This window comes from Sceloporus occidentalis, unplaced genomic scaffold (genome assembly GCF_023333645.1).
Source record: "Sceloporus occidentalis isolate IW3139 unplaced genomic scaffold, rSceOcc1.0.p SCAF_37, whole genome shotgun sequence".
Classification (NCBI taxonomy): Eukaryota; Metazoa; Chordata; class Lepidosauria; order Squamata; family Phrynosomatidae; genus Sceloporus; species Sceloporus occidentalis.
The window spans coordinates 1276615-1348703 of NW_028317017.1; the positions used below are offsets into that span (position 1 = coordinate 1276615).

At 41.1% G+C, this 72089-nt stretch overlaps 3 protein-coding genes across 4 annotated transcripts; 2 read left to right on the forward strand and 1 right to left on the reverse strand.

The window, feature by feature from the left end:
* The first annotated feature begins 1148 nt into the window (after positions 1 to 1148).
* LOC149297682 (tyrosine-protein phosphatase non-receptor type 9-like) lies at positions 1149 to 13030 on the forward strand. Its single transcript, XM_089488164.1, has 13 exons — positions 1149 to 1181; positions 3589 to 3732; positions 4386 to 4475; positions 5254 to 5390; positions 7991 to 8096; positions 8190 to 8300; positions 10078 to 10400; positions 10574 to 10664; positions 11294 to 11363; positions 11488 to 11566; positions 11742 to 11892; positions 12480 to 12687; positions 12864 to 13030. Exons 1-13 carry the CDS (start codon positions 1149 to 1151, stop codon positions 13028 to 13030), a joined length of 1710 nt encoding a protein of 569 aa, XP_089344290.1.
* Positions 13031 to 25023: 11993 nt separating this feature from the next.
* Positions 25024 to 47839, forward strand: LOC149297683 (paired amphipathic helix protein Sin3a-like). Its single transcript, XM_089488274.1, has 20 exons — positions 25024 to 25200; positions 26273 to 26449; positions 26567 to 26673; positions 27138 to 27417; positions 27998 to 28264; positions 29285 to 29437; positions 29680 to 29838; positions 30110 to 30196; positions 31763 to 31881; positions 32248 to 32458; positions 32585 to 32701; positions 32825 to 33063; positions 33279 to 33462; positions 33624 to 34206; positions 36216 to 36385; positions 38452 to 38625; positions 39313 to 39405; positions 43396 to 43490; positions 46337 to 46535; positions 47609 to 47839. The coding sequence occupies exons 1-20, from the start codon at positions 25024 to 25026 to the stop codon at positions 47837 to 47839; spliced, it is 3822 nt and encodes a 1273-aa protein (XP_089344400.1).
* A 9106-nt stretch (positions 47840 to 56945) lies between these two features.
* Positions 56946 to 64649, reverse strand: LOC149297684 (annexin A2-A). Of its 2 annotated transcripts, none has more exons than XM_089488305.1 (12): positions 64602 to 64649; positions 64031 to 64133; positions 62767 to 62861; positions 61513 to 61626; positions 60748 to 60838; positions 60339 to 60418; positions 59945 to 60004; positions 59557 to 59650; positions 59245 to 59340; positions 58995 to 59053; positions 57950 to 58072; positions 56946 to 57005 (listed from the first exon to the last, which is right to left on the reverse strand). In XM_089488305.1, the coding sequence occupies exons 1-12, from the start codon at positions 64647 to 64649 to the stop codon at positions 56946 to 56948; spliced, it is 1023 nt and encodes a 340-aa protein (XP_089344431.1). The 2 variants fall into 2 exon arrangements, with proteins under 2 accessions (XP_089344431.1, XP_089344430.1); XM_089488304.1 differs by having other exon boundaries at positions 64031 to 64150; positions 64592 to 64649.
* Between the last annotated feature and the right edge of the window lie 7440 nt (positions 64650 to 72089).

A 72089-nucleotide genomic window follows, 5' to 3' on the forward strand; every position in this document is an offset into this window, starting at 1 on the left:
TCTATTATAATTAGAATGCAATGTCATAAAAGTCCCTGTTGGTGAAATGGTCAGGTATACCCTACCAGTAAAAAAGCTATCCCCCCCAGATTTTTAGGGGTTCCTACGCCCATGACTGTAATTCAAATTGCTGAAAAAAATAATCCTGGTTCTGATAGAAAGGTGTCAGAAAACAGTGCATTGCAGTTTGTTGCATATGTGCATACCAGTCAGGGTGCCCATGCTGACCCCTGTCCACTGCCGAAAGCGCCTACAATAGGTACGTGAGCATAAGAACTGGAACTGGATGGTTCAAGAATGGCTTGAGGAACACAATGAGTTCAAGGTGTTGACTTGGCCTCCAAATTCCCCAGATCTCAATCCAATCGAGCATCTGTGGGATGTGCTGGACAATCAAGTCCAATCCATAGAGCCCCCACCTCGCATTTTACAGGACTTAAAGGATCTGCTGCTGGCGTCTTAATGCCAGATACCACAGCACACCTTAAGAGGTCTCGACGGTCAGGGCTGTTTTGGCAGCAAAAGGGGGGGCCTACACCATTTTAGGCAGGTGATCATAATGGTATGGCTGACGCTGTTTGTGTGTATATATATATATATATATATATATATATATTATATATATATATATATATAATGTGGGTGCGTTCACGCAATGTGGAAAATACAAACTCATATGAAGTGATTCCCACTTATGTGATTAACAGTATATTACACAATGCATAGTATGTGACGTTACCATATAACCAAATGATATCACTATTTCTGCTAAATGCATGATACTGTCTGTTTTGTGTGTATGACAATGTTTCACTTATGTTTTGTGTTGTGTATAACTTCCTTTTAAATGATCATCACTGTCTTGTAGGATTAATGGATGCCACTAGAGGGTGTCTGTGGCTTTTACTTACTGTTTTTATGACTGCTTCCTTCTCCTCCACCCGATCTCTAATCTCTAAAACGTCCTCGTTAATATTAAATCTCTTATCCTCCAGCTTTTTATTCTTTGCAGTCCGCATTCTCCATATTTCCTTACTCCTGACTCTGCTTTTTGGGCTAGAGCTTACATCTAGTAAACACACCAGTCAAATTATAGGCCTTGAAGGATCCCCGGCCTGGAGTAGAGACCTGGCACCGAGAAAGCAAGCATGGCAGAGGTGCTCACACAGGAGGAGGAACAGGTAATGCAGCTTGTAAAAATGTGCATGTGTGTACTCAATGATCAGAAATCTAACTACAAATGTGTACATATTAATGTTCACTATGTCACTGTTTCAATTGTAAGAAAACCTATTACATATGTGTTAATAGTAACAAGACATCTGTGCATTCTGCACAGTATGCAGATCTGTTGTGCATGTGTTGTGTTATATCTATAAACACACATGTATGTATTGCAGTGTATGTAAGTAGACATTCTTTTATCGCTATTTCTTTTCCCTCTCATTTTTCCATTCCTCCCTGCCCTTTATTCTTCTTCTTCGCCGTCCTTCTGTCTTCCTTTTCTTGCTCTCCTGCCCCCTTAGTTTTCATACCAATCTGCTTTTCCCACTGCTCTTTTTCTCTTCTCTTTCACCATACTACCATCTTCCTACCTTCTCCCATAAATCCCTCTAGTTTTCATGTGTTTATTCCCTGTGAGTCTGAGTTGACACATTTAGCTCACAGCATTAGCTATACACTATGCAGGACATAGCCAGGTGAGTTAGTAATATAAAAAGGGCCACCTTGCCAGTTCTTAATGCATAACTCATCTGGTGAAGTGGTATGTTTTCAGCTCAGCTCACCTTAATGAATTTCAATGTCTCCGTCTTTCTTTTGCTTTATTGCCTTTTATATTCTATCTGCCTCTGTCTTTTTACTGATCTAACATCTCATCTGTCACCCCATTATCTGTTCCACATCTTTCCTTTCTTTAGCCTTTCACTACTGTCACTTCACATCTCAGTAACATTTCGCACTTTCTCTTCCCCAACTATCTTCTTGTGTCCCATTGCAGCATCAAATTGTATTCCTGACCCAAAGATCGCTGAGGAGGGCTTCAGATGTTTCTTTGAGGAATATTAGGCAGATTGGCAGCATTGTTTCAGACAGTATGTGATCACCAGCACTAACACAATTAAAGGGGAGCCAAAAGATTTATTATCGAAACCTAACTGTTCTAATGTAGCATTAGACGCACGCTAAAGAGGCAGATGTTTTGCAAACTTTTCTGTGCTGAATTAGAAGAGATCATAACAGTAGAACTTGGAGTAAAAGAAAACATTGAAATCAATAGAAGCACTTTCCACACATGTACACTGGGGTCTGAACAGTCATCAAGACAGGGCTGAGATTTATCACATGCCGGATCTAACACATCTCTTGCATGGCTTTTATTTGGGGAGCAAGGAAATGGGCAAATGCATATGAAGAAAACTTAAAAGGACCACGCGGCCGTGCCGTAGCTAGCAACTTTTGCGCCCGAGGCAAGAATGGAAAATTGTGCCCCCAGCTATTTTTACAGTGGCTATTTTATATTACACACACCTGCCCATAAGCACACATATACACTGTCCTTACACACACATATACACATACACTGCCTTTACATACCACTGCCCATACACACTGCCTTTACACACACCTGCCCGTACACACTGCCGTTACACACACCTGTCCACATACTCTGCCTTTATACACACCAGCCCATAAAAACACATATACACATACAATGTCCGTACACACTGCTTACAAACACACAAATACTTACACTGCTCTTACACACACCTGCCCATAAACATATATACACTCCCCATACAAATACATACACCTGCCCACACACACACGAGCTTACAAACAAATATATACACACACGCGTACACTGCCCTTACACCCCCTTCTCCCCATCTCTTACCTTTCTCATCTTTCTCCACCACCTTCCATTCAATTTTGGGAGCGTAAGGTCCGTCACTTCAGACCTCGGTTTCTGTGCTCCCTTATCACTATGTGCCGGCTATTGATGCAGGGTGTGTGGATGACGTCATATCCCGGGGCTCAGCATAATTTGCCGGTGAATAGTGATTAGGGAGCACGGAAGCCGAGGACTGAAGTGACAGACCTCGTGCTTCCTAATGTTGGGCTGGTTAGAGGGAGATTGTGATCTCCCTAACCAGTCCTACAGGCTGCATCTGCTGATCGGGTGGCTATGCACCCCCTCGTAGCTGCGCCCGAGGCTAGTGCCTCTCACGCCTCACCCTTCCTACGACCCTGCCATGCGATGCATTAAAGTGCCTATGATGGCTGGAGTGTCCCTTTAAGATTGAGAAAACCACCTTAACATTTTCTTTTTAATATGCTGTGCATCCAAGCTGATGTGTAACATTTCTTTGCTGCTCTGTTTGTGTAAAAACAAAACTAGTGGGCTGGATTTCTGTTTCACTATTTGAAAACTAGTCTTATAACCAAAGCAACAAGGGCCATGTTCCTGTTGATTGCTAAGGTGATAACACTCTCTAATGTAATTTTGCTATAAAAGTGCTTTCTATATAGCTATAAGTTAGTGAAACGCATGTGTCGCTCCACACCCATCCCTCTCCTCTTTCACAGGCCACTCAACGGTTCCTGCAAGAAATGAATTCCTGGACATCCTGTCACTCGGTGTCTCCTCTCTCCTGGGATATTGCAGTTAAATTCCTGATGGCTCGAAAGTTTGATGTAGTGCGGGCGATTGAGCTCTTCCATTCTTACAGGGTGAGGGACTGTCATACAGATATTTGACTCGCTTGTCACCTGTGCAATCTTCTTTTTTCCTAAAATACACACATATAAAAATGTATTACTTAGCTTTGCAAACGTCTCTGTATGTAGAATACAAATATACGGTATACAATATACTCTGTATATACCTATCTGCCCAACTGCATCATCTATATAATCAATGCTTCCATAATACAAGTGGTTATGTACAAAAGTCATTTTGAGGGAAAGTTTTGTCATTATAGTAACAAATGGAATATTCCTGCTGATTGGACCACTCCATTGGTTGCCATGGTGATAAGGCCAGCCCATCTTCCACAGATAACAATCAGGTTTTCCATGGTGCCACTGCTCAGTGAGGCGATTACAAGCGATAGCGCTGTATCCAGCCCATTTGTACTATAGCAGAGTGTGCTTTACATTACCTAGTGCCACACGTACTTTTGAGCACAGTGCAGGGATGTGACGTCAGTAGACAACAGCCACAGAGGTACGTGTTGGGGGTACTGCCCTGGGTCAGGCCAACATAAATACATCAGTAAATAAGCTTTGCATCAGAGTTACTTTTATGCAAATGCATCTTATCATCTGTCCTTGTATGTTTATATTTTTGTTCATACCATCTCTATTCATATCCTTGTTAATAGGAGACACGGCAGAGAGAGGGAATTGTGCGGCTGAACCCTCTGCAAGAGCCTCTGTTGTCTGAGCTGCTGAGTGGCAAGTTTACTGTGCTGGTAAGAGATCGAGAATCCTGCAGTTAATAGAGCCTGAGATTGACATGCCTCCCAAGAAATCGTAGGCTTTGATGGAAGTTGGTAATAATGTTTTGCCCTTTCTTTTTTCTGCTTGTGGAAGATCTCAAACATTATTTGGTAATTTTGTCTTATCTTCAATTGCATTAACAATATCCCAAGCATTTTTAAGTGCCCCTGTAATAACTTCTGCCATTTCTGCTAGAAGAATATTCCACTTTTCCACCACACACTCCTTGAATAAAAGGTGTCCACCTCCTTGAGACCATGTTTCTTACCCTGGTGTCCCACTTTTCCAGGAGCTTATAACTTACGTTGTTTAAAATTATATCATAGAGCTTTACAAAAATACAAATCTTAGTATACCGTGCGTGTAAGTTGCAGTGCATTTTGTTTTATAAATAGGTTTAGAAATTACTTAGTTTTCAATTTTCATCTTTTTTTCTTTTCTTTCAAATGTCAATGAATATGTCTTGAAAACAAGTAAACGTTCTTGACACACTTACAATAAATGTTCCTCAAATATTTCCATCTTTGCAAATGTTTGAAATGGAGTAGGATATTGCCCATCTTGATGTAAATGTGTTTGTCATAGCAACTAATAAGCAAAACCACACTAAAAAAATGTAATTTTATTTATAATTTATAGGAAAAGGCAAACTGTCATCCATAATTTGTACGGCAGTATTTATAGTGAGTGTTGTTTTCAAGAAGATCTTAATGGACTATCACTTCTTGCTCTCCATTGTTCTCTCTTCAGAGTGTGAGGGCTCCAACTGGAGCTTCTATAGCCATTTTCTCTGCCAAACTACATCACCCTGCGCACAAGAATAGCAGAGAGGTGCAGCACACTGTTCTTCAAGCTCTCTTCTATCTCTTGGACCGTGCTGTGGAGAGGTGAGATAATACACTAATTTTCTTAAACAGACTAAAATGCATGGACTTAGACTATAGTTAAATGTTTTGGAAAAAATAAAGGAACATAATAACAATCATCTGTTCCATAGCAGGTCCAAATAAATTTTGTAAATACAACCTCACATGAGCAACAACACATGACATATTACACCGTGTCATTATTTATTCAACAAAAATAAAGCCATAATGGAAAAGCCATCTGTGAAAAATAGTACACCCTCACTGCTTCCAAAGGAATAAAGATGCGAGGTAGACAGGTGCTGCTAATCAAATATCAAATCTTTAACGATTTGCTGGTCTGGAGCATTCTGTTAACACAATGCCAAGGAGAAAAGACATCAGCATTGATCTTAGAGAAGTAATTGTTGCTGCCCATCAATCAAAAAAATTTCAAGTCCATAATTCTAAAGTGAGAACTATTATTCAATAGTGGAAAACATTCAAGATAATTGTCAATTGTCCCAGCGAATTCACCCCAAGACCAGCTTCTAGTCCACAGCAGAGCCTTTATTACTCCAGAAAAATGCAGCCTGCCTATTAGCAACCTCCATGCAGTCTGGTTCACAACTAGTTTTGGATTGAATATTGGATCTTGTCTGGAGGTGTTCTGCTTTGACCTGAAGACTTCAGTGGTGCAGAGCTTGCCATACAGCGCAACTTTCCAAATTATTAGTTGGTAATAATATAAAGATTGGCATTCCTCTAACAACAAGGGATCTTGAGCAGACACTTGTGTTATATGGGATCTCTAACCCAAAGAACTTGTCTATGATTACCATAAACCAGGATGGCACCTGTCATGGGAGCCCTTGGACAGCTGCTATGGAACAAGCCACCTAGGGAGGGATAACTACAGTTTTAGAGAGAGATTAACAGATCTGTCTAGAGAGGTGATTTGACCAAACTTGCCATCAGAAAGGCCAAGAGCCCTCTCACGCAGGCTCAATTAACTGTGCATGACAAGGATGAAATTAATAATAAAATGGAAAGTTACGCTTTCTTTCTCAGGAGAAGTTGAATCAAGACTGCAGAGGCAATTTCAAGTGGTGTTTGGTACTACCAGCCAGTCATCTAGTTAAGAAATAACGATGATGAATGTCTTCTTAAGTAGAGTACCTCCACCATGTGAAGTGAGAATGAGAGGCCAAAAGATAGTGACTGGAAATGTAATACTGAGTTGTCCCCAGGGCAGACTTGGTTATATACCTCTGATAATCCTTTTAGATTGAAGGTATACATCCATGAGATCTGTTGTGCACATAATGTGCAGGGTTCTCATGTTGACTTTACAGTTTCCATCTTGAGGTGGACCTGACAAAATTGTTTACAAAACAATAGGTGCACAATTGGTCTTAGCTGTCTCAGGCAACTGTGTCTTTTTCATCTAAGTAGAACTTTCTGGGGAAATATCTCCTAATCTAAGGTGGAAGATGGTTCATCTTGAAGAGCTTGTATTCCAAAATTTGAAGGGCCTGAAAATCTCTTGCCACAGACAATTGAAGGCAGCCTGGTGCTCTGTATACAAAATCCAGTATACAAAATCACAGCTCTGGTCAGCATGTCTCTTGGCTGGAGAACAAGAGAAACCGTCCTGCTTTTGAAGTTCACACAGTCTTATTGCAAACAAACCAAGCTAGATATTTCATCTTGACTGATGCTTTTTTGGGCATATTAGCAAAAGTATGCAGATAAACAGGCTTAAGGTCAGACATCCTGCAGAATGATAAACTCTAAGGAACATAACGTTTAACCGGAGATAGGAAACATAAAAGTACACAAAGAGGATGGTTACTTGGCAGTAGTACACAGGAGGTTAGCAAGCTTAGGCAGCAGAAAAGTAGCAAAAACCATAAACTGCAGAGACGTAATTTCATATGGTGGTACCTAGCTTTTAAATAGATCATCTGAACATGCTGTTGCAACCCATGAGAACTTGTCTATCATATTGTGCAATAGAAGCCCTAGGGTGCTAACACAAGCGGCCTCAATCTTTCATTGGACACCTAAAGCACTGTCCCACTGAACACCTAGTATTGTCGAATTTCATCCTCAGAACAGCCATCCCAATCATTCACATGCTCCCAATATATTTTCACTTGGGGCTGGATTCACTTTTTGTCCATATGATTGTTGCTCTTGTCTGTGAGGTTGGTGTGCTGCGGTAAGCAAAATAGCATGAGCTTAGCAGGTCTGCACATTATTTATCTTGCAGGTCGCAGTTTTCTGTGAGCCAGAATCTTAAAATTAGTGTCCCTTTTTTCCTGGCCGTCCCCTAAGTCTCATGCCCCAAGAGATGTCACATTAGCCACTAGATACTTTTCTGACAAAAACCGGTGTAAGGGAGCCATGTATAGATGCCTTGATGACCATCTATGATAATGGGTTGAGTGTAGCTTGCATAAATGGCGTAGTCAGCAATTGAATCTTTACTTTTGTATTTAGCCGAGTATGAAAGATATTGTCCACCAGCAGCTGGTCAATAACAGAAAATTAAATTTGTTTTATGCACTCACAATACATGTGTAAAAAAAAAAAAGGCTTGTGGCTCTTGTGGATAATGACTTGCGCTTTGCTTGCAGCCCCGACACACAGAGAAATGGCCTGGTATTTATTTATGACATGGGTGGCAGTCAGTACAGCAATTTTGAGCTGGATCTAAGCAAGAAAATTCTGAGCCTACTGAGAGTAAGTGAGTTTACCATGCTTCCAAATCCCACGAAGATTATCCAACTAATGTTCTGCTGGTTGACTGCGTGTGTACATCTGCTCTTGTTCTAGGGTGCCTTCCCTGCTCGTCTCAAGAAAGTTCTTATTGTGTCACCACCAGTTTGGTTCCGAGTCCCTTATTCTATCATCAGCCTGTTACTAAAGGAGAAGCTGAGAGAAAGGGTGAGATAACACCTGAAAACTATAGTACATCTGCTACTGTGTAAAGAATGTATTGTGTTATTCGTTTAACCACTGCTTACACGCGTATGATTAATGTAATACCCCTGTGTTCAGGAGTCCATTCTGGCAAACTAATTATAAATGGCCTTGTTGACCTTAGAGGGTCATATATCTCCCATAAAATACAGATATTGCTCCTCCTGTAAACCTAGGCTTAAACTATCTAATTAAAACAAATCAATAATCAACAAATCAAATAATTACAGTGTCACAAACTGCAGGCAAAAAACCGACAGACTAGTTTTAAAGGTGTTGGCCCATCAAAAACCTTGGCCATGATTGTCCCTTTTATCTTCTCTCTCCCTATTGCAAATAGCGCTGTATCATAGGCATATACCTTTTTAAGGAAACTCTAGCCAATATATGTACTTTAATAAACTCACCTCTAGTCAGATACACCTGCGCTGGTGAACGCTTCATGCAAATATCTGTTTAGACCCCCGTGCGCATGTGTTAAGGACTCCCGTTGATCTCAAAGGGAGCTTTTTCCTGCCGCTAATTGACTGTTTAAGCTGTCAATTAGTGACAGAAACATACTCCTATTGTTTTAATTTGAAGTACTTTCTGGTCATTGATTGACTGCTTAAGCAGCAAATTAGTGGCAAGAAATTTCGGATCATGGAGAAAGAAATGTATGCAGAATGACTGTAACGGGTTCACCAAGAGAGCTGTAGTAACTCCCAGAGATCACCCACATGTATCCTCTTGTTGTCCCCGGAATCACTTCCAGCACCAGCCAGCATGCGCACCATGGAACCCTGCTATGTGTACCCAATAAGTAGACACAACTACCTTGAACTGAGTACAGCAGTAATGAACAGTTCCTTGTTGTAAAACATAGACTGATATAGCCACAGAACTTCATTAACATAAATTAACATTGATAAACAGGTAGACAACCCAACCTTTAATCCCCTTTAGCTACTGAATATCCCCCTGGTAGCCATCCTGTTAATGGGATTTGTTTAACAATGGAGTTCCTGCCTGTTTGGCCGCCAGGCTGGAGCCATCTCTGGGTACCTTGGGCCCTTGTATGACAGGTCCTTCTGTCACAATGACTTTCGGGTCTTTTTTTTTTTGGGAGGGTGCTTATTAAAGTACTCACAGAATACTTTAATATGCATTCTTCTATAGTAGGCGTGTTGGGGACATTAAACAATCCCTTAAGAGTGAAGCTATTTCTTTCTATAAAATACACGTCTATCTCACATTGTGCCTCTCATACAGATATATTACAATCTAATGCGGCAGTGATTGACCGTGATGTGCTTTCTCTAGTATTGAGACGTTTTCCTGATTTCACATTGACTGTATGCATCCTGCTGGCTTTTGTGTCAGATGCATAGAGCTATCTCTCACCTTCTCGAAGGATGCAAGATTTAGTAATCATTAGATTGTTTTGATTTAATTTACTGGACTCAAGTCAAAATAACTACTTGTATGTTTTCACTTACCATGAGTATAATCTCATCTTTATAAAACATTTTATGAGTGTAGGTGGGAAATATTGACTGTGGATGTGAGTTACATTTAAATGAATTAGGGTCACATCTTATAATTACGCTTCTGTTTAATTATGTTATTGTGTGGTTTGAAATATTGTTCTAAATATATGCGTATAAATACTTATATTACACACGTACACATAATGTGTGTGTATGAGAGATCCAGCTGTATGAATGACATGGCACATCACTATTTATTTTCTTTTCTGCAGGTGTACATGGTCAATGTGAGTGAACTTCTTCAGCACTTACCTCCACAGTGTCTCCCTGAATCTCTTGGAGGCCTTCTTCCTTGGGACCCTGGCACGTGGAACTGCCTCCTTCTCCCAGCACGTGCTGGCAGACCAGACCCTCTAGATGAATTGGTGATGGTTCTGGGGGAAAGGACAGGAGGCAGCGTGCACCGACCAAGCCCTGGAGCAATGACCTTGACTCAGCTGAAAGATCACATAAACTCTGTGGGAAGATGTGGGATTTATGAAGAGTATGAGGAGCTGAGGAAAGAACAGCCTGAGGGAACATTTACTATTTCATTGTGAGTGTTTGGAATTAGACGACTATTTGTGGATGTGCTGAGACGGCAAGGAAATGCAGATGATGCTTGATAATGTTTGGTGCTAGAGTGCCAGTACAGATAAGACGTGTAAACCTTTGACGTTCTTTGAGTAATTCTTTAACTCTTTAACTAACCATTCGTGTGCATCCTAGGGCTGCTCTTAATCGTCATAGGAATCGCTATGGTGATGTTCCATGCTTGGACCAAACTCGTGTCAAACTGAAACGTGTAAACTGGCATGAGGTAAAACAAGATATATATCCATTTTCTAGTGAGCAATACAATGAAAGCTAACTATATGTTCTAGAATAAAGGTGGGGGATTGAAAAGTAAATGTGTATTAGAGAGAAATTGTTGACTACTTTTGTAAGGTATGTTCTGCACAGACTTATTTATAAGGTTGACCCTTCATAATCCATAGTTAGTGCTGTTATAAGAAATGTTTTATCTCACACGAACTCCCCAATAACTCACATTTTAGTAATTAAACCACTATGATGTGTATTCACTAACTCAGCAATTTGTAGAATAGTGGAACCTATCAAAACTTTGGTATTTCCATTTATCGTGATGGTTCCATTTACCAGTGAACATCTCTTGCAAGAAGCACTGAGAAGACTCTGCGTAATATATCATTTAATCTTCCCACATTTACTGTGCATGATGCAGGACCTACACATCCTTTCTTGTGGGAGAAATCCGCTGAGGTTGACCTATCATGATAAATGCTGATATATGGTAATTGATATGCCAGATTCTCCTTCAAACCCATGGGTTGGTTTCAATATACATAGTGATATCAGGTAGCTGAACTGTTCAAGTCTCCTGAAAACTCTTTGGGTATGAAAGATATCTGTGTTTTGTTTTCACAGCGCTCTGATTATATAAATGCCAGTTTCATGGATGGATATCTACAAAAGAATATGTACATTGGGACACAAGGTATGACTTCATGCATTTAGCAATGTGCATGCATGTGGGGCAGACTATCTATCTAGATATTTCTCTAATTTTAAGCGTGATAGAGTACCTTTTATGTATATGTGCCTGTCTATACAATTGCTAGGACCTATGGAAAACACATTCCCAGATTTCTGGCAGATGGTCTGGGAGCAAAATGTACTAGTGATCGTCATGACAACAAGGTCAGTAACTGTTGACTGCTAGTGTGCGTTCGATATAAGTGTTGGTTCTTTTTTTTCTTCACTTTTCTTTAAACATCTTCCTATAACATACTGTTGCTTTAGTATTTTCAATTCCTCCATATTTCTTCTTTTCCCTTCCTCTGCAGTTATCCATCTGTCCCCTTGACTTTTACAGGGTTGAAGAGGGTGGTCATAGAAAATGTGGTCAATACTGGCCTTTGCCCCCTGGATCTGTTGCAACATATGGAATTGTCATGGTTAGCAACAAAGCCACAGAGAACCATCAACACTATAGAAAGTGTATCCTGGAGTTGAGCAGTCGACAGGTACCACCACCACCACTTTTTTCCTATTGTCCCTCCCAATGTGCACTCCTTTTCTTTTCTCTCTCATTTGGTTTTCTCTCTTGCTCACTTTAGTTTGTTCTTTTACCCCTCACTTTGTTCTCTTTCCTTTTCTTGTCACATTGGGCATATGAGCATGAATGTGCATGCATAAGTGTATGTCAGCATGTAATTCTATGTATAAGTGTAGGTGGGTATAAATGCCTTCAATGAGCACCAAGTACCATGCTAATCTAGTAATGAGTCTGATGCAATGTGTCTGCTCAAGGCAAAACAATAAGGTGTGTAGAACCCAAAAACATGCCGATATGACAACAGACTGGTATTAGGTACCTTATTGTTATTCAGCAAAGACAAGAAACATACAGTGCATTCACTAAACTGGGAGATTGCCACATTAGTCGCCTACAAATTCCCGGTTTAGTGAACACCTCTCTATGCAAAATGAACTTTTCAGTGCTGGTCTGTGGGCTTTTCTGAAACTTCTCGACTGTTTTTTTTTGTTTTTTTTCTCTCTCACACTCATCGATCTTTTTAACTTCACCACAATTATATTTTCTGTGTCTTAGAGCAGAGAGAAAAGAATTATTAGTCACTTGCAGTTCCTGAGCTGGCCAGATTTTGGGGTACCTAACTCAGCTTCTGCACTTATCCACTTTCGGAATGTCGTGAAGAAAGAACAAAAAAGACTTGTGAATGACCTAGGAATGCGCTGGAAAGGTCCACCAGGGGGACCACCCATTGTGGTGCATTGCAGTGCAGGAATTGGAAGAACAGGTACTTAATGAGGGTCAGAAGCTTTAGATTAGGACAAAGGGAGTGGGGCAGCGGGAGGGGATAATAGAGAAAAGGAACATGAGTGAATTCTGTGAATAAAACAATTTATAAAACATAGGATTGGGTGACGAAAGGGACAATTCACAAGTATTCCTGAAAACTCTTTTAACCCATAGGTACCTTCTGCACTTTGGATATTTGCCTATCCCAATTGGAGGATGTGGGTTCCCTGAACATCAAGCAGACAGTGCGAAGAATGCGCAAACAAAGAGCTTTCAGCATACAAACTCCAGAGCAGTTCTACTTCTGTCACACAGCCATTCTAGAAAATACTGATAGCTGATAGTTAACCCTGCAATATTCTACCAAGAACCGATGTAGAGACCACCACAAGGTTATAATTATGTGCGGTACTGTGAAGGCAACAAGGCACTGAAATTATGATAGCTTAGCTATTTAGTGCCTTATTGGATGATACACAGCAGTTTTATTACACTATTGGAGACCAACCATCATGTAGCAGAATACTGAATAGAGTTGTCTTTCACAACGGCTTAGCATTAACAATATACATAAGCATCATGTACCCATCTAGGAATACAATTGATGTCCTCTCATTAATATAATAGTTACGACAAAATTAGCTTAATTACATAAACACACATTTTACAGAGGCATCCACCTATGACATGTTCAAACTTACTTTATATTTTTTAGGTCACTTTAATAAGCTATACACATACTATATAATTAAGCTTATTTTGATATATTCAATTTGCCAAGCTGTTCAGAAAAAAGTGTGTTCGTACATATATGTATTTATAAAATTATAACATTCTCTTAATTGACTGTGTTTCTGAACCTAGGCCAAAATTCACAATTTATACATATTGTGAATGCAATGTAAGGTATAGCATATGACATAACCCATTCATACCAATATGGATTGTAAAAGATGAGGATCAGAAGGCAAAGCACACAAAGCAAGAAAAATTGGATGGGCACATTCATTACAAACGAGAAGAGGAATGTAACATATTAAATGAACAAAGAAAAGGGAATAGCTAAGACCCCAGTGTGATTATTTGTGCACTGTATGTTACAAACTATATATATATATATATATATATATATATATATATATATATGACCAGCAGAATACTTTCCAACTTTGTCCTTTAATAGTTGTATAAATGTACAGAATAAAATAAAAAATACTTATAATCCATATGTGTACAATTTTTAAAAAAAGTTTCACTATTTTCCCATACATACATACAGTGATACCACCCATGCATAGATGTGTTGGGTTGTTTCGGGCAACAGTTGTAGGTTCCTATTTCAGTCTTTCAAATTGGAATTTTGACATCTGTCATCCTGCACCCAAGTCCTATTTGGGACCTCTTTGAAGCAGGCCAATTAGACTTACCCCCAAGCCATATATTTTTCAAAACTAGACACCACAGGGTATTCCAAATGGTGGTATTTTAACACTCTCCATAAACAAATTCTACCACCGGCCTTTGTCAAAGTTTGTGGTAGAATTTTCTTCCACACACATTGTACTTAAGGTATGAATTTATATCCCCTTGTATATGTCACTGCCAAACACATTGTATGAATTTACCATTCTTGGTAAGTCTCTGCCAAACAACACCCCAATATGTGTTCAGCAATTTCTCCTGAGTACAGTGATGCAACCCATGCATAGGTTTGTCATGTTTTTTTGAGGGATAAAAGGTCACATTTGGCATATGTGCATTTCAGTTTTTCAACTTGTAATTTTGACTAATGGTCATCGTGCACCCATGTCATATTTGGGATAACTTTGAAGCTGGTCAATTCAATTTACCCACATCAAACCATATATCTTTGAAAACTAGACACCCCAGGGTATTTAAAATGCAAAACTCCTCCACACTGTAGGTATGGGAAACACACTATAGGTTAACACGTACATTAAAAAAACCTATATAAATAAAAAAACATATATATATACACATTTTATATTTCTCCCAGCCTAGCAGGTAACAAGAAAATAGGGGAAATAAAATATTTAAAAAAGCAAAAAATTGTGTAAAAGAAAAATGATCACAGTTTATTACTGTGATCAGGAAGGGATGGGAAGAGTTCTTTTAATAATTTTTTTAAAAATGTATACAGGTTATCTGTATTTCTGTCACTCTCTGCAGTGACACAGAGACAAAGTCAATGTTTCACAACATTGACTTTGTTGTGATTGTCAGAAATCACTGTGATTATCAGCTGACACCAGGATGATTGATCAGGTCCAAGAACTCTGCTCAGTTGTGAGACAGAGTCCTGGACCGAGGAAACCAGGTACCGGTCAGTCCCGTCACAGCATTTACTGACGATGTGCTCAGAGAAAGGTTCCATCATCCATGCAGAATGAGCGTTTTAACTTTTGGATCAACAGCCATTGACAAGGAATAGGAAAAGGGTTGAGCTTCATGGACGCAAGTCTTTTCTCAGCCTATACTACTATAACTCTTTTCCGGCTTTCCCCCACTGGCCGATCAAGGGGGGTAACGGGGCAATTGCCCCATCCCCCAGAGATAGATGGTGGCATGCTCCGTGAGTAGGCATCTCCCTAATTTCCAGGAGGAGGTGGGGTTGAGTGGGGTCACATAATGTCACATTGTGTGTCCTCGCAGGCGTAGTGCAGAAAAGACAGGCTAAGGCAAAACAGAGTAAGTGAGTTGCTTTTGTGTGTATCTGTGTCTCAGTATGTATGTGTGTCTGTCTGAGTGTGTTAGTATGTTAACATGGGTCCTTGTCTGGGTATGTTAGTGTGTGTGGGTATGTTACTCTGTGAACATGTGTCTTTGGGTACGCTAGCATGTGTGTCTAGGTATGTTACTAACTGAACATGTGTCTTTGGGTATGTGGCTGAGTATGTTAGTGAAATTGTGCATGTATGTTAGTGTGTGTGGGGGGGGATATTTTAGTACGTGAACATGTGTCTTTGGGTATGTTAGCATGTGTATGTCTGGGTATTTTAGTAAAAGTGTGTTGGTATGTTGGTGTTTTAACATGTGTCTTTGGGTACGTTAGTGTGTGTGGGGGTCAGGGCTGTCTTAACAGCATTGTAGGCCCTCGGGCAAAGGAATGCACTGGGGCCCCTACCCACCTAGATTTAATAAACATAAATATGCATATATTTGTGTACATGTAAGGGAAAGCAGGACAGGGCTAGCTGCTTCGAGTCTACTGGGCAAGTGCAAGCAAGTGGTCCAGAGGGAGTACTGATGCAGAGATCTGAAGGGTGAGACCTAGTGCCTTCTTAATTTTGGGCCGATTAGAAGGAGATCAGCGATCTCCTCAGGCAGCCCTGCTCCTTGGGCAACAGGCTGCCTCGGCAGTGTGGTACTAGTGGAGCCTGGGTGCAGTGCACTCCTCTCGCCTGCCCTGTTGACGCCCGCAACTCCTGGTACTGAAAGTACTGGGACAAGCTTTGGTTACATTGGTAACAATACAGTACTTTATTATTAATGTTATCATTATCTTTTTTTTATATAGCGCCAACAGTTTACGCAGCGTTTAATACAATACATAAATTCAAGGGGTATGACAAGATAAGAATTGACAGACTAAGACAAATCGATACATTAGGTGGAGAGAGCCCTGCTCGCAAGCTTATAATCTTGAGGGAATGGGGTGACAAACATAAGGTACAGAGAAAGGGTGAGAGGTAGTGAGGTGGTTGTATCAATGACAAGGAGGTTCTAGCAGCTAAGATGGTATGCTTCTCTGAAGAAGTGGGTTTTGAGATGTTTCTTGAATGTTGGGAGGGAGGGTGAAAGCTGAAGGTTCCTTGGGAGTAGATTCCAGAGATATGGGGCAGCTTGAGTGAAATCTTGTAGACGGGAAAAATGAGAGGTGATAAGTGAGGAGGAGAGCCTTAGCCCATGGGAATACTTCAATTTGCAAATGACCTAGGGTATAGAAGGACTTTAGCTGTTACTGCTTGTGGTATTTCATCCATCGAATTATCAGCTATACATTTTTTTTCTTCTAGACTTCTGGTATAATATTGACCATATTGCAACCCATGTCTAATGGTTATTCATTATCTTCACTGAGTTTCTGATTTTCTCTCTCTCTCATCTAGCAGGTGGCTATTTAGGATTTAAAACTTTTGACAGCTGCTATTAAGTCATCCCTGATTACGCTAGACTTGTTGGTCAGCTGAAACAGCTCTAACGTAAAGAGTCAAATCCAGAACCAACGCCAATTGAAAAACAATTCAATGTTCCTGTTGAGCGTTCCAAATTTAGCACTTTGTCCCAGTAGTTCTCCAAATCTGCCATAGTCAATATGACCCAAATTAGTCCCCAAAAACCTACAGTTATTACCGAACTATTAATAGACCAATGGTCAGGGCAGAGGTCAATGCCTCCACAATTCTTGGCGCTGAAGTAGCTTAATTTTAAAACCTGTTTGAGAGTCAATATGAGGTGGGGAGCACTTTGTTTACTACGGGAACCAAAATGTTAACAGTGTTCTCATCAACCTAGGTCTTCTCATGACCTCTGTGGGGTCTATTCACGAAAAGGAGAGTTAGCAGGATAGTTTGTGGTTTCAACTTGTCCACTTCACTATTCATTAAGAATGGCCAATACTGACAAGCTTCTTCAGCACCAAGGGCTGAGCTGGCCCGGTATAATGCATAATTCAATGTTTAAAGAGACTTTTAAGAAATGTAGGTATATTACACAGGGCCAGACAAGTTTTTTCCTCCAAAAAGAACCTTACTGGGTATAAACCTGTATAATGTGCAGCGCATGAGCTAAAACACATCTCTCCCTTTGGTACATACAAATCTGTGACTGTTCTGACTTAATGTTTGATGAATTAAGTATAATAGCAGCAGCAGCAGCAGCAACAAAAGAAGTTAAATGTTAGAAATACGACGAGAATGTGTAATTTCAAGAATGAAACTGGACAAACTGTGCTGCTTCACTACAGGATTCGCTAAAGATCAGTGCCACATATCGATACAGCCACATTTCCGCCACACTGTTGGCTTTTCAGTGTAATTCCATTTTCCGTTCTCGTGTATTCCGTGTTGTATAGCGCTCTGGGAACCACAGTCGCGGTGCATTGTGGGTACTGTAGTTTTTAAAAGAGCTGTTTTCGCAATGCCCTATGTGTGATATGCGGGGATGAGCGTTCCTATGGTGCTGCATTTTCAGGCTCATTGTTCGCGATCCTGTGTGTCCCACACCGTGCAGAATTAATCGGATCTATATGTACAAACCACCAAGCTTTTTTTGCAGTATCCGTGTGTTTTAATCTGGATTTCTGGGTGTAATGGGTCTGTGTATGTGCAATGCCGTGGGGGCTGTAATGCTGGTTGTCGGGGGTCTGTGCATACAGTGATTTGCAGCTCTCTGCTTCAGTGTGTGCATGTACTTTTCACATTGTATTGTGGGCACCAAAGCATTCTGAGCCCGGATCCGTGCGATTTAATATTGGGCGATCAAACCATAAGACTATAGCTCTAATAAATGTGGCTGATGCAGGGTGGCTTCACCCTGTTTTACATGATGTCAGTGGGAAGGAAGATGGTTTTAATGTTTGAGACTGTGTATGGTAAAGAGGCGTGGCTATGTTTAAATAAGCACCGCCCACGTAGTGCTTACCCCTGCTGTCTTACACACACCCCTCCCCTCCTCCTTTAGGGGCGGGACCAAAATTAGGAGTCTCGATAAAAAAAATAGTGGGAGTGTATTTATCCGGGAGTCCCTGACTTCGTGAGGACGTATATTTATTTTTGGAAGGTATGTGGTTTTTGTTTATCGTAAATATTAACGCTGTTTTTGCCTCTTTTATATCTAATGAGCCCCCCGAAAGAGGGGTTAGAAGGGGACCCCTGTATCTTGCGCTTTTTGGGGGCGGGCATTGTGTTAAATGCCGAAAAAAAAAAAAAAAAGAGGAGATATAGCCCTTAATATAGTCTCTCTTTAGATTAAATATTTTCCCATGTTCGAGCCTAGTACCGCTATTTGCTCAGGAAAGGGTTAAGTGCCCCGGATGAGCTCCTGGCAGCGGAGTGTGAGTACACATAGGGTGCATGACGTCTGCCACATGCTCGGGTCTTTTTCTTCTTTCTGCATTTTGGTGTACGGTCCCCCGCTGTTAGAAATGTCATCTTCCGGTAAGGTTTAGGGGTGTTTGCTAATCATTTTGGGCTAGATTGCTTCAGCTTGCCTTCCTGCCCGTGCAGAAGATCTCCGGTGACCCAACCTCTGTTAGAGGGTCGCTCTGTGCCATGTGGATGGGTTTCAATGTCGAAATCGTCGTTGGTATCGATAGAGCAGCTTTAAATGTTAGGGATCCGCTAATGTAGAGCCTTAGGCATGTGTCCGGTTAATCCCGCCTGGCATCCCAGGGGGTTGACGTTAACCCACTGATTCCTGGAATGCTTACTCTTTCCCCATACACTCCTGTCAAAGGGTTAATTAAAAGCGCGATGGGGTTAATAGGCAGCTGGTATCTCTGCTACTGCATCACCGATCTCTACTGTACCGGCTGCTGGCTACAGCATGCATGCGCTCTCGAAATGACCTTAAAGCCCGGGATCGTGTACTATATGTCTGGATAGTTCTAAGCATGGCTGCTGGGGGGGGAGCGGAAAAAAAATACTTACACACGAGAACCGACTGCTGTGGAACAACCGATCAAATATACCGAGTGTGGGATATATAATGTCTGCTCCCTTTATCCATTGGAGGTACCCCTCTTGGAGGTACCTCTTTGAGGCAAGAAAATGTTTTTTTAAATCCCCATCTCACAGCATCCAGAATGACCTGAAAATTCCCATCTATCCCTCGGAAAGGCTCCGATTTCTGAACGCTTAAACCGGTAATCTCTCGGTGAATAGCTCCTAGTTTGCACCGGGATGATGATGGCTTTTGGGGTGGTAACCGTTTTTTTCACTAATATGGGTGATGACTAGTAGCTGGCTAATCCACCGGATAACTATTTCATTCTATTTGAAAGAAAACGGCTATGGACAGTGAAGGGTTTTAACCCTACAAACAAAGTGATTGCTGCGCTGGTGAATTGAGATGCATATACAGGGCCTGTGATCCTTGTGCAGCAGCTGTTTACAACCAGTGCTTCCCTGCGCCTTTAGCGTATCTCTGTTTCTTCTCATAACCAACACTGCGCTCTTAACGTACACGGATTAATGAATTCGGCCGCCTACGTGCCTCGACTTCATCGTCTCTAACTCCTCTTTGCAGAGGAGGTGTTAGCGTTACCATAGTCGCACCCACCTGTATCTCTATTGGTGGGGACTGTAGTAACCTTCCCCTTTTGCTGGCACATAGTTTCCTCCCCTGGATCCCTTCCGTATGGGGCGGGTGTGTTAGCTGAAGGGGCGTGACTGACTCGCCTCTCTTCCTGGTAGGAAGCGGAAGTTAATTGCTACGAAAAGTGTCTGATTGGAAGCTTGTGTGTAGAGCCCGCCCTGTGTAAACCCGGAAGTGCGGCCCAATCATTTGCTAGGGAATACATCAGTGGGTGGAGCTTGGTAACTGAGGCCAGACTAAGAACAAAGAGGGTGCGCTAACCATTTTCTCCTGCAAAAAGAAGTGATTGTGTCCGGCATCTCGGCGGTTCTTGTATTTGGGTTTCTTAAATTTCAAGCCGCCAATAGCTGTCCTTCTCCAGTATAAATAAAAAGCCTGACAGTACATTCATATAGCTGGATCGGTATTCTGGTTACTACACTGGACATTTTCAAATAAATGTTGTCAACTACAAACTTTATATTAAGTCATTTTGTTGCTTAACAATCACAGCGTTTTGCTCTGTTGTGTTACATAGTAGCTGTGACCCGAAGGAGTAGTTGGACTAGAGTGAATGGTCTTAAAGTCTTGGTACTTGGTATGCCTACATCTTTCCATACTTTTTGATGATTCTGGCTGATGTAGGCACTTATTGATAGCAGTGTGTGTGATTTTCAAAGGCCTTGCTGGGTGTTAACCTTCAAGTCTGATTTTTTTTTTTTTTTAATCTGCTTCAAACGAAATGGCGTCAATGGCAAGAAGATGCAATGCACGCTTCACTTTTGCAGAACTGGAAAACTTTCTAAAAGTTTTTAGGTTCTTTACTGTGTGTGTGTGTGTGTCCAGGATCTAAAGCTCATAAAGTTTTATAGTAAGTAGGATGCCCTGTAATTTGTACAGTTATTGAATCTTTTGAAGTTCAACATATGTTTCTTGCAAAGTTGGACACGGTAATCTGTATAAATAACTGTGCCGAAACCCTAATGGCTTATTCCTTAACATCATACACTGGGAAGTCATGAAGCATTTCAACTTGCCAACTTCATGCATTAGGGCCAAACCTAGAGCGTTTCTGGTGCAAAAGGATTGGAGTTGGCCTTTCCCGCCTCATGCTTGACCTTTGGAGGGTCAGTACCAGCCTAAGACCAGAAGCCCCATACATGAAGCCCAAAGTATCTCTTCAAATAGACGTACAGTGCCCTCCACTAATATTGGCACCCTTGGTGAACGTGAGCAAAGAAGGCTGTGGAAAATGATCTTTATTCATTCACTTTAATCTGTTTTAATATTTTGCTCTTTTTCTTCAAAAGATACAGATACTCTGCTCTCATGGATATCAAACAATTGCAAAGACAGGTTTGTCCCCCAAATAGGTGTAATTAATCATAATTAGGAGGGAAGGCTGAGTCTCTTTCTAGATGCTCAAAAGATCGCAGTATCATCGATTTGTGAGGACAGTGATGTACTCCTTCCGTGTCCCCAGCTCACCCTGCCCACACATTCCATAGGCATGGTTAATGTAATGACAGTCCCTTGTGTGATATTATTCTTGTCTCTCTCCACATTCCATTTGCTTTGATACCCTTAGCCGGAGACCTGTATAACCGTGGAGATGCATTGTTCTCTTTTTGTTTCTTATATATCCTGTCGAATAGCCGCATGTTAAATGCCATCTTTGGTCCCACTACTTTTCCTGTTGCACCCTCATATATCCAACCCAGCTTGGCTTCGTCCTTCGTATGTAAACACGGCTTTAAGGGGTGTACCTTCTCCGATGGGGCGTGACTTTATTGACGGTCTTTTTTTTTTTTTTTCTCTTTCCTTTCTTACCGCCCCTTCGTCCAACTGCCAGCCAATCGAAGGTAGGGGACTGTCCCTTGTTCGATATTCATTTAAATGGGCGGGCTTTCTCCTCTTCATTCCATTGACGGCCATTTTCCGCTCGCGCTTGCTTGCGAGGGTTTATTGAGTTAGGGGCGTGGCTTGTAGAATTTTTACCTTTACCACGCCTGTAGTCTCTATACTTTGGACGTTTAATGGCCGGCGAGTTTGATGGGCGTAGATTTTCGGCCAATAGAATGTCGCGCTCGATGGCGCCCTACGCTGGGTGGTGGAGGCGGGATTTCCCCGCTGACAGAGAAGCGAGCGGATGGTGAGCGGGCATCCGAGCCCACGTTACCTATTCTCAAACTGGTGAGTGGGGAAATCGTTCAAAAAAGGAGGGCGGGGAATCAGACGGTGTGTTATTGATACTGCGGGTCGAAGACTGTGCTCCAGGGTCTGTACGGAATTAACCGAGAGAAGGATGAAGCGTGTGGGTCAGAGACGTGAAGCGGGGTCGGTGGAAGAGGAGGGAGGTTATAGTAGGGGGCACTGGCATTTGTTGGAGCTCGGGTATGGACGGTGCTGGTGTTTTGCTCTTTCGGGTATGGACGGTGCTGTTTTTTTGCTCTTTTGGCTGATGAGGATTACTGCGGGTGGCGTGGTGGCTGTAGCCTGTGGTTGTTTTGGGGGCAGTGTAGTGTCCTCACTCAGGTGGTTTGAGCATGACGGGGGAGGGGGGCAGATATGAGGGAGTCGTTAACTCTAGGGCGTGGTTATTGTATGGGGGCTACCGGGGAAGTATCTCTGGTGATGGAGCTCAACGCAGCAAAAGTAAATATACCGGAAAATACCATGGAGCAAAACAGACCGGAGCGAGTGCTGCACAAGTAAAGGCACTAACGTGCGCGGCGGCGGCTTTTCACTTTTTAATGTAAGTATTTGTTGCTATGTTACTTTATAGTCGGTGCACTGCATCTCCCTTTATAGGATACCTTTTTTTTTTTTTGTTACACCTTTCCTCATTTAAGTAAAAGCTTCCTTTCCTAATAATCGCCTTCCGACTAACGGGGCATCTTTCTTGTTTTGCCATTCTCCCATATTCTCTGCCTGGGATCGACACGCAGACTTTCTTAATGCCGGTCTGTAACGTAATAGGATAATCGTAATTCAGCAGTCTTCATGGATGCCAGTTTTAAAACCCCCAAACTTAAAATGCCCCCTTCTTGAGGTGTGTTAGCAGCCTGCTTCTCCCCAGATGAAGTCTGGGAGAGGGGCATGCTACCCCCCCCCCCCCCCCATGTGAGTGCATTAATACAGTAACATGTCAGCTGTATTACGTCTCGCTTGTTTATAGCTCATGCTGGAAAAGGGACAAGTTTTTCAGCTGTTGCATGGACACAACTCCTAGGTCACTCAGGCCGCAGATGCAGGTTGGTGGCAGCGGCTGTCAATTAGTCACAGCTGTATAACTCTATAACCAGGCTTTAGAGCACCAAACTCTGCCTCTTACCAAAAACATACAAATTCTGTGTTTCTATTTCCTCGTTCTTTGAAAGTGTACCGTTGTGCTGAGGAAATGATTTGCTCTGGAAGCATCATCTGTTTAAAGAAGTGTTTTTCATGCCTGTTTGGCCTTAATAATCTGATCTCGCTTTTTTTTTGTCATCCAAACATATTAGGATATGTAAATGTGATTGTCATGATGTGGTAAAACTAGTCTTGTCTCTGCACTGGAAATTTAGTATTTATTTTGTGTAGTTGTCGTCATGTTAAGTACACTTGTAGCTGTCTGCAAAATGTGCAATGTTCTCAAACAGTTAGTGATTGTGTCAGGTATTGTAAAAACTGAGTTTTTTTTTTTATTTTCTTGAGCTTTCATATATAGTTTTTACTACAAACATAATGGTAACGTTTAGTAAGGGCCAGGGGTTCATGGCTTTTTTTCATTTTTATGAACCACCTGAATATTTGAGCATTGTGTGACGTTTAACTGCCCGACCGCTGGAGGACCGCAAACCTTTTCAAGAAATCCCATAGATGATTACCAAAGAGGTCAATATAAAACGGCTCACGGGCGTCCAATGTAAAATTAGTCTTATGCATTGCAACAGTCTCCAATTTTCTGTTTATAAACCAGTTCTGTTTATATTGCACTCGGCTAGGGTCATAGTTTCCCCCAACATGTGATGCAGTACATGCGTGTGTGTGTGTATAAGATAACCTCTTTAGTTGATGGGAATAACCTTTAATGGGCCAGAATTGAATAAGGTTTAGCGCCGCATTAGCTTTCGGGGCTTCCAAGGTGTCTTCAGCAAGACTTCATCCCTCTCTTGGACCAATCTGGCTGTATCCTCTTTCCTTATTGTATAAAAGTTAAACCGCTTAATGATGTATTATACTTTCTATGTTGAGGGACTTTTTTTTTTTTTTTTTTTGCATTGCTTGTTGTGCAGTGTTATAGGTGACAGGTTTTCTGAAAGGACACTGTGTATGCATCTTTGGTCTTCTGGGAAGATTGATGTGGCAAGTTGGACATTATAGTATCAACCTTTTGCCCTACTCTTTCTATAGCTCAGAATGCTGTGGCACTCATAGAACTGTGCATGGTTCTCTGAGTTTGGAAAGGGCGCTATTCAGTGTCCAAACTACTGCTTGTTCACCTAGAAATCGGTGTTTTTAAGCATCGAACTATATCTTATATCTTATCAATATCTGTGCCATAGTTGTATATATTTTTGATGCATTTTTACAGTATGCCTCCATTCTTATTGAAATTAGATTTGGTCCATAACAAATTAAATTCAACATGTGTTATACACTGTACATTAAGGTGGTGCTTGTAGCTGACTTTTTATTGTGTGGGTCAAACCATCTTACTACTCCTGTCTTACTTGATGTGTTGAAAGTTAGAAGGGCAGTTAGCAGTACTGTCTGAGATGTGGACAACAGCAATATGGTGGAGGGATTTCAGTAGAAATAAGCTTGATTTACATGGTGACTGATCAACCTACCTTTAATTTACTTTAACACGGTTTGCCAAGAAGTAAATATTCTTTACGGTATTCTGTAATATAGAATGTATGTGATAATTGGCCATTCAATATGTACTATTGGTTGTTTGTGGCCGGAATGCTGTTTGATTCCTAAATATTTCTCTCTAGGTCCATGACTGGCGCCTGACTATGTTCTCAGGATGAAGCGCAGACTTGATGATCCAGAGGCAGCAGCCTATCCACCTCAGCCACGCCGAATTACTGAAGCATTTGCCCACCAGCATCGTGTCCTTGCCCCAGCTCCTCCTGCATATGAACCTCCATCTGACAACATGCAGCCCACAGGCATCCAGTACTCTGTAACACCTGGATACCAAGTTAGTAATTGGTTACTCAATCAAAGTTTCAGCTAACATCACATTAAAATACGCTTTGTTTTTTTTAAGTATTGTGTTTAAAAGTTCTCTAGTTTTTTGCATATTTCAGTGAATATTTTAAACTGTATATTAGTCATATGTACATGTTCTATTTCTGTGATCTTAGCCCAATCTACTAGACCAAAACCCTGACTCCTTATCACACTGCCTATGGTAAACTGTAGAATAACTTGGTCTTAATGATCCATGGACTGACGTTCTCTAATAAGTCAATGGCTGAAAGGGTTTCATTGGACAAACACTGCTTGCTGTACTTGAGCAGGGAAAGTCGCCTACAATGACGACCCCGTGTCTGCAAATAAAAGAAATGTATGGGAACAAAGTCCATTAAACATGCTTTTCTTTAATGCCAAACTGCATCACTATATATACAGCACCGTATGTAATGCGTAAAGAGAGGTTTTCTATTGAACTTTATTTAAATTGCTGCTTTTTAGGAATACTCTCCCTACCAGCGTAGAAAGTATTTAAGTTCTTTACCACCAGAGCTCCACTCTGATTCCCCTCGGTCTTGGGGAATACTGATGCTGGCTGATCTTGAGTATTGTTATATATTAGTGTTATTTTGTTTTTTAAAAAAAAAATTATTTTGTTTTTGATGCTAGCAATAATAAAAGGGGAACTGACTTTTTTTTTCTTCTTCTTAACACTTGGTCAAACACAAAGGGTCTATTCACTAGAGTGGAAGTTGGCAGAAAAAGCTTGCTGGACAGTTGAGTTCAGCTGCCTGAATTGATACATTATGACGGGCCATGCCTCTCAAATTTCTCTACAAATGTAAAGCTGGTCCTGCATAATGTACAGTGGAGTAGGTGAGATGACTAATTTGAGTAGACCATATACATGGCTGTCCAAGCTTTTCTTGGAGCAGAATTGCACCAGGTTGATACTACAAAGCTACTTCTTTAGGGAGTAACCTCAAAGCCTTCAAAAGGAGAAACAACTGCCATAATACTAAGCTGTGAAATAAAGTGTTCATATTATGGACCTAAATTGCTTACCTTTTTTGTAGGTGTCTGCAGTGCCTCAGAGCTCTGGAAGCCATGGTCAAGCAGCTCTTGCAGCGGTGCATAACAGTCACCACCACAACACACCTGTACCTGCGCATGGGGGCCCTGGAGTCCAGAGTCATACACACTCCACTCCCGCTCCTGCACCTCCACAGGGGCAGCAGTTTCAGAGGCTTAAGGTGATGATTTTGGTTGGCGTGTGTGTGTGTGTGTGTGTGTGTGTGTGCGCGCGCGCGCACGCGTGTCGTGTTCACTCTGTTCAACATTAAACATCCATGTTTGATTTCCCCTTACAGGTGGAGGATGCTCTTTCATACCTTGATCAGGTGAAACTGCAGTTTGGTAGCCAGCCCCAAGTCTACAATGATTTCTTGGACATTATGAAGGAGTTCAAGTCTCAGAGGTGAGTGGTTGGTTTGTAACATTTCATGGGTTTAAAGATATATGAGCAGACATGTCTATTTCATATGGGTGAAGGACATATATCTGTGTGTTTGTGCCAGGACAAATCCTAGGCAATAAGTGCCCTACTATACTGTGTTCCTCCTGATTCCCAGCCACTTACCCAACACTGAAGCCTGGTTAACGTCCGTCACATTTTATTGACCTTTATGTCAACAATCCTTCGTACTTACTATATTTTAACTGGAACTCTACAAGAATGCCTTCGATCTGATCTAATCGGAGATATGTTGGGTAAATTATATATGGAAGTGTTTTGGTAAGAAAACTGTATCTAAAACAAATATGGTTTTAATTTGGAGTATCGGCTCGCGCATCTACTTAACACTGTTGTATTCAGGGAATTCAAATGAAGTGAAACGGGGAAAACAATCCATTGTGTCAATTTTCTTCTCTCCCATGTAGCATTGACACCCCTGGCGTCATCAGTCGTGTTTCTCAACTCTTCAAAGGCCACCCAGATCTAATTATGGGCTTCAACACTTTCCTACCCCCTGGGTACAAAATTGAGGTCCAAACAAATGATCTGGTAAACGTTACTACCCCTGGCCAGGTTCATCAGATCACACCTCATGGTTTGCAACCTGCGGTTCCACAGCCACCTCCCCCTTCTCAACCATCCACTCAGACCGCCCCTCCTCCTGTGCATCCTACCCCTCCACCTGCTCCAGCAAAGATCAGCAAGGTAAGAAATACAAGACTTCCCTTCACATGTGATTGTTAGAAGCAGGAAAAATGAGTTAGCGGCTCTGACAAGGGCGCTAGACGGTCAGAACAGCTCCTGTGGGGTGTTCCTGCTTTGTGGTGGTCAGTAGCTTTCAAATGTGGTCCAAAGAAGGAAAAGCGGTGAACTGGCTACTCGTTCATGGACGGCCAAGGCTCATTGATGCGTTTAAAGGCTGGGCCACATGGACAAATCCTACAGACGAGCTACCTTTTCAGCAATTTGAGCTAAAGTAAATTTTGGTTCTGATGGAAAGGTGACAGAACACGCAGTGCGTCTGTTTGTTGCGTACGGGGCTGCGTAAGAGGAACCAACAGCATAACATACAAGTGCACAATGTGGGAAATGTAAATGCTTTTTCTGTCTGAGGTTGTGGACTATAGAAATTTTCACATAACCCCCTCCTGAGATTTAGAGTCTAATGCTTTTATGTATATGTAATTTAATCTAGGTTTTTCATGAAAATGGGTTACCTACACTTTAACATTACATGTGCTGTTCACAATTTGGTAGAACTTTTTTTTTATTTTTTTGCGACCAGCCGGTTCCTGCTCAGGCTCACACACCAACCAACCAGCAGAGCACACCTATGCAGTTTCCATCCCCTCGCTCACCTCCGGCACAACCTCATACACCTGGACCTCTGGTACATGCAACCCCAACTGCAGCTGCAGCCACTCCCACCATGCAAAACAACCAGCCTGTGGAGTTCAACCATGCCATTAACTACGTGAACAAAATTAAGAACCGCTTCCAGGGGCAGCCTGACATCTACAAAGCCTTCTTGGAGATTCTGCACACTTACCAGGTAAGGAACGGGGCTTTGTGCACTAGGAAGCCATTGGATATTTATTAAACCTCTCCAGTTCTTTTAGGAAATCTGTGACAAAAAGCCTATTAAGATATACGGGGAATGTCTTGGCTTTGTTACGGCTGTAGGGACGTCTCCCTGCCTCTTCATCCGCAGCCTGGACTCTCCCCTTTCAGCAGAGGCCAGCTTAGCCCTTCCACTATAAGGAGGGAAAAAAATCACCAATAAAAAAAGGCAAATATTTTGGTACTTTGGTTATGAGAACCACCTGGGGCTAACTTTCTTCTCAACTGGAGTTTTTTTTTTTTTTTGTTTTGTTTTTTTGCAGACCAAGTATTTTAGTGCATCGGGGAAAAGTAGTGTTTGGGTAGCAGACTTTAGTTTTCGGATGGTATACACCTTAAATTTAGCAGTCTGTTTAAATTGTTAGTTGAGCTGCAGATTGTACAAACATGTACATTGCTCTTAACAGCTTTCATGCAGCAGGAGAGCCTGCATCACAGGTAAACTTCTTTGCAAACCGAGGACATAGGGGGTATGTCACAAAAACTGGTCAGAGAAGAATCTTTTTTGTCATGGACATTTTTACACAGGCAGGCCAAACCCCTTCAGGTGGTCAGGCTGGTAAATGACAGCCTCCTCTCCCTTCTGACAGCAGGGGCCAACAATTCCTCTGAATGGCTCAAAAGATACACAAAGGTTTTGGAGTGTCCTAGTCAAAGTCCTGACTTGAATCATATTGAGATGCTGCGGCATGACCTTAGAGGCAGCTCGTTAGTTGGATGATCTGAAACTTTTTTAACTAAGCAATAATAAAATCCCATGCATGTTTAAATACCCTCACTACTGACCTCCTGTTCTTGTTGGACTGCTTTTCCACTTACCTACCTACATTCCGAAATAAAACGTCCTTGCATTAAATCTAATCCCATTATCTTGGAATAGATGCAAAAAATGCTGAAACTCCTCTTTCACCTTTTGAACCTTTTTTTTTAATTTTATTTATTCTTAACACAGAAAGAGCAGCGTAATGCTAAAGAAGCCGGTGGAAATTATACCCCAGCCCTAACTGAGCAGGAGGTGTATGCTCAGGTAGCCAGACTTTTCAAGAACCAGGAGGATCTGCTGTCTGAATTTGGCCAGTTCCTGCCTGATGCCAACAGCTCAGTGGTAAGATTACGAGCGGAATTAAAAGCAAACCACCTAATATTTCCCATTGTTTTCAATGACAAGACAGTCAAACTGTTTAAATGTATGCTCTTATTTTTTGTCTTTTGAAATGTTCATTATATTGTTTACCACTGATGTGATATTTGCCCCATGCTGTGTGTGTGTGTAATGTATAACTGAAACTGTAATATGTAGTATTTGGATATAGTTTGATAGTTCTTTATTTATTTTTTTTAACCCAGCTTTTGAGCAAGACTACAGCAGAAAAAGTTGAGTCTGTGAGGAATGACCATGGTGGCACTGTGAAAAAACCACAGCTGAACAATAAGCAGCCAAGACCCAACCAGAATGGCTGCCAGATTCGTCGGCATTCAGGTCCCGGGGCCACTCCACCTGTCAAGGTTTGTTGGAGACTTAACTGGATACAGTAGACTTTCCGTTTTTTTATACCATTTGTTCCTAACAGATATTTACATTTCCTGTTAATATGTTTTAATAGGCTTTTAAGATTATGTGGTGGTCTTAACTGAAACTTAATTACAAATGCCAGCAAACTACTTTTGGCTGCATGGCAAGTCAAACTTTTTTCATTTTCCATGATTCTCAGTTTGCCAGTTTTGTGGCAGAGATTTATGATCTGTGTGATTTCTCACTAATTTCCCTTTCTTGCAGAAAAAACCTAAAATCATCCCAAAGGATCAGTCTCTAACAGATGCCAACAAGCATGGTGCAGGTGCAGAGTCCCAGTTTTTTGATAAGGTGAGTACTTTTTGTTTTTGTGAATAAATTATATGACCTCTAAAATTAGTATGAACCTGGGAAAACTACAGCTTAAGCAGCATTGTTCCCTACTCAAGGAAATTAGAGTATGAAGACCATTCCACCAAGATCTAGATCAGGGGCGTCCAACATGCGGCCCGCGAGACCTCGAGGTGCGGCCCGCGTAAGATCGGCAGCCAGGGCAACAGATCTTACGCGAGCCGCACCTCAAGCCCTGCTACTTACTTGTGGGAGGGTCTTCTGGACTGCACAGAGGAAGCGGAGTTCACGTGACATCCTACTTCCTCTGTGCTTTAGCAGAGAAGGCAGAGGGAGGCCGCGCCCCCTGCTGAAGTCTGTGAGCGGCATCGAGGAGCTGCAGTGCAGGTAAGGGGATGGGGAGGGTGTTTGAATGAGTGTGTGATTGAGGGAATGAATCTGTGAATTAATGATTATATGAATAAATGTGTGTGTGTGTGTGTGTGTGATACCATGGATGTGTAAGTGCTGGAACCTAGGCATGATGGGACTGTGATTGCTGTTAGCAATCACACCTATCATGCCAAGTCAGCCAGTACATGCTGAAACCTGGCCAGCTGCCCCCCCTTGTGTAGTGATGCTGCCAGCAGTATGGGGTCTGCACTTACAGCCACCCTGTACCAGCATGTACTGGCTGACTTGGCATGATAGGAGTGTGATTGCTAACAGCAATCACAGCGAGCACAGTCCCATCATGCCTAGGTACCAGCGTTTACTGGTTGCCTGGGTATGATAGGAGTGTGATTGCTGTTAGCAATCACACTCCTATCATGCCAAGTCATATTGCTAATTTTGTCCAATTGTGTGTTACCTACTTTTATTAAATATGTGAGTTTTTATTATTTTTAAAGGTGGGGGTCATTTTCGGTTTTAGCTAAGTGAACCCTGAATGTTTTGGTCCAGAGTTTTCATTTTAGTTCATCCCTAGAATAAATCTAGGGAATCCTGAATTTGTAGTCGCAAAACTTTCAAGGCCCAGAAATCAGTGAGAGGAAGAGTAAAGGTTTTGTGTCATTTTACTTTATTTTAATCTGCATATTTTATTAAAGGCCATATTTTTTGTCACAGTGAAAAATGAGTGCGGCCCTCGCACGTATACAATTCTGATGAAGTGGCCCACTGCAGAAAAAACTTGGACACCCCTGATCTAGATTCACTGACAAAACAAAGGTTTTGTTTTTTTACTGGCTGCCTCATTTTGAAAAGATATAATGTATATATTCTTGCATTTCGGAGCTAATCACGTTTTACTCTGAAACCGCTGATTTAAGATGGTGTTCGTCTTCTGTGGTATTTTATTTAATATTAAACATTTTTAGTACTGTTGTGTGTCCAAGCCCTTCTCAGGAAAAATACTTCAGGTATGGCACATATTGTCATGTTTGTGATCTAAGCTTTCAGAGGACAGTTGGGTCCTTGCTAAGCAGCAACATTTTAATGCTGTAGGTTTACAATAACTTTATTTATTTTTTTTTGTTTGTTTCAACGATCCATTGTGTAAAAATCTGTTTTCTTCTACTTTTATAGGTCCGAAAAGCTTTGAGGAGTGCAGAGGCATATGACAACTTCTTGAGATGTTTGGTTATCTTCAACCAGGAGGTCATCTCTCGAACTGAACTAGTCCAGTTGGTGTCTCCTTTCCTTGCGTGAGTAAATTGTTAAATTTTAAGACTGTGTGCATGGAATCTAGATATTCTGAAATTCAAATGCCTGGCAATTAGACATCTGCCCACTTCTCGGTTTGTTGATGCACGGATTGAAAAGCCATGACTGATTTTGTAAGGCTTTAGTGAATAATCCCCTAGTGTCTTGTGTCTCCAGTTTTATTAATAAAAGTACATTTGGGTACAGAATACACAATGGTTGCCTCTTGGTGGGGGAGGGGGGGGTCATAGGTCTCGAATGGGTAAATGGATTTTAAACGCACGCTTGACAATGTATGCATATATATATAATTTTTGTTCTTTTAAGCTTTACCATTATTTAACATTGTTTGATAATCCAATTAACAGGAAGTTCCCAGAACTGTTCACTTGGTTTAAAAACTTCCTTGGCTACAAAGAATCCTCTCATATGGAGTCCTTCCCCAAAGAGCGTGCGACTGAGGGTATTGCCATGGAGATAGATTATGCCTCTTGCAAGAGGCTGGGCTCCAGCTACAGGGCACTACCTAAAAGCTTCCAACAGCCCAAATGCACAGGCAGAACACCACTCTGCAAAGAGGTAACGCTCTTCCTAAATGAAATGTGTTCTCATTCTTCTCCAAACACATTCGCTTTTTATTTATTTAATTCAATGCAGAAACCTATAAGAATTCCTTACTTTCTTTTCATGTGCTTTCTTACACAGGTTCTAAATGACACCTGGGTGTCTTTTCCTTCTTGGTCAGAAGACTCCACTTTTGTCAGCTCGAAGAAGACACAGTATGAAGAGCACATTTATCGATGCGAGGATGAGCGATTTGAGGCAAGTCCCCATGCTACTTTATTTTATTTGTTTGCTGCAATTTAATTTTCATGTTATGAGACAAAACTGCAAGAAAACTTTGTCCCCTTAAACAATACAAGTTCTCCTGTTTTGTTCTTTTAGCTGGATGTTGTACTGGAGACCAATCTTGCTACCATACGTGTTTTGGAGGCTATCCAGAAGAAACTTTCAAGGCTATCTGCAGAGGATCAGGCCAAATTTCGTCTCGACAACACTCTAGGAGGAACATCTGAGGTCATTCACCGAAAAGCCCTGCAAAGGATATATGCTGATAAAGCTGCAGATATCATTGATGGCCTGAAAAAGAACCCTGCAGTAGCTGTCCCCATTGTGTTAAAAAGGTTAGTCTCTTTGGAAGGAACACCTAATGTTTTTGGTATACATGGCAAGTTCTAGCGTGATAACTGCACGAAAGGTTTTTTTTTTTTCTCTTAGAGGGTTAGCAAACTACATTGAACAGGTTTTAAATATCTCTTACAGCGAGGGGGATGGGGTTGACTGCTGCTCTCTGCCCTCTTTTAATGCTTTGTTGTAACGAATGTCTTTCCATCATAAGGTTGAAAATGAAAGAGGAGGAGTGGCGGGAAGCCCAGCGCGGGTTCAATAAAATCTGGCGGGAGCAAAACGAGAAATATTACCTGAAATCGCTAGACCACCAGGGAATAAACTACAAACAGATTGACACGAAGGTGCTTCGTTCAAAGAGCCTGCTCAATGAGATTGAGAGTATTTATGATGAGGTAAGGGGCTTGCAACTGGCATGCGTATCATTGAATGTTTTTTATTGTCTGTTCAAATCATGGGGTGACTGGCTCAACAGGTTTAACGGGATGTAAAATGGTTTTAAAAAAAAAAGCAAAAGAATTTACAGATTTTGTTTTTGACCCTTTATTTTTCTCAGCGTCAAGAGCAAGCATCAGAAGAGAACTCCGGGGTTCCAACCGGGCCTCACCTAACACTGTATTATGAGGATAAACAAATTTTGGAGGATGCTGCCTCTCTCATAATTCATCATGTGAAGCGACAGACTGGTATCCAAAAGGAGGACAAGTACAAAATTAAACAAATTATATACCATTTCATCCCAGATTTGCTCTTCTCTCAAAGAGGAGAACTTTCTGACATTGAGGAGGAAGAAGAGGAAGAGACGGCAGAGACTGATGATGGGGTTACCAAAAAACATAATGGGGTGGGTGGTGTTGGGGGGACTAGCCCGCCAAAAGCCAAGCTGATGTTTGGAAATACTACAGCACAGAAACTCCGTGGGGTGGAGGATGCCTACAATCTGTTTTACGTGAACAATAACTGGTACATCTTTCTACGCCTGCACCAGATTCTGTGCTCTCGCCTCCTACGCATATACAACCAAGCAGAGAGGCAGGTGGAGGAGGAGATGAGGGAAAGGGAATGGGAGAGAGAAGTGCTGGGTCTTAAGAGGGACAAGAATGACAGCCCTGCCATCCAGTTGCGGTTGAAAGAACCAAGTAAGTGTCATTTCTGTGGTCTGTTTTGGTCCTTTTTCAAAAGAATATGCCTATTGTACTTGTAATGCTGCAACTTTTTTTTTTTTTTTTTTTTAACTGTTTCCTCACTTAGCCTGTTTACCTACCTTACTTTGCTCTTAAATATTCATAATAGAATGGGCTGTCGCATAAGCTTTCAGCAACAGCAATTCTGCTAATAAAAGATTACTTTTTGTTGATAGTTCTGTAATGGCTTGCAAACGCCTCATTTGAAGGACATGTCTTTGTGTAGTGATTTACTATTTTGCGTTTTCAATATGGCGCATGCGAAGGCTGCATGGGTATAGTAAGCAGAGTGGGCTTAAGTACACACACTTCATAGCAACATAGAATTTTACAGCCGATAAGAGGAGTTTTGCTCATCTCTAACAATAAATCTTTCTCTCTCCGTGAGAAGCTCCTTTGAGCCTTACTGGCGCTTCATAAAACTGTACTTGCGAAGGACAGATTGGGTAGCCTTTCTTATACAGCTGTTAGTTTAACCCCTTGACTGCTAACGACGGCATGGTGCCGTCGCTAGCAGTCCCAGTCAGGTGCTAACGACGGCACCATGCCGTCGCTAGCACTCTCCAACCTTTATGGAGGTCTGTGGACCCCCATCACCCCCTACCCCGGCGATCTGCCCCTCACACTGAAGGGCATCACCGGGGCCACCCGATGCGGCCAGTGACGGCACGCGCAATGACGTGATGATGTCACCGCGCAACTTTATTAATAACTGACAATTGTCAGTTAAAGCGGTATGGGGGCATGCTGCTACAGACCCCCAACATATACCATTGGAAGAAAGAATAAAAAATAAGTAAAAAAAAAAAAAGAATTTACAAAAAAAGTGAAAAAAAATCATTTGGGGGTCTCTAAAGGCAGATAAATAAAGATCAAAATTGCCTAGAGACCCCCAAATTAAATTATCTAAACATAAACTAGTTTAACTTAAACAAAAAAAAAAAAGTTATTCTAGCTAAATAATCACTGTGGTAGCCAATGTTACCACAGTAATCATATAGCTATGAAAAGTCACATTCCCTTTTTAAAAATGGCCGATACTAAATTTTAACCCCATGATCCCTTTGATCATGGGGTTAAATTTAGCCAATGGTAGAGGGAGACAATTTTTTTTTTTTTTTTTTTTATAAGTGTGATATTCATTTATTTGTTGTGCACATCAGATTTGTGATACAAATAAGACCTCATTTGCTGCGGCTTGGGGTGTAGTTTCTAAAAATATATAGTTTTGTTGGCATATTTTAACATCCCGGGCAGCTAGAGCTGGTTAATTGACGGCAGCCATGCATTAAATGGAAAGATGTCTTTTGTGATAGTCTAATAAATGTAACTTTTAGCAATAAAATATCAGAAAAACAGTCTACTGTTCTCAATTTCTGTTTATTTTAGACCGGTTACCTACTACAAATATTTAGCAACACAGCTTTTGATATTAGAGTTTAGAAAAATAAAATTACAAACTAGTTTTTATTGAGTCGGAAGTGAAAAATTACACTTTTTTTTCCCATTTTTGGCTATATTTTGCAAACCTGATGAGACATACACATATAAAAATTGTATATTTGGAATCTGCTGGGTGTGCTGAAAAAAACAATATATGGTTTATATAGTTTATTCCCAAGAAATTTACCTATAAACGCGTTTAAACGTGAGATGGGCCAAAATGCCGAAAACCATTTAGCACCAGGGTGGAAAATGGCTTAGCAGCCAAGGGGTTAATGTTGTAATAATAGACTTCATGAAGGTCTGTCACAGGCTATACCCTCAATGGACCCGCACATGCAGACATTGGAAGAGGTTGTTCAACACTACCCCCCACGCACACACAGGCCTTTAAGGGTTATGTATATTTTTATCCACAAAGTATCAGTTCTTGGAATATGGATTCTTAACTTGGCACTGACAATAGTGCGTCTTCTGCTTTAGGGATGTTTCGTTTTAATGCCATATCTTTCTTCCTCCAGTGGACATTGAAGCTGAAGATTACTACCCTGCATTTTTAGATATGGTTCGGAACTTGCTGGATGGGAATATGGACTCCAACCAGTATGAAGACTCCTTGAGGGAGATGTTCACAATCCATGCCTTCACTGCCTTTACAATGGATAAATTGATCCAGAGCATAGTCAGGCAGGCAAGTCTCTTAAATGCTCCTTTTTTGTTTTTGTAACTTATCATTTTCATGTTTATTTCCTGTTTTGCCACATTTATAAATCGCGTAAACTGAAAAGGAAAATAATTGACCAGACAATGTTTCAGGGGCACTACCAGGCCAACATTAAAACATTTTCATTTCATTTTTTGGAATCTTTAGTGGTTCCATGTCTGGATTTCAGACTGTTTAACAGACCCTAGGTTAATAACCCCCTGTTTTTATCTTGGAATAACCCTACCCCTGTTGTATGTATGGCCTTGTCTTATGCTTTGCTGTTCATCAGACTTTGTCATAAGGAAAAATGTACGGACAATCTTCAATTATGAGTATATCTCATTCGACCTTTCTAAATGTGTTTAAAGCAAATATTTTTCAAAGACTTCAGACAGTTTGTAGTTTATGTAGCGCCATCATATTCTGCAGCACTGTATAATGGCTAAACGAGACATAAGTGGTGTATGACATAACTATTTGACTTACAGAAACCAGAGGTAAGGAGATTATTGCATGATTGAGGTTGAGGGATTTGGAGGGAGGGCAGATAAGAAGTTTGGTTTTGGAGCGATTGAGATTTGGAAAACGTGTAGACATCCAGTTAGACAGTTGCAAAATCTAAGAGGGAGATGGCATCAACATACAGGTGGTATGGAAAGCCAAACGTTGAGATTAGTTTATCAAATGAGGGAGTGTAAAGTGGTAACAGAATGGGTCCTAGAAATAAGCCTTGGAGTAATGACCTTTGGATTTAACTGCGAGTAGTTCATTAGTAACTCTAGTAAGGGTGGTCCCAGAAGGTCAAGTAAATAGTTGGAGTCAAAAAACTTAGTTGGGTGTAAAGAAATATTTGAAGAAGCTTGGAGGCAAATGGAAGAGAAGGGGTGATAGTAGGACAGATTGTTTGGGTGCAGGGAGGGCTTTTTTCAAGATAATTATGCTTGAAGGATGGGGCATATCTAGTAGAGAGGGAGAGATGAGCTAGTTTAGGGACAACTGTAAATGAGTGACTGGGTATGATGAGAAGGGATCAAGGGTGTATGTGGTTGGACATGACGGAAGAAGAGCAGCACAAACCATCTTAGTGATAAGACAATCTGTTTAATATAGAAGAGGAAGAATTACTTAGTGTATGGTAGAGCACAGAGTCGGAGGAAAGGCAAGTACGGGGGGAGGCTGTGCAGATATCTCACATCTGATAATTCTTTCTTTTGGTTTGGGGGGAGTGGTGTTGGTGAAGGATACCTGGGATGAGAGGAGGGGAGAAAAAGTAATGAGGGAGAAACAAAAAAAAAAAAATAAAAAAAAAAATCTAGTTTGCTGGGGAGAGAGATGTTCAATTGATGATTAAGAAAATTGAGACTGGCAACAAGAGGATTGTAGACACCGTACTTGGAGAAAGATGGTGATGGGCGTAAAATGGAGAAATAAGTGAGTGGGATAAACTAGTATGACCAAAGTTGAAGGATCAGTGAATATGACTTTTTAAGGTTAAAATCCCTTTTTGATGGTGGTTGGAGGAGGTGCTAGTAGAACAAATGAGTCCATAATGTTCTTTCAGATGCTAATTCTGATGCTAGTTCTTGTATTCATTGCCATTCAGTTTCCTTAGGTTTGAATGATATATCTTTTAGACTAAGACATCCCGTGCATGTACTGCTGTAGTCAAATTATCCAATTATGTTGTAAAATTTAATTTCGCTTGTCTGCGAAGTTGTCGCACCCCTGATTTTGAGCAACAGAAATGAGACTGTGTATGGATGTTTTTTATATTTTTCTCTTAGCTCTTAACCAGTGCCCCATAATTGAATGTAGTTTCAATAAGTTGACTTAACCCCATAATGGGTGTAATGCCTTAATATTGACAGAATACTGTAAAGTTGGCATGGAAATTTTGTCTAAAAGATTCAAATTGGTATATAATATATATATATAATAGGCATTACCCAGTGTCTCCTCTTATATTAAACTGTATACTGCTAATAGTTGATTTATCAGCATGTTGGGTAGAAGTTAATCTTGTATGTGTTAACACCACCTTATCTGTTTAGCTCCAACACATAGTGAGCGATGAGATATGCGTGCAAGTGACAGAACTCTACCTTTCCGAGAGCAACTGCAGTGCCACGGGAGGCCTTCTGTCTACTCAGTCTTCCCGCAGCACAGGAGAGACCAACTACCAGCGCAAAGCCGAGCAGCTAATGTCCGACGAGAACTGTTTCAAGGTAACATCCCTAACCGACTCATCTCCTTTTCCTTGGCTACTCTTCTAGTTCTGTTCCTCCACTGCGTCAATTTAGCATTGATTTGGTGGGCATGGTAGAAATTGCCCGTAGCAAGTAAAACAGTGCAGGTAATTCGTACATGCCCCATCGGATGGATTAGTACTTCCCCCTTCTTAGCTAGTAGGTTCCATTGACTGAATAAACCTTACCTGTAATCTGCAAATGTTTTTGGTCCTAAATAACCACTAAGGTCCTTTGCAAATGTTAAATGTATAAATGGGAATCCATTCATTTATTCTGCAATGCTCTGCCTAGATGGAAATATTTTAAAGAGGGGGGATCATTTTTATTGAGGCTTAAGTGTTGGGTGTTCTATACAGTAATGTAGTTGGCTTAGTTTTTATCTGACTTTGTTCCCATAAACTTCACTTATCTGCAGACCACACAGAACTGATGCTTTTATATCCCTGCTGATGAAGCCCTGTTTAAGGCTTTCATTGATAACACCAACTAGCCTTTCTGTTTATCGCTGGCAGTATAAGGAATGGGTGTGATTGTCTTGTAGATCATATAACAAATATACAATTTTCTTGTGCCAACGCTAGAAGTATTTAATAAGATACCTGCAAGTGTGATAGGAGTTACTGTTTAACCCTGTATTAACCAATTGTTTCATTTTTGTCGCAGCTGATGTTCTCCCAGAATCATGGCCAAGTCCAATTGACAATTGAACTGCTGGACACTGAGGAAGATAACTCAGATGACCCAGCGGAGACCGAGGTAAGCCCAACTCGTGCCTGAGGGGCTCTCGGTTACCGCCACCCCAGGCAGGACCCTGATTCCCTGGACTTCCTAGGGAAGGGGTCAGCGGGGGAGGGGGCATTTGTGACAACAGATGTAGAGAACCCGACTTCTGAGATCAAATCACAATCCACCCTGGTCATACAAAACCTGCAGTGGGCATACTGTCTGATTTATTATTTTTATATATATATATATGTACAAAAGAATGTTACCTACCTGTGGTTTGTTAAAACAGTCTAGAAAAGACAAAACAAAAAAAAAATTGAACCAGAATCAAATTGTAATATAATAAACTTGTTTTAACGATCGTGGGTGACTCCGTGATTTGTTCTGTCTTCTCTGTTCATCTTCTTCTCTTTATTTTTCTTTAAATATATCAATAACATTTCACTATTGTACTCTTTCAGTCTCTACCCTTTTTTACCTGCTTGTTGCTGTGTATCAAACTTCATCCTCTGGATAAACCCTCATCAGAAAAGCCTTTTATGTATATAACACTACTGTATCAGTAGTTTCTGTTTTCAGCTGATTTTGTCCATTATGGCGTTACCCCCAAAGAGCATTTTCTGATTCCGTTGTCGGTCCATTTATACCTTGTACTCTTCATTCTTCATACACGTGCTTGGCTTTTATTTCAATGCCAGCATTAGTTTCCAATCTAAGGTTTTCAGTCACTTTGTTCTTGGAATCCATTCTCTACTGTAGCATGTTACTTTCTACCTTACCCACGTCCCTACAATGTTTTAATATACCATTGACATCTCAAAGATATTTCAAAGTAATAATGTGCCAGCTGTTGACTACCGAATATCCCAACTGTGTTGAACTTGGCACTTGCCGAAAGCCCTATTACACGACTTTACAACGTTTTGAAGGTACATAGCATGTCAGTCAGTCGTACTACACCCACCTGCCTTTTTTGGAAACAATAACACTTGTTACCTGGTTAAAATAGTAGAAATCATAATGTGCTGATATGGATTAACCCTTTCACATAGCATAAAGCTGAGCAATACAGTATTTACTGAGGAACTCTGGTTGCTTATTTGTTTCTTTGGGGGGGCTAGGTGGGATTCCACTGGTTTTCCACTGCAATGCAAACAATTTTTCCTTATGAAGAGAGGTGTTAATTATCCGTTAGTTTGTTGACATCTGTTGGTAATTATCAGGCTTTGGGCACTTTTGTAATTGGTGCCGTTAATTAAAAATTGGGTGCAAACATGTAAAGCAGATCTTAAGTTTTAAGAGTTTAGAAGAAGGGGGGGGGGGTGACTTGCCTCCTGTCTTCTCCTTGGTGTTCACTGATGAGGCTCCCCTCTTGTGATACGGTGCCTCATGTTGCAGCCGTGTATGTGGCGCTATGAAAGTGTTGACTGAAATACTGACTCAAGTAGAATTCTAGACATTTGATTATGGCTGGTCCACTTTACAGATGTTTCCACGCCTAGATGTCTATTCAGCTTTATGATCGGCTAAGAAATTCAGCTGGCGAACTACAAATTGTGTGTTTAGTATTCTTACTAATGTTTGGTTTGACGTGACACATAGTGCTGTATCCTAAAGCTAGGGATTGCCCAGTTTGTGAAGGACCGCAGTAGAGTCACTCAAAGCACAACCTGCACACAAATGCATAGAAAGTAACATGACATTTTGAACCAGAAACCAACTGGTGTGCTGCTGACAAGTGCTCAAATGTTAACATTGTTACATAAATAGAACATTCCTGCAATGTGTCTGGCACACTGGCTTTTCTTCCCCAAAAATATGGGTTGAATAAATTTAATATCAATATACATTAAGGGCACAGAAACTGGAGAAATACAATCAGAGAAAATTGAAACGGTAAAGAGTTCCAGACTTAGATGCAAGATTTGATACATGTAGTACGTTCAGATTCCTATATACGTGGAAGACACTGAGCTGCATAATCTATAGCATATAACCCCACTTGTGCAAGAATAGGTTTTCAAACCAAGGCATATCTCTCGCCTTACCTATTGCGCAATGTAGAATGTCTTCTGAAAGTGGTTAATGAACTCTGGCATCCCTGTTGCGTACTTTGCTGTGACTTGTGTAACAAGACCACTCACACACTTCTACATTATGAATATTTTTGTGCAATATGAGCCAACAATGAGCTACCGGAATAAATATTGACAGTAGATCTACCTCTTGTGTAAGCTCTGCACTCCTTGATGTGGAATTCATCTTATTCAGTAACCCAGGATTCTGAACGTTCTGTTGGATGTCTTGAGGAATAATATGTGAGTGGTGCACCCTAGAATTTGACGGCCCATTTGGTCCATCCCATCTGCCAGTTTTTCCTACTGACTCAAATCTAAAATTAGTCCCTGGGCTCATCTTAGGTTCAGGACAGCCACGTGCCGATCTCATGCACATTTAAATTCCCTCACTTTTAGCTTCTGCTTGGGGTTGTGTGATGGGTCTCGTACCTTTTCTGTATGAGATACCATACAAAAATGGTTACTATGTTAAAGAGAAAAAAACCCCCAGTATGTTAATGGAACCTGTCACCATGAAAACCATTATTAACAGGCACAGTAAACTTGTCATGTTAATGCAAGTTGGTTATATATCTTTTTTTTTTATTTTTTTATTATTCCGTTATGTATGTAAACTAATTTCCTCTGGACATTCTAGTACTCGGATTTACTGAACTCCACAGCTGTAAGACGTGCTGTAAACATCTGATATACTGTAAATAAGTCGCATTAAAAAACAAACCCAAACGCTGTAAATGCCACTATCTGTAGTAAATCAGCCACGCGTTGATTATTTCCATGATTACCTATATGTGAAAATACAATTTTCACGGCAAACTCAAAGGGGCTCTGTTCTTTTCTCCATCCAATATGTTAAAACTCCCACAACACTAATGTGCATGTCCCGGTCTCGTGCATGAACGCCATTAACTTTTTACTATGGACGTTCAGGCTCTCGTAGTTGGCAAAGTGAGGGTGCCATGGATTGTACCATATGTGAGATCCTGTATGTAGCGTCTACACGTGTTTGAGGTAAGCCGTGATTTGGACAGAATTATGGTTGACAGAAACCTAGAAGCCTGTGGGCAGCATGTTAATTTTTATTTTTTTTCAACCTATCCTATTTATTTATTTAACTAAAAGACACTATTTCTATATTTCCCAGAACCGGGGACACTCTTCAATGAAAAGTCTCCAACTATGTCTTAAAGGACATCTTGGTTCTTTAAAAACCTTCAGCAATTGCTTCATATACTTTGCTGCAAGGAAGTTGCACTGTGCTCCAAGCTGGATGTAGTCTTCACCGTTATTTTAGATTAGTATCTCACGTAAAACTCTTCCAGTTCTACTCGCAATGGCAAGGTCCTTTAGGATAGTGATGTTTGGGAGCATATTCTGGTTTTATCATTGGATTGAAGGATGTGTCATCCTGTGGTGGGAAAGCAATTTAATATGAGAAGGGTTTTCTTTATATTTTATTTAGCCATGGCATCAAGATCTCGCAAAAATTGAGGTGAGATGAATGGCCAGTCGCTGAGAAGTTCCCCACCAAGAGCATGTCTAGTTAAATCTTCTGTGGTTCCTCATATAGCTAAATATATGGTGTACAGGGCCAACTTGACTTATTAGAAAAAGGGTTCCCTTGTGATGTTTGTAAATCTGGCAGTTATTCGTTTTTGTTTTTTCCCCTGATGTAGACCAGACACAGAAGTTTGAATGAGAGCTGTGTGTCTTCAATTAAACAGATTTATTTCCTGGTCCACCATTATGCCAATTTCTGCAAACTAAAGTAATAAATAATAAAGCATGTACTAGATTCTAGATGCTAAAATATACACCTTTGCAGCCTTAATCTGCCTGCAATTCTCTACTTCTCTAGTTTTTGTTCTGTGCTCACATGTCCCCATTATTGGCTGCCTTGGCCCTGGCACTAATGCTCTACCCACTGTCTTCTTTCTTCCAGCGATGGTCAGATTATGTGGAGAGATACATGAACTGTGACTCCACTTCCCCAGAGCTCAGAGAGCACCTTGCACAGAAGCCTGTTTTCTTACCCAGGTGAGCTTCCCATGTTAATGCGGCTCTGAACAGTCTGGTTGGAGGACACTTATGAACTACATTAGACTTTCCTTTTTTTGCTACTTTTTTTGTCATTTTGGGGAAAGGATGCATTTCAGTCTACTACATAGTGACTGTAGCCATAAATCCTTATTCCCAAATGTCCCAGGAAAACATGCAGGTAAAGGAAATAGTGGTTTCATTCTCATGGTATGGAAGTACATTGAGGCGAGCTATAGTGTATGGATTTTCTCATCACAGGGTGCCACCTTCTTAAAATGATACTGTAGCTAGCTAACAATAGCTACAGCTACAAATACACACCATCTCTTCATCAGATTAGCTCTGAGTCTTCCCTTTTTTGCCATGTAGCCCTGTGTCCTAGTACTTTGTATACTAATTCACTCAAAGGGTATCGGAGTAGCTCTCATGACCCCAAGAGTCCCATCTAAGTCTTTCTGGAACGTGAATAATAGGGCTCTTGACAGCTTGTGCGGCTCTATTATGCTGTATGGAGTTTATTTTCTAAAAGGATAGTTGACAACTTCCTTGACTTCACTATACATGTATGGAGGTCCAACCTTGAGGAGCTTCTGCTGCAAGAAGTGCTTTGCAGGTGGTGTGCAATATATAGTTAAATCGGTGAGATCTCTTTGAAGTATCCTTACATGTTTAATTATGTGTTATACAGGGCCAACTTATCCCTTCATGTTGGCAAAACTTTCCAATTTAAGCCCTTCATAAATGGTAAGGTGAGTCATTTAAAACCACAAGTCTCCATCCAACTCTCCCTTTAATGAATGGACCCCAATATCGACATATTAAAGGTCGTAAGCCAAATGATGCATTTATAACGTGTTATTTTTATGATTTGTTTGCCTCCGTATGAACATCCTGCAGGTCCTCTTTTTATAGGAAAGGCGGTCCTGTGTACCAATGTCGCATCACTTTTGTATTTAAGTTTCAAAACCTTTGTTTGCCAAGAGGCATAAATAATAGCAAGCATTCCAAAGGACTAAAACTTTATGTACGCGGCAACCTTAACTAAGCGTTGATCTGCATTTGTCCAGGTTAATTGAATAGATTCTATGGATGTGCAACCCAGGCGGCACAACTGCGATTGACTTTCAGTTGTGCGGACCATATAGGCCATTTCATGTCTGCAAGAACGTGTAAAATGACCACAATGGTAATTTTAGACACAAGTGCAACTCTTCTGAGCGAGCCATATTGTCACCTATTTAGATTTATTTTGTTGTTGTGTACATAAGTTTGTATATTGGTCGGACAGAAATGTCAAGACAATTACCTAAGAGGAGAGGTTGCCAATCTGAACAAATTAACCCCGTCTATGTCATTTAAGATAGAATATAAATCTTATTTGCTAAATTAATTGCAACTTTACGTTGAATTATTAAAAATGTATAACATGGTTTTCCACTCTTTTTTTTCAAAAGATCAATAAATAAGCCAGCATTGTATTGTCATTTTTGTGAGGGTCTTGGTATTTGTAAGTTATGGATTTTCTTCTTTTTGTAGAATTTAAATATATCTTGGGACACAGTGGTGTGGGCTATTTGCAAGTCAGTCAGCTATTTAAAAGCAGTCATAATGTATGGCTGATTGTGAGAGGGCTGTCTGAGTATAAATCCTGTTCCCCTAACACAAACACAAATGGAAGACTTGCAACTTTATTTTTTTGACTGTGTGATTTATACACCCAGGAGGAGCTGTTTATTTAGTACCTGGATTAAGTAAGGCATTCTACACTGCCCCCCATAGAAAACTTAGATAAATTGCAGTCTTTGGGTAGTTCAATAGATAATGGTTCGGTGATAATAGGCAGAAGGTTGTAGTTAACGAGGTAGGACTTGTTACCAGTAGGGTGTCTCAGGGATAAGTACTTTTGTAATATATTAGTGAGATTACGGGAGGTCTTAATGGTATGGTACGTCTTTTTGCAGGTGATACAAAGGTCTGCAACAGGGTAGACATTCTGGTGGAACTCAAATGATAAGTTAGAAGAATGGTCGTGAGGCAGCTGCAGTTTAATGTTGATAAATGTAATATAATGCACTTGGGATGTATAATATAGTATTGGGGGACTGTTCAGACAGGGGCTTAGGAGTAATTATTTTTGAGTGAAAGGTAAGTAGACAATGCAGTTAAGGGTCTGAAAAGGCAAGCAGAATGCTGGGGGTTACAGAGAGAGTGGTATTAATAGCAGGAAGAGGGAGGTGATTATGCCACTTTACAGATCTCTGGTCAGACCTCTGCTAGAGAATTGTGTACAGTTCTGGAGACCCCTTCTCAAGAAGGATGTTGACACATTGGAGGCTACAAAAATGTTTAGTGGTTTGGAGGTTAGAGATTATCACAAAAGATTAAAGTATCTCAATATGTATAGCTTGGAGTATAAAGGGGGGTGGAATAGAAAAATTTAAAAACATAAATGGATTTAAAAAGTAAATGGAAGGAGGGAAGCTTATTTGAAATGAAGAGCATTGTAAGAACGCTAGGTCATAGTCTGAAACTAGAGGGTCAGAGGCTTAGATGTAATGTAACAAAGTTCTACTTTACCGAGAGGGTAGTAGATAAGTGGAACAGTCTCCCATCAGAAGTGGTAGAGGCTAATACAGTGAGGGGATTTAAACAGGCATGGAATAGCCATAACGTGATCTTCACTATAGGACCTGACCAAGGACTGATAGGGTTTTTAAACCTTTTGCTTCAGGAAAAATGGGCAGACTAAATGGGCTGAATGGTTCTTATCTGACGTCAAATTACTATGTTTCTATGCATATAATTCGTCCTCAAATTCCTGTGGTCTTCTGATGGTCATACAGGAACCTGCGCAGAATCCGAAAGTGCCTGAAGGGCCGCGAGCAACAGGAGAAGGATGTGACTGGAAAGCGGACGCTGGAGAACTTGGAGAGTCTGGACAAGCTACAATGCAAATTCAAGCTGAACTCCTACAAGCTGGTGTATGTCATAAAGTCTGAGGACTACATGTACCGTCGCACAGCCCTGCTGCGGGCACAGCAGGTAGGACACCTTCATCACTGGGCATTTTGTAATCTAATTAGCTAGTGGAGCAGGCACAGACAGTTTAGATAGAAGATCCAGCTCCACAAATAAGGGTTAAAAATTCAAAATTTAATTAGACCAGTTAAAACATGATAGACAAAAAAAGAGAAAAAAAGAGAGATGTGCTCAAGTGATTGAGAAAAAATACGCCAACGCGTTTCAAACCTTACGGTTCTTAATCATGGCTTAAAAGTATGTTGCTGCTACTGCACCTTATATATAAATGACTCTGTCTAGAGATTGATCTATGCTCACGCCCCCTCGTTAACCCATAGTATTTTTTCTCAATCACTTGAGCACATCTCTCTTTTTTTCTCTTTTTTTGTCTATCATGTTTTAACTGGTCTAATTAAATTTTGAATTTTTAACCCTTATTTGTGGAGCTGGATCTTCTATCTAAACTGTCATTTGGATTAACCGAGGATATGGCTCGGCCTTCTATCCTGTGCTCCCTGCAATTTGAAGCGTCTCTGCAAAACATCTAAATGGTGAGCTGGAGTTATCTTTGTTTTTTTTTTAGGCACAGACAGTGACTGACTACTGTGGAGTCCATTGGCATGTGCTATATGGGTAGACCAAATAAGTGCCCTGCAATTCTATTCTTAGGCCCCGCTGTTTCTATTCAGCTGGTTATTGAGGTTTAGGAGCCACAATGGACTGCACATGGGAGGGAGGTGTGGAACGGTGGGATATCCAAACTTAACGTGTATAGAGAGAAGAATTCCAACTCCTAAATGATGTGTTCTTAGTTATAAAATAGCCATGGCTGTCTGCATTTGGGGCTCATAAAGCCCTGCATGCTCACATTACTTGTTGCTGTCCTGCCGAGCTCAATGTATTGCAATAATAGCAACCTAATTGGCATGGCTGATCTAAAAAAGAAAATATGAAAAAACCAACTCTTGTGGTTGCTGTAGCCAATGGACTCTTCAGATTATTTACTTTTGTTGCTTTCTCTCAGAATTGTTCTAACTCCATGTGTGATCTTATAATGGATCCAGCAATACAGGTCTTGTGTTCTATCTTTTCAGTCCCACGAGCGAGTCAGCAAGAGGCTGCACCAGCGCTTCCAATCTTGGCTAAACAAATGGAACCTGGAGCATGTTAGCCGAGAGATGGCGTCCGATACCAGAAAATGGCTGATGGGAGAAGGAGTTGATGGCATGGTACCCTGCGTCACAACCAGAGACTCTGAGACGCTGCACTTTGTGGAAATTAACAAGTACAGAGTCAAGTATGGACCAGCCTTCAAAAGCCCATAAAGATAGCATCTTTTGAAGCATACTTCTCTGGTGGACTTAAGCCAAGGCATGTGGGGACTTGGACAGCAGGGTCTGCTACATAAACCGGAAAGCTTATTTGCAGGAACATTGGTGAATTACAATCACGATTTGAGGTTCTTGGTCATCTCTTCTGCAAGTGCAAGCCCTGATAACATGTCAAGGAATTTAGTGTTACCGAAAGTCTCCTGCCAGCTACCCGTACCACATAGTCCAAGCAGATCTGCCCTAATCCTTTATGTGTAAATAAAAATGTAAATAACGTCAGCGGGTCCCTCCACACATCTCTTGGCATCCTATTTTATAGCTCTCGCTGTCTTAGTTTAACCCTTTGTTAGTTATCTTTGTAACTGTGGGTCAGGGGGGCATCTTAGGAACCACCATCTCCTTTATTACAATTTCTACCAAAGGGAGTCTATTGAGAAATGTGGTTTTTAGTATGTATATATATATATCTCATATATATCACATTCTATCCCCCTCACCTCCTAGATATAGTCAAAGTCTGTGTCTTACTTTCAGTTTTTCTTTTCTGTTCTCTGACCCCCCCCTTTTTTTTAAAGTGTAAATAAAGTAAAGGTTTGTTATGAGTGGCTTTTTTAATGCGTCACGTGGTCAAACTACCTAATAGTCCACCTTGCTAACTGATTTGAACTGAGAAGTGCTGATGTATATATGTGGCTTATTCGCTAGGAGGGAAGAGTTTGCAGTGGTTTTGATATCGTCTATCTCCCTTCACTATTCATTAGGAAAGAACAATGCTGGCAATGTGTAGGTCCGAGCTGGCCCTGTGTAAAGCATATATTTCAAAGTATTTCTAGTGCTGCAAACAGCTTAGTCAACATTGAAATGGTCAAGTTAATCTTTAGGTTAAGAGCCGTCCTAAAGCATTCTCAAGACCTTGAGAATTAATGCTGATTCCTAGTAGAAAAGGCCATAATTCCTTATGCATTCTGAATAATTGTTCAATATGAAGGGCCGACACTGGCATGTTTGCCAAGTGTAAAGGTCTGAGCTGATCCTGTATAATTCATAATTCAATGTGTAAGGAAAATAAAAACCTTGCTTAACTCTACACTGTACCGGGCCAGCCAAGCTCTTCCTGCAGCAGAAACTTAGGTTGGCTCTGTATAATGTATAAGGAAACCACATCTCTCCCGTGAATAGGACCCAAAAAGCAGTGCTTGTTTCTGCTAACGTAAAGCGTGGGTAAAAAAACCATAGAACTGTTCAGTATCCTTTAAAAAAACGAAAGTCATAACTTTAACTATTTAAAGCACGTTTTGTGATGTATAGCACTTCTGCAATGAATTGCCCTTAAATGAACAATCCGCTGCCCCAAACATGAATGCCTACTACATTTCCAGGTTCTTTAATATGCATTTCGTTTGCAAAAGGTTTGTGCGATGTCCACATATGATGCTAATTGAGAAGTTGAGCATTATTTGAATATTTTCAGGGTTGTCATTTTTGTAAATGGTTGTATCACTGAGGTCATCATAACTTCTGTTGTTCCAAGGTACTTCATCTCTTGCAGCTAATGGATAAATAAGGACCTCCCTTGGGTATAAATGTCAGTCTTTCTCAGGTGAGTTGCTGTTTGCAGCCATTGTCACATGGGTTCTCAACCTATTCTACCTTTGCAGGCTCCTTCAAGATTTTGTCAGAATCCGAGTCAGAAATGTCTATTGGCCAGGACCCCATTCTATGTATTTGGTGTCACTGTACAATAGCAGAGAACAGTGAAAATAATTCAGATTGTGGGACACATTTTTTATGTTGGCCATCTGAATATTACTGGTAACCTAGATGTTTCAAAGGCACTCCATCCTGAGAAATCCTGTTTGACGCTTCTGTTAGTGTTTCAATAAAGGATCTCTATGTTGTGCTTTTTCCAAAGTTAAAAATATTAAACCAGTGTGCACCGGGAAGGCTGTCTGCAGCAGGTGAGCTTGTTGATTAATATCTATTTTTGTAGCTGATTTAAGGTTGGCAGCATCAAGGTAATGTCCAGTCTTTCATGTATTATATCAATGCAGTATTTTCAAGATGTCTGACAAATCTCAATAATATCTAGAATACATGTTGTGTTTGCTTAGACTTGATGTATAAATTTGATGCATTTTGTTATTGAGTCATATGGTAAGACACCTCGCACATGCTCATGCGCACTCGTGCGCACGCACGCACTCACGCGTGCACACACTCTAACTTATCTGTGCCTTATTAAGTTGCTGAATGTTGATGAAACTTTGTGGCTGAGTGACGAGAAGCGGAGAATGTAAAGATAGGGAATGGATTAGATAACGCGGCTCTGAGGATCTAAGCTTCCACAACGTCTGCATTTTAACCAAATACCTCCGAAACTATTACAATGATTACCAAACTGTCCAGAAAGCTCTGATGGCAATAGTTTTTTTGTTTTTGGGATGGGATAAGGTATTGCTAAGCTTTGTTAAAGACGTTTGTGGGAAACCTCACCCTTCTTAGCAGAATTTAATTTCTCGAATAAATTAAGACTATACAGTAAATATATTTATATGGGGAATGGCATTTTCTCAGGGTTTATTACTGTGCAGCCTCGGTTTACCTGAAGCACAGACACAGAATAATGCCTCACAACTCTACAGCACTGTGTAAATTAAGTGTACATAAAAATGTCATATTTTAATAGGTTTGTATGGATAGAAGCACATTTTTTGCCACATGCTATTTTATTTTAAAAACACTATGCAGTTTGAGGTTATGGAGGCAATGTGGCTTCCATGGCACCAAATAACGTGTGTTACATTTTATTTTTTTATTTTATCATAAAAGCTCCTAAATAAGACATCACAGCATAGATAATTTGCAAGCTGCAGGTTTAATATTTTATTATGTTTGCTAGGCTTCTGTAGCTCACTACACACACAATGCATTAGGCCAAGAGCCTGGGAACTGCCAACACTAATGATATAAAACAGAGCAAGATTTCAGCGCATACCCAGCGAATACCATTCAAAGAACACCTATCTAAGATAAAAAAAAAATTGGGGGATTCTGTCACTTTATGGTCATATATTTCCTAGCATGCCACTATGTCAAAAGTATCCCAAGTTTGGCAAGTCTCGTCTAATTTTTCATGGCTATGTTGGTTACCTTGCTTATCCTTCTCTGGATGCCCCCTTTCGGTACGTTGTGCTTTTTGTGCCAAACCTTAGGATTGTGCAACCCCACCTGTCACACATGTGCCTCATTAATGGTGTCCAGAAAAGTCCTTTTTAATTTCAATTATTCTAGCAGCCACCTGGGACTCTGAATGCCTTTTATGCTTTTTAGGTTGTGCGCTCCCCTTTATGTATAGAATAAATTATGTGCTTCTATACATATTATATTGCTTTTGAGCTTTGTTCTTGCTGAATAATGTTTTTGATTGTATGGAAGCCGTATATAGTAACATAGTTCATAAGGTTGAAAAAAGACCAAAGTCCATCAAGTTCAACCTATATACATATTGTGTCCCTACTGTGTTGATCCAGAGGAAGGCAAAAAAACCCTTATGAAGCAGATGCCGATTGCCCCATACCAGGGGGAAAATTCCTTCCCGACTCCAAATATGGCAATCAGAATAAATCCCTGGATCAACGTTCTGTCCCTATTAATCTAATATCCATAACTTGTAATATTATTGCTTTCAAGAAACACGTCCAGGCTCCTTTTGAACTCTTTTATTGAGTTTACCATTACCACTTCCTCTGGCAGAGAGTTCCATAATCTCACCGCTCTTACTGTAAAGAACCCCCGTCTGTGCTGGTGTAGAAACCTTCTTTCCTCCAACCGTAGAGGATGTCCCCTTGTTATAGATACAGTCCTGGGTATAAATAGGTCCTGGGAGTGATCTCTGTACTGTCCCCTTATATATTTATACATAGTTATTAAATCCCCCCCTAAGCCGTCTTTTTTCCAAACTAAATAACCCCAATTCTGATAATCTTTCTGGGTAGTCCTCCCATTCCCCTTATTACTCTGGTTGCCCGTCTTTGAACCCTCTCCAGCTCCACTATATCTTTCTTGTACACTGGTGCCCAGTACTGTACACAGTATTCCATGTGTGGTCTGACTAGTGACTTGTACAGTGGTAGAATTATTTCCTTGTCGTGGGCATCTATGCCCCTTTTGATGCACCCCATGATTTTATTTGCCTTAGCAGCAGCTGCCTGACACTGGTGGCTACAGGTAAATTTACTGTTAACTAAAACTCCTAAGTCCTTTTCCATGTCAGTCGTCCCCAGTGTTTTCCCATTTAATACATATTCCCAGCCTGGATTTTTCTTCCCCATGTGCATAACCTTACATTTATCTGTGTTGAACCTCATCTGCCACATCCCAGCCCAAGCCTCCAACCTATGCAGATCCATTTGTAATCGTGCACTGTCCTCTATTGTGTTAACCACGTTACAGAGCTTAGTATCGTCTGCAAAGATTGATACTTTACTATACAATCCCTCTACAAGGTCATTAATAAATATATTAAAAAGAATAGGACCCAAAACTGACCCCTGTGGTACCCCACTAGCAACAGTAACCCACTCAGTGTATGTACCATTAATAACCACCCTCTGTTTCCTATCACTGAGCCAGTTACTTACCCACATACACATTCTCCCCCAGCCCAAGCATTCTCATTTTATGTACCAGCCTTTTATGTGGCACCGTATCAAATGCTTTGGAAAAATCAAGATATACGACATCCAGCGATTCACCCCGATCCAGTCTTGAGCTCACCTCCTCATAAAAGCTGATCAGGTTAGTTTGACAGGACCGATCCCTTGTAAACCCATGCTGATATGGAGTCATACACTTATTTTCATTGAGATACTCCAAAATAGCATCTCTTAGGAAACCCTCAAACAGTTTACACACAACAGAAGTTAAACTAACAGGCCTATCATTCCCCGGGTCACTTTTTGTCCCCTTTTTGAATATTGGCACAACATTTGCTATGCGCCAGTCCTGGGGAACAGACCCTGTCACTATAGAGTCCTTGAATATTAGAAATAGGGGTCTGTCTATTACATTGCTTAACTCCCTTAGAACGCGGGGGTGAATGCTATCTGGGAATATATTAAGGAGAATTCCATTGGTGGCTGCGGTTATATGCATCTTTCAAACACTTAATTAAAAACCCCTTTTATATGAATAACTTGAGTACCAGTCCTAGGGACTGGTACCACCAATTGATCCACATCCATGTATCGATATCTTGAAATGCTCTATGGTCAACTCTGATGACTGCAAATAAAAGCATTAATCGTTTTTTCCACCTCTGGTCTTCAAGGCTACCAAGAATCCAGTTTCATAAGTTTGATCTTTAACTATTACTGTCACTGAGCCTTGGTGGCACAAGCATATACGCAAATGTTTTTGTGCACTGAGATCTGTTGCGTTGGGGGGGATGCCTTACTCTTAAAACACACATAAATGTGCATTTAGCTTAGCTGCAGGTTTGGCAAGTACTGTGTGTAGTATCTGTTGAACTGGCGGATAGAGCTGAAGAATAAAACATTTTGTTTTGTTTTATCTTGCTTTGATGCCACCTTGTGGACATTGCAGTTTCCATATTACTCTGTGTAGAAAGAAATTGGCTGTAGAAAACTCATTTTACATTAAAAGAAAAAAAAAAAGTCAGGATTTTTGAAAACTGTGTAAAAGTCTACTTCTCACGTCACCCCTCATTCTTCTCAAGTAACCAAAGGTTAACATAAATATTATATATAAAACTATATCAACATAAACAGATTAGCCTAAGGCGAGTCAAGCAATACAGTAGTATAGGCAGTAACCATGAGTTCCTTTATCAATGTTTAACAAAAAAAACAAGTATTTTAACCCTTCAGTCCCCTATAGATGTACCGGTAGGGCCATAAAATGCATCTCAAGAATCCCCAATGGACGTACCGGTATGTCCTGCCGCATCCCTGCCGCTACACAGGAAATCAGGCTGTCGTTTTCCAGCCTGGACTCCCCCTGCCAGCGGATGCCATTGCTGGCTTTGCTAGCCGATCACCTGTAACAGCTGCTGGCGTAAACGCCGGAAAACTGTTACAGGTTTAAATGCTGTTCCGGGTCGCATCACTGCTGACGTCACCCAGAAGGTTATTTGAGGACCGGATAGCTCCGATGATGTACTGATCATGGACACTGTGATCTCTTTGCAAGCCTGTGGGGACTTTTTTTTGTTTTATTGTTCTTCTCAGGCTTCTAGCTCTCTTCATATATTTTGTATTTTTTTTTTTCCCCCCAAAATTTTGTGGGCAAAAGGAAGCCTACAGAACGAAACGTCAAAAATTGAGCCTCTGGGAATTTTTATGAATAAGAATGGTCTGTTTTTACCTGGATGGCCGGGCTGGGCAGAGGGGCAATTGCCCCCTAGGCTGCCCTGTGTGCCGGCCGGATGCGGCTGCGAGCGGAATTAAATACGGCCGTCGTGCCAGTAGGGTAACTGGCGGGGGCGGTCCACCCTGGTTGCTGCTCATCTGAGGGGTGCCGGCACTCCTCCAGAAACAGCTGTGGCTGTGTGTTGGGACTTGATGTCAAATCCCGGCGCACAACACTGAAGCCACGCCCACCATCTTCCGCGCTCACTTCACCAGAAGAACGAGGAAGAGGAAAAGTGACAGAGGAAAGGTAGGAAAATATTCAGGGAGAGTGGATTAGTAAATGTGTGATGGGTGTTATGCTGTAGTTTATGCTGAAAGTTTGTGAATGAGGGTTTCATGGATGTGTAAGTGTGTGTGTGTGGTCGTAGCATAGCATGTCATAGGGAGCCTGTAATCACATTCCTATCATGCCCAGAATATGTGTGTGTGTGTGTGTGTGTGTATATATATATATAATATATATGTATGTTGTTGATTTTTTTTGTCTAATTTTGGTGTTACTTTTTTTTGGTTTTGGCCAAGTGAATGCTGAATTTTCAGTTTCGGTCCAGAATTTTAATTTCGGTGCATCCCTACTATATACCGTATTGCCTCGGATATAGGCCGCACCCGAATATAGGCCGCACCCAAAAAGTTAGGTGCTTTTTTAAAGAAAAAAGTTTCTGTCCCGAAGATGTACCCCCCCCCGAGATATGCTGCCACTCTATCCCCCCGAGATATGCTGCCACTCTATCCCCCCCCGAGATATGGTGCCACTCTACCCCTCCCTGAGATATGGTGCCACTCTACCCCTCCCTGAGATATGGTGCCACTCTACCCCTCCCTGAGATATGGTGCCACTCTGTCCCCAAGATGTCACCCACCCCACCAGACTTACTGGTGCAGACTCCATGGGGTCTTGCGGGGCCAGCGGAGGACATCTACGCATAACGCGTATTCAACTTCCGGTGCCGGCACTTCCGCCGTGGGAAGTACCGGCAAGGAAGATTGTTCGCGCAGACGTTCACCGGCAGTGGCGATGCGAGCATAAACAACCTCCGTGGGAATTCCCGGTAAGGGAGGTTGTTAAAGCACATCGAGCAGACGTCCCGGCAGCGGAGGTCGTTCACGCTCATCGCCGCTGCCGGTGAAAGTCTGCGCGATGCGCTTAGACAATCTCCCGTGCAGGCACTCCCCCCGTGGGAAGTGCTGGCAGGGGAGGCTGTCTGAGCACATCCGAGAGTAGGATACGGGTCCCCTGCACCGCTGCGGGAGATCTGTATCCTAACCCCGCTGCCTGCCCGGGGCCCGGGACTGCATGTCCCGGGCGTCGGGCGCTAGACCCCGAATATAGGCCGCACCCCCACTTTAAAGACTTAAAGTGGGGGGAAAAAGTGCGGCCTATATTCGGAGCCAATACGGTACTAAGCCAGTCACTGAAGTGGTAGGCCTACACTACATCAATGTTTGCCTTAGTTTTATAGGGGTTGTACTGCAGTATTGTCAGTGTCTGGCTCAATGTATAGTAATAGGCACACATTGAGGGTGGTAGAGCTTAATCCCTAAGTATATAATAAGTTATGCTGTACCACCGTCAATGTGTGCCTCAGTATATAGTGATAGGTGTTATTCTGTACCACTGTCGGCTCGTGCCTCAGTAAATAATAACAGTTAACCTGTACTACCGTCAATGTCTGCCTCAGTACATAAAGATAACAGTTGTCTTATACCACATCAATGTTTACCTCAGTGTATAATGATAGATGTTATGCTGTACTACAGTCATGTTTGCCTCAGTATACCATGTTAACAGTTATCCTATACCACTGCCAACGTTTGCCTCAGTATATAATAATGGGTGTTATGCTGTACCACAGTCAATGTCTGCCTAACCATAGAAACTATGCAGTTTTAAAGTGTGAGGGGAGGAGGGGGGGTGCCACATACAGGATCTGCCACAGGCGCCGAATACTCTAGGTGCGCCCCTGCGTTGTGCGGCAGTCAGGCCCAATGGCTGTGCGTCAGCTCTTCGTCCCAAGTCTTGAAAGGGGTGGGATGAAGAGCTGAGGCCGGCCGCTTTAATTTCATTAGGCGCCGGTGGAGTGACTGCTGTACGACGGCCGCTTTCAATGTCGCACGGCGGCCGCTTTTGGTGGCGCAATGGGCCACTTGACTAGACTTGCCCCCCAGGCCTTAGGCTGCCAGATGTCAATCACTTCCCGTGGGTTATTTATGCAAACTCTTGAGTTTCATTGAACAAACCACCGGTTGTAGAGAAGGGCCTTTAACTATGCCAAACGATGTTCAAGAATTTCTAGTTGCTGTAAATGCCTTTGCCCAAAATGGTTAATTCACCAACCGTCTCAGCCTTCCATACAGGGCCCTACTGAGCTCTTTGCAAGTATTAAAGGTAGCTACGCATGCCTAGTGAACTGATAGATATGCTTTGGAAGCAGAGTTCACAGAGCTTAGTCTTTGCGTATAGAGATGTGCCTAATATATCGGTAACGCACTCGAAAAAACTAAAACAAAAAAACTATCATAGAACAGAGTTTTATTGTTTGGTGAACAAGACAGGAGCAACTTTTGGCTAAGGAATGTAAAAACAGCACACGTTGAGAATGTACACAGTCGGGTTAAGCGGTGAGGCATCATACGATAAGGGATATGGCAGGGAACTTTGTAGGGTCTCAGTCATCTCCTCCACACAGGTTTAGCAGGGCACGCTGGTAGTCTCCCTTTGTGTCTTGCTGCAAAGAGAAAAAAAAATTGTAGAAATATGAACTAATTCCAGGTTTGTACTTCTCATTCTTTATTTCTAGGACCAACTACTCAACTGCCATAAGCCACAACTCATGCTAATCGGCCTAACGCTTGGGAATCTGAGTTCTTACACTTTTAGAAAAACTCTAGCTGCTGTAGAAAGACTGTCCCTGGTCTCATTTTTCTAGAAACTAAACTGATCAATGCTACGGTTTGAGCTTTAGGATAGTAGGGATGATAAAGAAACCAACATATGCATGATATGCCTAATGATGCGAATAAATGGAATTAGCAGCCTTTATAAATACTGCAGGGGTTGATGTAGCTTTAAATAATGTTAAACATTTAGCAGTCCTGTTCTCAACTATCCTTATGTGCATTCCATACAAATGTTACCAAGACCAGCAACATTACAAAATTAAGAAAAGATTGCCAGTCCAACTAGGGACGGAAGTATCTCCTGTAAACATATCTTCAAATGTGCAATAGGTATTCCAATGGTGAAGAGTAGGCCTCTGTCCAGGAAATAGCCCAAAAATACACACACCCCTCTGCATTTTCTGATGTAAAATACCTTAGACAAAATATCATGATCTGGAAATTGACATAAAATGTAGAAGGTATTTTATATCAGAAACACAGCTGTGTATATTTGGCATATTGCCTGGAGAGAGTCCTACTCTCCCCCATCAGTGGTACTTATCCCCGAGGACTGGAAAATAAGCTTATTCGTTCATTATCTGTTCTAATAAAGCATGTTGAAATTGCAAACAAGTCCAAATACATTTAGCGTGTATTCCTCGTTGGTTCTGTTGCACTGTACCACTTACTGTATAAGACCAGTCGCACAAATTGCCCCGGCGAAGTGAAAAAAAAAAACAAACCACCCTGAAAACGGCATGATGTATATCCTGGTTGCTGGAGCACTTACCCCAATAAAGTAGTGCAAGGATTTGCCGTACTTCTTCTTGAATTCTGATCTGATTTTTAGCATGTCTAGTTCACTTCGGGAAACCATGATTCTGATCAGAATTTTGTCTTTGGTTCCTTTGCCCTGGAAGAAAAATGTTTCAGGGAGAGGCGTTAATCGCAGGTCACTTGACTCTGTTTATAAGAGCAATTCTGGGTTTAACCATTAGATGTGTGGTAGTGAACAGGGGGAGAGCGCCATGCATTAAATGCCCCCTTGCTTCAAGCATCACAGCATCAGCTACACCATGCTCCGCTGGAAAGCATTGGGTGCTGTATTCATGATGCCAACCCTAGGTGCCAGGAGGTGGTTTTCTAGTCACCATGGTGACCTGGCGCCCAGGGGTTGTCGATAGCATTACATCATAGGGCTTAGTAAAGTGCTAATTCCAACCTGTGCCTCTGACTGCACTCTGGAACAAATGTCTCTATTGGTCTATTCAAAATTATGGAGGTTAACATTTTTTGCTCCTAAATATGGCTTGTTTTTGACTTTTTCATCCTGCCTATACATGGGGAACTGGGATAATGTGTTTGCCTATTACAAGCCTAATACTCCATCAAATTCCGCAGTGCTGTACAATGGGTAGACCGGACGTAACACATAGTATATAACAACAATTTAACTGGCAGAAACAGATGAACTATCTAGAGGATTTTGGCTGTTTACCTGGACACACTACAGCCCATAGGTGTATTCTAAAATGTAACGGGGGCATTCCAATTTAAAAGGACAGTGTGCTACTACGTAACTGACTCAACAGTGAGTACAGTTGCTGTAGGTTAAAATGAAATGTTTAATGAGGCGCTACGGCCACTATTTTATGAATACATATTCTGATCTATTTTGCATGGCCTCTACCACACACACAAATCCACAGGCGTTGAGCAGAGGAGGATAAAGGAGACATAAATCCAACACCAATAAAAATGAATGCATCCATCAATTTGAAAAAGTACATTTTGGGTCTCTTAAAACCTGGGGTAAAATAAAATACACATTTTACCTTCATAGAGTCATGCAGTCTGTCGGCAAAATACAGAGGTTTGTTCTGGATGCACTGAACTGGAGCAAAACAAAAATAAGGTCAGAAAAAAAGGGCATAATTGGATTACATGTACAGGTTTGGTAATGTTATTTGTTTAGTGTGATTTGCACAAATTAGGGTTTCAAACAACAAATGCTTAATGAAACAGAATCCAAACGTCACCTGTCGTACCAGAAAATAATTCCACTGAGTTAGCACTAAGACTCACCAAGATTCAGGAAAGCGTTTTCCAGGTCACCTTTCACTTCTTTCTTGATGCTTTCCTGCATGTCATATGGACTGTAACTCTTGTACCTTTCAAAGACTGGAAAACATAAATACCAACATTATTAACAGCAGTACAATTGTTACTCATGTCAGTCCCTCGAAACACTGCTTACACTGGCATTCAGTAAAATAAAAAAATACTGCTTTATATAGTGCACATCACAGATTACAAAGAATACTAAAAAGTCAAGAAAGCACAAATGTGGGCGCCAACAGTAAGATTCTTTCAGCATGGATTTAGTTCTGCATGTACCTTTCTGAAGGTGAGGAATGCTCCTTTCTGTCATGATTGTAATCCACTTGCTCACATCTGTTCCCTTCCTCTTCACTCCAGCTTCATACAGGTCCTATTGGCAAGAAAGTAGATCGTCAAAGTTGAAAAGATAGTCCTTTCCTCCTACATGATGGTATATGATGCATTTTAACCCTTCTACATCTGAGTATTCATTTAATGTTGAACTAAAATGCATTACTAATACACTGTTGCTTGTACATAACTCCGTGTGGCTTTATAGTTGAAGTGTTGCAGGAAAGAGTGGCAAATTAAAAGTAAGCAATGTCAAAGAGGTTTTGTTGACAGATTTATCTATTTCAGTCTACAAGAAGCTGCCGTTTTAATAGCACCCGCATAAAGCACTTACCCTGGCGTCTTGGTCAATCTTTTCATAATCCACCACTGAACCCTCTTCCTGTCGCTTGCCCTGCAGGCAAACATTTTAGACAATGAAAACTGACACTGTACCCAGAACAGTCAGAGAACAGGAAATGGTTATACAATTAGTGTTTTATAAAACTAGATGATGCTGAGAGGGAAACCTATAGAAAACACGTTTTGTTTTTGAATATTATGATCCAGTGCAAGTTGCTGAAATATCCCAATATCTAGTGTAAGTGTGTTTTTATATATTTCCATATCGGCGTGATTTTTTTTTTTCCTGCTCTATAAGCCACTGACAGGTTTAGAAGATCCATGTTGAGAAGACTGTTGTGGCTCCTTGCCACACACTACTTTGTACCTGCATCCCCATAGCTCACCTTGGCAAGAGCCACCATTAATTTACGGAAGTCACCAGATGTGTCGGAGACTATGTCTTTTTCTAATTCTGTCTTGTATACTGCAACATACAATAAAAAAAGGTTTATTGAAACTTCAAGGAATGTTTTATATGCAAATTACATTTCAGTTTAACTATTACAGATCATCATTTAAACATAACTAAGATATTAACATTTAGGAGCAGATAACCTTACAGGCGGGTAATGTAAAGGAGGATTTAACACGCCCAATGCCAGTCGCTAATAGTACATGGTCCCTTCGTATACAGGCAATAAATTCTAGAATAGTGTAGTTCCGCATTTACATCACTAGGTGGGTCCCAAAGAACACCGAGAGGCTAGTGGTTGTGAGAATCGGCTGAAACTTGTATAAATAGCATGCACTCACACTCTCTGTAAGCAGCCTGGATGGCGTGAAGCTCTTGGTTTGTCCTTGAGCAGATAATTTCAATGAGGGTATCTTCATCTGTCCCCAGACCCTGGAAGAGGAGCAGGTGTATGGTTATTTTATATAGCGAAGCTCAGATCCATTTAACACTCTACATCCAGCGTAACCTTCTTACACCAGAATGCACGAAGCAGTTGGATTATATAAAGAATCTGAGATGGCCCCACTGCCTTTTCTCCCATTTCCCTGATGCTTATAGGCCCTGCACATCTCAAAGAGAAGTGGAGAGCTCCTAGCGCAGTCCTGTGAAGAAGTCTTCTGAACTCCACATCCATGCATGTTAAAAAAGAGCACTATTCATTACACAATTAAACCAAGGTTACTGTGTTAAAAGTGCAAAACTGATCGGTGGAGATTGGCTTGTTATGATGCAAGAAGAGTTGGTTGGAAATTCTGTTTCATATCGCCATACATCAGAATGGGTAATCTTTAAATGTAGAGATTACGACCAGCATTACATAGTCTTCCCAATACTCTTGCAGAAACTGCAAGAGACAGCTCACTCTTTAAATTAAATATCATCTTCCCCTCATGAAGCCAGATAAACAGCATCTTGTTTACTTCATACTGACAAAGCAAACAATCAATATGCAGGATCATAACTGTTTACTCTTCTATAAACCCTCAGGCGTTGCATGCATTTTTAAAGATAAAACCAATCCACAGTACATCGACATCACCCGCTACCATCAAATAAATTCTTACTTTCATGGCCGATTTCAGCTCTGATGCGTCATATTGTGGTCTGGTTTTCATTAGCCCCAGCATTACTGTCTCTAGGTGACCCGAGAGAGCACCCTTCAGCGCTGATGGCAGGTCCTGCAACAAAACAGATACGTGTCAGTACTAAAGCCTCTCCTTTCAAACAGAGATATACAATGCGGTTATCCGATGATCCAGAAAATATGAAAATAGAGCTGAACATGAAGAATATTAACTGCTACACAAGTGTTAAAACTTGATCATACAAGGAAAGCAAAACAACTTTGCGGCGTAGTTAACTTATCCGAAGTTCTGAGTGCAAAGCCAGAAGCCAATATCGACGTAGAAGGGTTAATTATCCATTGAGCAGCCCGGTACAGTAAGGGTCCAGAAAGTGTGAACGTGAGCTTGTGCTGAATAGCTACCGTTTACTGCCGCGATCAGCAGCTCAAATATATGTGATCAGCAGCTTAGTAAACTGCCGCTTTAATAATAATAATAATATTGATTTTATATATATATATATATATATATATACATACATACATACACGGAAGTCATGCATAAGATAAGCATTCACTGTTATGACAGTTAAATTCTCACATATAAAGTATGGGACAGGAAATCACAATATCGAAAGCTACAACCGTGCAGCTCTTATCTGTTATCTGCGTATCTTAGTATTGGCATGTGTGCAAACTTAAAAATGGATTACGAGGATTAAATCTATACTATTTATATAGTGTCTCAGTTTGCACCAATCATTTTTAATAATTTGATTAAATGGCACGTGAGCAGTGGGAATTTTCCGAGTGTGAGTGCTCATGAAAAAACTCACACAGCGAGTTGAACTGGAACACTATTTTTTTATTTTTGTTTAGTAAAATAATTTTCTTAGATTTTTTGCAACAAAAAAATGTAGACAAAGGATAACTGCGCACACCCTGTCCTGAATTTCATAAACCAGATTATGCTCCAGTTGGATACAGTCAGCTCGAATTTCTCGACCCAGATCTGGCATCTGGGAGACATTTCTTGGCAGCAAACATCTGGTTTACAAGCAGTTTTTTTACAAGGCAAATACACTGCTTGCCAGAAAGTCTGTAATGCGCTAGATTTAGTAAAACCAGAGGCTGAATGAAGGCTTCAAGACCTTCTCGATAAAAAAAAAAAATATATATATAAATATATATATATATATATATATATATCCTCCATGTATGTAATCTGCAAGCATTGCACAGATCAAACGCTTACCTTCTTAGTTCTCCTCTGGTAGGCAAATGCTATGTCTTGTCTCTGTTCATTACTGCGGTTTGTTAAGATGTTGATTATAGTTAATTCGTCCACACCTGTAAGAAGGAATTATTTACAGTCAAGAGTATGCTTGAGGGGTATGTTGGTGCTTGGGTATTAATAAAAATTCATATTTCCGAACACTATCTGTACCCTTACCTGAAAAGAAGGTTTCTCATTAAAAATGTCTACAAGCATGTACATGGAACACTAGCTGCATTACATGTTAGATACTGGAGTGGAGGAAAATAGGTAACCAGAGAATATGTATGAAGATCTTTATTCTAAGCATGAATTCATGGAGTATTGATTGCACAGAGCATGGAACATCACATCCCAGAATAGCTCCCATAATTGGGTTTAAAAGCCACACAAGAGCTTGGTTCACCACTGGTAATTGCAAAGGCAGGAAGGAAACTTTTTAATGTCCATCAGTGTGCAAACAAACTGGAGACGGCATTAAATATAGAATATGTAAAGCAAGCAAACAGACTATGAAGGGAGCATTAACCTTTTGAACACTAAAGTAGAAGAAGACGTTGGACTGTCCACCGTTAACATAAATGGGTTACTGCAAAAAAAATATCTAAGGAAGGAATAAGGGACCGTTTCTTCACGAAGTTTTCCATGGCACCGTATGGCAGGGGATGTCTATGGAAAAACAGGAGGGGGCTGCTAAACCATGAAAGCCATCACCATGGGTCCAGCCTAACAATTGGAGTCATTTCCATGAAATACAGACTCACCGGCAATTCCGAGGACAGAGGGGTGTAGGGAGAGGCACCAAGTCAAATAAAACAAACTGAGAAAGGGAGGTACAGGCGGCAGCGCGGGACAGAATGTGGAGTACCGGGACAAACACTTTCTACTTAAAGCTAATTGGTTGCGTAAGTCTGATTGCCTATACAAATCACTCATTTTTGCGCAATGTTTGTCAGTTTTCCTTGGCTTAAATAAGTACCATCAATAGTGCCATATCCACAGAAAGGACTCATACTTATCAACCACAGGGCAAAGATACATTTGGATGAAGTAGGGCAAAAGAAGCAACAGGGGATTCATATACTAAAGCCCAAGTTGGACACTGGCTAAAGTGAAGTGTGAAATATCGCCCCTGGGCGTAAGACCAACTCGATTTAAAAAAAGGGAAACTATGAGGGCACGACACAAAGTTTCCATCATGGCTCCTAGATAAGTCTGGATTTTGTGACCACATTACACTAACCTTTTGTCTTAATGGCAGTTTCAATGGCCGCAGCATCCTTATCTGCATCAAAATTGGTGGATGGTTTGACTGTCCCACACTTGGGCAGGCTTTCACTGGTTTGCTGATAGAGAGAAGGTGAGATGATCACTCACAACACACAAACATCGCTCATAAAATCACTGCACTTTCTGCCTGTACATAAATTATAAATACGGATGCCCACCCTGTACGTAATTTCCTATTATTATAATAAAGACTACTCATTCTCAATACACAGTCCTTCAGCCATTAGGATGAATGTCAGCACTTGTGCAGCGTGGCTGTTTGAGTCTATCATCCTGCACTGTGACAAAGGTTTGCGACTGTACTCAACTCTCCTGACTTGCAGGTAACGAAACTTAACACATAGCAGACCCACAACACGGCCCAACGTAGCTAGGTGTTTCACTTAAATCTTCAAGATGTAAAAACAAGAACATTCTGGCCATGATGTTGCCTTCATAGTATTATTACTGGACACAAGCGATTTTATACAGAATTTCCTAACAGTAAACTTTATCCCCAGAAGATCCAGTGATCGGGTACTTACTCCTCCTTCCAGTGTGAGCTTGCCCAAGATTTCATGAATCGTCGCCATTGGTATGGATGCTGAAATATTTAATAAACATGATTTAGAAACACAGGGAACACGGGGCGTAACTTAACAAGCAGCTTTAGGAATTTATCTTTGTTATACCTTCAAAACTAGATTTATGCATGCTTTCAAATAAGAATATCTGAGTTGATCTGAATCACACAAAAAAGTCAAAATATTTATAAGAGAAGGGCAACATATTCATTTAACAGAACCAAACACCATAAAGTACAAGAAAAACACAAAGTATTTGGCTTCGTAACTAAAAGAACTGGTCATCCAAAGAAGACAACCTGTTCAGACACAGGTATGTTTAGAACTTCCTCTGGAGCTTATACCATTCTTGAAGGACTGCCACATGTATGTCTAAAATGTCGCTGTAGGCATGATGACTTTATGAGCAGGAATCAATCGTTAGTCACACTTGAGCATTTTATTCATTTTGCTCCAATGGGCTGAGGAGCAATCCATGTAATGGTAAATAATCTGTAAGGTATGGAACACACAGGTGTACGTCGGTTTTTTCAAGGTGCTTTCACAAACTTCAGAATACATTCGCCCGTACATTTTTTTCCTCTAACAGCAACGTAGAGCTTTGAGACTTGCACTGACCGTTCCTTGCCAGTGTCATGTTTGCCTGCTAAACAGGCTAGTATGCCGTATCATGGAAGTGGAAGATACCGGGTGATTCTGCAAATGGCATAGAATAGAAAGGTGATCTTTGTTATCCAAGCGTGTGATCTTCAAATGTACAGCATTGGAGATCCAACAATGTAGAAGAACAAGGAGCACTAATGTCCTCTGAGAAAGGTATTCCTGTTCAGACACGTTGCTCAGACTGGTTAATATTTGTCTAATACAATAATCTGCCACAGAACTTGTCTTCCACAAAGCCGACTGCAGAATTTCATAGGCGCTGCCACATGCCGAGGCTCAACATGGGTGCGGTCTTGACAGGCGAGCATTACCAATACATCCTGTTCTTCTACATCCCTGACAGTAAGACAGACACCTTAGAAGGTGGCAAAACGTACTACTGTTAGTGTGAAGAATGTAAGAAAAACCCATTTTCAGGAGCACACCTTTATACGTGGTGAAGTTAACATGTATTACAGCAAATGTAAAATCTCAGGTTTTATAGGCAGTTTCTTTACAACATACAAGCAATGAGTCTAGTAGATTATAACAGCTAAGAATGGGGAAATGGCCTTCTATTCCACACTGTGTATTAAAATGAACTTTATCCATATTGGACTCCGAGAAGAAAGACTATTGAGGTTGGCGATTACCATTTGGATGGACCAAGAACATCTTAAGATGGGATCTTAGAAAGGTTGCAGGGCCATAATGTCCTGATAGCTGATGACAGCAGACCTATATTAGTAAGCAGCGGGTAAATGATGCCGATATTACAGTTCTATATTTACATGACCAAGAAGGCTAATTAGCAATCATAGAAAGCAACAAATTAAGAGACTAAAAGGTGAATGATGGCTTAAAGCAACAATTATTAGTTATATTTTCCTCTCCAATAAAAGTCTAATTTAAATTCAGCACACATCTGTACTAGCACTTACCTACAGGGGAGGTGGTGCAGCGCAACTACTCCACCTAACAAAGGCTGCTGCAACACGATAAACCGATAAACAGATCAGGCGATCATTCCAGCATCCTATCCTCCAAAATGGTTAAATTCCACCCACTCTTCAGTCTAAGCAAAAGCTTAGCAGGCTCCATGCCAACCTTCACCCCACCCCAGCCATTAATCACTCCGCCACACCTACCCCACAACTCAAAGGCGTCTGTCTCTCACACACATCCTCAAGTTACTTTGCAGAGAATGAGATCTGAAAGAAAGCTCTCATTCTGGTGGTAAATAGCCGATCGTGACATGCGGTTTTACATTTTTAGGCCAATGCAGAAAAACAATCCCAAGCAGTCTGGAGGAGTGTCCAGACAGGAGAGGAACCCATGGCATTAAAAAGTGTCTTCCACAAATGCAGCTCCATATTAACACCTTTGGAGTCATATCCTGGCCATTACCCCGAAAGGTTGGCTTTGGCTAATGAGATAATAATGGTCACTTAAACCAGGGAAGGTCTGCTTTCCCTGAATGCGGAAATTTATTTCTGCCACAAGTATAACGACAGCAGTTCTACAACATGTAGCATTAATTGATCTCACCGAGCGCAAGTAAGAAAGGCAAAGCAAGAAATGAATGGCAGCGCCACACCTTGGTTTTCTGATTTTGGCTTAGACTACCCCGCTAAAGCCATGTTTGAAGATGTGCATTTCCCTCCCACTACGCACAGCATCATAGCGTGACTCTACAAACACACCAGCCCCACGGTCAATGCAATTAGACACCCCAGGCCCAAAGGCTTAAAGGACACCGGTGTGGTCTACGGCTAGCCAAGACCCATATAAAAGGCCTTCCTGGGCTTACAATTGATTCTTACACCATATGATTGACTTAAGTACTTCACATCAACATTTAACATAACTATTTTTTTTTTAATAACAATACTACATATAGTTTGTACTTAGTGTAACTGATAAGAAAAAATAAAATATAAAACAGAAAATATTTAAAATATAAAAGAAAGTAGAGCTCTGTGGCAAAAGGTAGCAAATCCAACAAATGCCGTATCCCTTCTCAGCACCCCACCCTAGTGGTACAATAACTTAATGGTGAACAGTAATCACGCCGACCCTGAGGGCTGGAAGTTAAAGTACATATTCTTATGTTATACATAAAATGCTGGGTTTAATACAATCTGGGCAGAAAGATTTTGGGGTTAAGTTACACGTTAATGTGTGGCACGTATGGAAATGATGTAAAGAAACAGATCTGCCTTAAAAGATGATGTTTGGGGCAGGGTGGGCATATGCCCATTAGAAAATCATATTTTCCAAAGATAAACACATCTGGATCCCAGACGTCTGGAACAAAAACATGGAAAACGCTGCCAGTCGCTGTATGCATCGAGGGAATGATCACTGCCTGTACTTTGATCTTAGCACAGAAGTGCTCTTTAACTATATCATATGTTACATATCATACCCTTTAACTCTATCATACGATATGTTACATGCCAAGAGGATCCAGATGTTATAGACACCATGGACACCGTACACACAAATTTCGCCAGAAACGTAGTCATCGCCAAAAAAAACATTTAGAATTTAGCCATTACTAGCAGCAGATACTTGTAGGGCATCTCAAATGTTTTAGTAGCTGATGCTCTAAAACCTCTGCTGGAACTCTTCACCTCGGATCCACAACTCTTTCTACAGGTGTAGAGAAAATGCGGCTGATGATCGCTACAGGGCTAAGAAGTAGTTAAAGGCTTCCTTGATCTGTTACATTGTTTTGCTTTTAGGGCACCGATCCCAAGAGGATATGTAGTGCACCTACCGAGCCAGGAAACTCCACCCGAAGTTCCGTTACCGCTATGTAAGAAACTCTGTACATCGCCCAAACTATAAGCGAACAGCAGCAACCTTATACATGCGATGTATACATGGGATGTTCTGCACCTGCAAACTACCCGAGGGGCAGCAAGAAAACTGCCACAAGGAGGGTGTGACTTCCAGGGTCCCGGGTTGGCTTGGAAGAAGGGCCACTTTATCAGTGATGGGGGTACAGAGGACAGAGCCTCCGGCTTACATGTGCGGGATGTGTGATGAGGGTGAGTAAGGGGCAGGGATTCGCTGTTAGGTAGGAGGGGGTGTCTTACCTGTGCCTTTGCAGCTGGAGACGAGAAGCGGCTGGATGTGCAGGGAGAGAAGTGAGCGCTTCAGCAGCCGGGCGTGGCTTTTAACAGGCAGCCACGTGTAAGTCTGCCCCATTGGGGGGTACGCCCTCTAAGACCCACCCAAAGTACCCGACCACGCCCTCCCTACCCGTCCTCTGCACCGAAGAAGCTTCCCTTCAGGTCACCCACCACCCGCAGCCACTCCTCGGAGCGAGTACTGCAGTGGGCGCCACACCCAGCGTGCAGCGTACAGTGTGCAGCGAGGACGACCGAAAGCATTCGGTTCTAGAAAACAAAAAGCCAACATGTAACATTGTGAGTAAACACAAACAATAACGGGCACATTTGTGTTCATACTCACAAAGCTTCCAAACATTTCCAAAAATATATATATATATATAGCATACATAATAATGGGACCTTTGTGGATATAAATGCTAACGTGTCTGCTTATTGTTTGTCTTTACATGTCATCAAAGCTGTTTCTGTCCTTGTGTTGCTACATTGATACATATAATGCACATAAATGCACTTAATAGACACAATTATATACATTCATACAGAGATATCCCAAAGTAAACATACACACACACCGTAAACACCAGACAACTGCCCGTTCCCTTCCAATAATGACTTCGAATCAGCATTGTTCTTGTTACTATTATCTTTTATTTATATTGCGCCAACAATTTATACAGCGCTTAAATAACTTAAAACTATTTGATTTCAGGGGTATGATACTATCCCTCTCTTGTTCATGGTCAGTATTCACAAAGCTTCCCTTTCTATACGGATACAATGTTCGCCGCTCATATATGAATCATGTTTTATCTCCAGACACCTTCTGAAAACACACAACCAATATAATGACTCACACAATAAGCGCCAGATAAAGTGCTTTAAGTGTATTGTCGTTTGCATTTTTATCAATGGGCACCTGCAAACTGTTAGGATAATGTCCATATAAACGCCCATTTACCAAGTTTATAGAATTTTTATACAGTGGCTAAGCACCATACTGTGGACATGAGACGGAGATAACATTTAGGATTTCTAAACCCAGGGGATCTATTACAACCCAATCTTTAACAGTAGTCAGAAATAGAGTAATTAATTATATACATGCAAAAGAAAAAATGTTTACAATCATGAAGTTATAAAGAAAGAAGGGACTGCAAATGTTCAAAGCTAACTGATATTGCACCCAAAGGACTTACAGGCATCCCCGTAAGGTATGGCTGTCTCTTATCTTAAAGAAAAATACCCATAAACTTTACATAAACTCTTTGTGATGGACTCAACACCTTCAATCATAGCAACATATTGGACCATTACCTCCTATCCAGAAGTAATTTCTAGAAAGAAGGATGCAAAGCCACTACAACCAGGACTCTCCTATCTGTTATGCAACAAGATGGGTATGGCATCACGCTACTTCTACCTGTGGACACCTGATTCTCCCTTTTTAATGTAGCAATAAACGATTGAAAATGTTTTGAGAACGCCCTCGCAGTAAAATATAAATTAAAATATTTTCTATATCACACATTTTGACCCACTAGGTACTGTTCTTTGGCCACTGTTTGCAGTTTATATAAGAATATTGCAGAGAAGAATATTTTGGCCAATGCACTGTGCTCCTTTCCTCTCTGCAGTAAAAACCTCACATATTATTTGAGCTCTGCCCTTCCTTTCCCATGCTCCCCTGGACAGTTGGAGCCACCCATAGGGCTTGTCAACAATAGGGTTGGGTAACCTGTTATCTTCCAACTTTTGACGGTCTACAGTCATTTGGGATCTAGACCAATGTGTTGTCATTCTCCCTTTCGGGATCACATTCTCTTTCAATGTCTGGTTACCTTCTCGGCCAACTGCTTCCGTGTCTCGACAGCTCCGCTTTTTATTCATGTTCTTCCTCTTATTCATCCTTCTTTCTTCTCCAGTGATCTCCTACATTACCATGCCATCCTGGTGCTCACATACTCTTTCACAGTCTCTTACACTCTCATTCACTCTTATGCTGCTCTCTCTGTCTCTTTGCTGCGTAGCTCTGCTTTTTCTCTTGCATCTGCTTGTTCTTCTGTCTTCCACGCTCAAGGAGATGGGGACATGGAAGCGGTTGGGGGAGAAGGTAGGGAGACATTTAGAGAAAGAAAAGAGAGAATGAATGAGGGTGAGTAAAAACTAAATTCAAATACAAGTTCTGAAAATTCTTTGCTTAATTTTTGTTCTTTTTTTGGGGGGGTCCCTACTTGTTTCAGGATTCGTACAAATCCAAATACACAAGTCTAGAAAATAGTAGCACTCTTGTCATGTTCTTATGCTTTCTGTGTCAGGACTACTGTCTTTCTTACACACTCTTTGAAGAAGGATCAGGTGCTTTCTAAAACTCCTCCCAGCTCTTCAGATGGAAGTACATTTTCAAATGATCCTTCAGTGGGACAAGTGAATTCCTACACTAGTACCAAACAGCTCAATGTTCCTGTTAGATATGGTAATACAATGTACATGTGCCCGAGCTTTAGTGCAAAAGGATGAGATGGCCTCTGTCTGCATTGAATGTACATGTATGTAATTGAACGCACATAAGCAATGGCTTATCCATGATGTTCAGCCTCGCCGGCAGACACCATTTGTGGAGGTTTGATAAGCTTTTGTAGTGTTGCTTCACATAAAGATACCTGATCGATAGAAATAAATCTCCCTTTTCTCTATGGCTGACCAGGCTGAGGTGTGATTAACTATTATGCAATAGAAGTAGTAGCATTCTTAACAGGTTGATGTGTTTTGTGCTTTTGGGTTCCTGCCAGAGGACTGCCTCCCTTAGACATTCCTTACAGCAGGAGTGGGCAAACTGCTTCTCTGCTGTTGTCAATATTACCCTTCATTCAAAGAGAGACTGGCTGAGGGTCAGGGGAATTGTACACAAGCTTGGCACGCAATGTATGTTGATAAAAATGAGATATCCAAAAACATCCAAGACTTTCTACACTTTCTGCACTACTTTTCTTCAGATGGAAGTAAACATATAAAAGATGTATCTGCATGCAGTGTACCTGCAGGTACTTGAAACAGTTCTTTGTAATGAAAAACACGGGCTAATGAGTAGTTTTGCTACAATTGCCTTGTTCGTTATTTGTTGCCTGGAGCTGGTGTCAGGGAAATTCAAACCCCTCCCTGAGAGCCATCTCCTCATATTGACCTTTCTTGAGAATCTCTCATTGTAACCTACAATCTGAGCCAAGGACTTCCTCACCCAACAGGCAAACTCCCAGCACAGGAACACCCCTACCCGTGTCCCCAGCCAAAAACAAGGACCTCCCCTTCTGTGTTTTAGCAATCCAAGCACAGAGAACAAAGGAATGTTCTGTGAAAATCACACTAAAATATATCAACCAGATACGCCTGTGCAGCCCATGAGAAATATACTTACAATCTAACAGCTATGCTAAACATGGCCTGGGTATGAGTTTTCTAACAAAAGTAACCATTCTAAATACAAATTACATTAAGAGTAGACTATTGGGCAGGTGGGGCTCATATGAGTGAATGTCTTGTTCTCCCTGACTGATGCTAGAAGATACCTGACACTTGCATACACATACTTACACTGAACATGTATTTAAGAACAAGAAGCAACATTTATCTTTAAAACTGTATGGATACAATAAATATAAACAAGCCA

Coding starts and splice junctions, on each gene's coding strand:
- LOC149297684 (XM_089488304.1), bottom strand. CDS start 64,649: ATGGCGACGATTCATGAAATCTTGGGCAAGCTCACACTGGAAGGAGGA. Junction 60,839..61,512: donor AGCTGAAATCGGCCATGAAA/GTAAGAATTTAT, acceptor CTCCTCTTCCAG/GGTCTGGGGACAGATGAAGA. Junction 60,419..60,747: donor CCAGGCTGCTTACAGAGAGT/GTGAGTGCATGC, acceptor TGTATGTTGCAG/TATACAAGACAGAATTAGAA.
- LOC149297682 (XM_089488164.1), top strand. CDS start 1,149: ATGGCAGAGGTGCTCACACAGGAGGAGGAACAG. Junction 3,733..4,385: donor AGCTCTTCCATTCTTACAGG/GTGAGGGACTGT, acceptor CCTTGTTAATAG/GAGACACGGCAGAGAGAGGG. Junction 12,688..12,863: donor TGCAGGAATTGGAAGAACAG/GTACTTAATGAG, acceptor TTTAACCCATAG/GTACCTTCTGCACTTTGGAT.
- LOC149297683 (XM_089488274.1), top strand. CDS start 25,024: ATGAAGCGCAGACTTGATGATCCAGAGGCAGCAGCCTATCCACCTCAG. Junction 39,406..43,395: donor ATGACCCAGCGGAGACCGAG/GTAAGCCCAACT, acceptor TCTTTCTTCCAG/CGATGGTCAGATTATGTGGA. Junction 43,491..46,336: donor AAGCCTGTTTTCTTACCCAG/GTGAGCTTCCCA, acceptor ATGGTCATACAG/GAACCTGCGCAGAATCCGAA.